Consider the following 72,089-nt stretch of genomic DNA (forward strand, 5'->3'; position numbering starts at 1 on the left):
GCGCGGGTTTTTACCCCTCGCTACTACTATAAGCAGTCTCTACCGTGCCCCCCGGGACATGCCATAGTAGTAGCAATGGGTATGGACCCACCCTACTACTATGTTGATAGTAGTAGCGCGGGTTTATACCCCTCGCCAATACTAAGTAAAAGGTAGGTGAAGTCCCCATATCCTCGGCTGAATCCCTCCTCTCACCCTCCTCTCTCTCCCACATTCTCCCATTCCCCTTCTCCTCCCACCCGTGATTCCCATAACTCACCCACCGCCGTCACCAATCTCACACGTCGGCGCCTTCCCCAAATTCGGTGACCTCCTCTCCCATCGCAGCCCGCTAACCGACCCCTCCTTCCTCCTTCTCCGCTGCTGGAAGGAGAGGGAAACCAGCAGAGCATCGTCCATGGCGGCGGCCAGATCCACCATGGATGCAGCCACTTGCACCTCCTTGCCGAGACAAGGCCTCCTGAGGACATGCGAGCACCATGGTCAAGGGTCCTACGACAAGCAGTAGCAGGTCACCGGACTTCATCTAGGTTTCGAGCGTCGGCTCCAACCTCGGCGTCCACCAGTGAGTTCCTCCTAGTCCTCTCCATATCTCTCTTCCTCATTCAAATAATTTTCTCTTCTTTTGTAGCAGTAGTAGAGATGAGAGGTGCGGGAATGAGTTGGGTGGGGAGCCACCATCACCATGGACAACTCCATCTCCTCCAAGACCAGCAGCAACCATGGTTGGAGAGGACGATCACGCCCAGCAGCAGCAACCATGGATGGAATTTATTTTTTTAATTCCTAATTATTTAGTAGTAGCGCGGGGCCCTGATCCGCGCTACAGCTATGTAGTAGTAGCGCGGGCGTCAACCACGCTACTACTATCAGAAGTAGCAGTAGCGAGGATTATACACGCGCTACTGCTACAAGTTAGCTGTGGCGCCGTATCAGTAGCGCGGGCGCCCGCGCTACTGATATACCCAAAACCCGTGCTACTGCTAGGCTTTTCCGTAGTAGTGTATAAGTATAGTTGAGTCATTATGGTGGCTACCGAAGGTTGTTCGGAGTGCCGGATGAGATCCCGAACCTGACGAGGAACTCCGGAATGGTCCGGAGATGAAGATCGATATATTGGACGAAGGGTATTGGAGTCCGGAATTGTTCCGGGGGTATCGGGTGATGACCACCATGACCGAAAGGGGTTTCGGGGGGTCCCGGCAAGTGTTGGGGGGCCTCATGAGCCAAGGGGAGGGGGCAAACCAGCCCACTAAGGGGCTGAGCGCCCCTCTCACCCCATCTCACGTAACCAGGAGAGGTGGGGCGCTCCATCTAGGGTCCCCTCCACATAGCTTGGGGGGCAAGCCACCCTAGGGTTTCCCTAGGGGGGCGCCCCATCTGCCTTGGCCGCCACTCCTAGATTGGATCTTGGGCGCCCCCTCCTCCTCCCTTCCCCCTATATATAGAGAGGTAGAGAGAGGGCAGCCGCACCTTTTGAGCACATCCCCACGCCATGGTGCTCCCTTTTTCTCCCTCGTAGTCCATCTTCTTCTCCGTAGTGCCTAGCGAAGCTCTGCTGAGATTTCTCCACCACCACCGCCATCACGCCGTCATGCTGCCGGAGGACTCGAGCTACTACTTCACCATCGCTCGCTGGATCAAGGAGGTGAAGGCGTCATCAAGCCGTACGTGTGTTGAACGCGGAGATGCCGTCCGTTCGACACTTGGATCGGGAGTTCACGGGACATATCGTGATTGGATCGCGAAGACGTTCCCAGGACGGGTCATGATTGGATCACGAAGAAGTTCGCGGACGGATCGTGATTGGATCGCGAAGACGTTCGACTACATCAACTGTGTTTCTTAACGCTTCCGCTTAGCGGTCTACAAGAGTATGTAGATCAAATCTCTCCTATCGTAGATGGTCATATCCTAGATTGATCTTGGTCAGCATAGAAAAATTCTTGCTTCCCATGCAACGTTCACAATAATCTTCTGCCAGGCATCCACATATCTCAAGTCCGGACTCTCAAATCCATGCACATCCATCATACATGCCAATGTCGCATGCAAATAACAAATGTTGGTACCGAAAGACATTGCTCTTGCATAAAATTTATTTTAAGTGCACAACTCAGACATTAGGTCTTTGTTTCTATTGTGGGTACACATATGCTCCACAAGATCATTGAGTAACCTGTTCGTGCACCTACTGATCCCGAATATTCTGATGCATCTGTAGAAAGTTCATATGTTGAGCTGCATCTTGATCTTCTGAGATTTGAACATGTTTTCCATGTGCTTCAAAATCATTGGGTTGGACTACGCCATTGTTGGGGAACGTTGCAGAAAACAAAAATTTTCCTACGGTTTCACCAAGATCCATCTAGGAGTTCATCTAGCAATGAGTGATTAGATGCATCTACGTACCTTGTAGATCGCGAGCGGAAGCGTTCAAAGAACGGGGATGAGGGAGTCGTACTCGACGTGATTCGAATCACCGGAGATCCTAGCACCGAACGGACGGCACCTCCGCGTTCAACACACGTACGGAACAGCCACGTCTCCTCCTTCTTGATCCAGCAAGGGGGAAGGAGAGGTTGAGGGAGATGGCTCCAGCAGCAGCACGACGGCGTGGTGGTGATGGAGCTGCAGTACTCCGGCAGGGCTTCGCCAAGCGCTATGGAGGAGGAGGAGGTGTTGGAGAGGGAGAGGGAGGCACCAAAGATCAAGGTAAGAAGTCCTCCATCTTCCCACTATATATAGGAGGGCCAAGGGGGGGGGGCGCCGGCCCTAGGAGATCTAATCTCCTAGGGGGGTGCGGCCAAGGGGAGGAATCCCTCCTCCCCAAGGCACCTAGGAGGTGCCTTCCCCTCCTAGGACTCTTCCTCCCTTGAAACCCTAGGCGCATGGGCCTCTTGGGGCTGGTGCCCTTGGCCCATGTAGGCCAAGGCGCACCCCCTACAGCCCATGTGGCCCCCCAGGACAGGTGGCCCCACCTGGTGGACCCCCGGGACCCTTCCGGTGGTCCCGGTACAATACCGGTGACCCCGAAACTTGTCCCGATGCCCGAAATAGTACTTCCTATATATAATTCTTTACCTCCGGACCATTCCGGAACTCCTCGTGACGTCCGGGATCTCATCCGGGACTCCGAACAACATTCGGGTTACTGCATATACATATCCCTACAACCCTAGCGTCACCGAACCTTAAGTGTGTAGACCCTACGGGTTCGGGAGATATGTAGACATGAACGAGATCGCTCTCTGGCCAATAACCAACAGCGGGATCTGGATACCCATGTTGGCTCCCACATGCTCCTCGATGAACTCATCGGATGAACCACGATGTCGAGGATTCAAGCAACCTCGTATACAATTCCCTTTGTCAATTGGTATGTTACTTGCCCGAGATTCGATCGTCGGTATCCCAATACCTCGTTCAATCTCGTTACCGGCAAGTCACTTTACTCGTACCGTAATGCATGATCCCGTGACCAGACACTTGGTCACTTTGAGCTCATTATGATGATGCATTACCGAGTGGGCCCAGTGATACCTCTCCGTCATACGGAGTGACAAATCCCAGTATTGATCCGTGTCAACCCAACAGACACTTTCGGAGATACCCGTAGTATACCTTTATAGTCACCCAGTTACGTTGTGACGTTTGGTATACCCAAAGCACTCCTACGGTATCCGGGAGTTACACGATCTCATGGTCTAAGGAAAGGATACTTGACATTGGAAAAACTCTAGCAAACGAACTAAACGATCTTATGCTATGTTTTAGGATTGGGTCTTGTCCATCACATCATTCTCCTAATGATGTGATCTCGTTATCAATGACATCCAATGTCCATAGTCAGGAAACCATGACTATCTGTTGATCAACGAGCTAGTCAACTAGAGGCTTACTAGGGACATGTTGGTGTCTAGTATTCACACATGTATTACGATTTCCGGATAATACAATTATAGCATGAATAAAGACAATTATCATGAACAAGGAAATATAATAATAAAGCTTTTATTATTGCCTCTAGGGCATATTTCCAACAGCCATCACCCTCATCCTCGACAATCATATTGTGCAAATAATACAACATGTCATGAGCCACCACAAAGTTCATGATTCCCAAATAATTGCAGCTCCACGAACAATTCCCCAACGAGCTTGAAGCACTCTGAATGCCCTCTCCACATCCTTCCTAGCTGCTTCCTGCATTGTTGCAAGTGGCTTTGTTTGTTGCCCTGTGGTTCGGATACGGTCTTTACAAACGCCGCCCACTGAGGAAAGATGTCGCCGGCAAGATAGTATGCCACGTTGTAGTCACAGTCGTTGACGGTGTAGTTGCACAGTGGTGATTCCCCATTAGAAAAACCCTGAACACCAGAGATCGTTGAAGCACATTGATGTCGTTATGAGATCCCGATATTTCAAAGAAAGCTTGCCAAATCCATAAGTCATGTGATGCCACCGCTTCTAGTATGATGGTGGTCTCTTTGGTGTGACCATACAATCCCCACAAACCTTTGTGGGAGTTTTTTCATTGCCAATGCATGCAATGAATTGATTCAAGCATTCCTTAGAACCCTTTGGCATCTCCAATAGCCAACAACTTGTCTGCATCCTCCGCATTTTGTTCTCTCAGATACTCTGCTCCAAAAAACTGCACCACGGCGTGGGCAAACTTCACAGTAGTCTTTAGGCATGTGCTCTCCCCCATCCTGACCATCTCACCAACGGCTTCGGCAGCAGTACCAAGTGCAAGCATCCTCAGAGCAGTCATGCACTTCACCTTAGCAGAGAAAGAATGTTGGCTGCAACAATACCTTTTGAGCTTGAAGTAGTCCTCGTGTGCCTCCACTCCCTCCATAATGCGCAAAAACAATGGTTTCTGCATGCGAAAACGGCGACGAAACCATGGATCATCCAACAAAGTTGGATTCGGAGCAAAGTAGTCCTTTTGCAGTAGTCGTGCTCCGGACACCCTATCCCGATTGAGCACTTGAAGGTGAGAATATGCTCCACATGCCGGTCCATTGCATCTTGCAAGCTCATGAACATGATCATGTCTACTTCTTCGTCGGAATCGGAGGAATCAAAGAACTCATCTTAAAATCATTTGATCAAAGCTCCGACGGTCCATACTCCTCCTTCGACGAATCATCGGAATTCATCGCTTTCTCTAAAAACATCACAAAAAACCAGGTCGAACAATGTGTCGAACACATAGGGCGCAAGCCGGAGTCCGAGAGGCTAATAAAATCCACACTTTATCGAAAAAAGAGAACTAGATTTGTTGTTTTTGGTTGTGTGTGGTCAACTATTCGTAGTTCAATTTCTGATGATAATTAGTTTGACAGCCACATATTGACAACAAACTGCAAAGAATAACAAATTAGAAGAATTCATGTGCCTTTTGAAATAGTAACAGAACATAGAGAAAAAAAAGCAGCCATTGAAAATTCAAAATTTGCTGCTTTTTGGTGGGGAAAAATTTCCCAATTGAAAATTAAAAAAAGGTAAAGACAGAAAACAAGATTTGTGGCTTATTGCTTGTGTGTGGTTAATTATTCATAGTTCATTACTTTTTTTTACGGGACTGATGGTAATTGTGCAAGGATGAAATTACTGAAATGATGATAGTGCAGAAAAAGGAAGATAACACAGACAACAAAAATAGTACACAGACGTACTGCGGTGGCGTCCGGGCCGGCGAGGACATCCCCGACCGCGTGGACGGGAGAGAGGACTGTTGTGCCGGTGCTGGCGGCGCAGAGGCTCGGAACGGCTACGGAGCACGCGCGGAGGCGGAGCTATGAGACGAATGTCACGGAGGAGGAAGATGAAAGGAGAGAGCAAATGGGTCCGGTAGGTCATGGGGATGGATTTGATGTATTTTGATGTGGGGTAAAGTTGCCGGGTCCGACGTGGCAGACCCGCCCGAACGCTCCATATACGTCTCATATTCTGCCTCGATATGGGTGACGGTCAACCTTGACATTTCAGGTCTGTTCAATGCATCCGTATGTATCGCATTTTTTGTGACCAGTCCGTGACCGGACCATCCGTCCGATATTTGAGGCAGCTTTAGGGCGCCGGGCTGTAGATGGTCCAACCTGCACATTTGTAAAACCGTATACAGAAGTACGATCACGTGACTCCTCAGATAAGCACGTACCGTATTCCTTTTTTTTACACTCTCCGCTGAAATGAGGCTGCCTGTCTTTTGATCTTTTCCATGTGACGCGGTGAATTTTACAACTGTCAATCTTAAGCGAAGTTTCCCACAAAAAAGAAAAGTCTCAACCAAAGTTTGGTGGAGGTTTTGCGTTTATGGAAAAAGGACGGAAATTTGTGCAATGGATTCAAACATGAATCTTCCTTGAGTACTCCCTCAGTTTGAAAATACATATTGAAGAAATAGATAAAAATAAATGTATCTAGAATTAAAATACATTTAGATCCATCCATTTCTTTGATAAGTATTTCTGGATGAAGTACTATACTACCAAGTACCAACAAACAGGCTAACCACTATGCATTTCTATACTAAAAGTAAAAATATTTTGAATTTTTTTGTATGGTTTTCATTATTTTTTCTGAGTTTTGTTTATTAGGTGGTTGCTCACTTTTAAATAGTCATCGGATGGAGGGGGCGCGCGTGCCTCTGGCCACCCCCTCCTGCCCTATTTATATGGCGGCAACGGAGGAGCCAAGGCGACGCCTAGTGGGGGGCGTGGGGATTAACTACGCCCACGCCCCGCAAGACCCCGCAAGTCCCGTGCGCCATTACTTTGCCCAGGAAGGGCAACCGCCCACCTCGACCACAGCGGATTCACGCGCGCGCCGAGGCTCTGTAGTGGTGGCCCCAGGCCTATAGCGACGTCATGTCGCATGCGTGGGCTGGCAGGCCGGCCTGGCCTGCTGGCGACGTGTGGCAAGCGTGCAACCGGTGGCAAGCGCGTCACCTGACGGCGTTAGCCCAGCGCCCTCCACAGCGATTCAAATCCACCAGGCGGCCGGCTCTGCCTCGGCCGGCTCCTGGCAGGCGGCTTCTTCAAGCCAGACAAAGCAAAGGCACTAGATCTCTTAGAGGGGAAAACTGTTGAGGCACTCCAGCTTTGAGCCGTGGCGCCTCACCAACTTCGGGGACTACTGTCGGGGGCATAGACCCCGGGTAGCCTGATCCGAACCTAACGACATTTCATGACACTGGGGCTAGCAAAGCCCCTAACACCTTCCGGACAAGCGGCCAACGGCTTGGACCGGCTAGGACCAAGCGGCCGGCTCCCAAAAGACGGAGCATTCTTAGAAGGCGGCCTTGGGGGAGGTCAGCTCCTAGCAGACGACCCCTCCTCCTCTCAGAGTCCGCACTCAACCACTACAACAAGACGGGGTGAGGCTACAGGGCCACCTGCTCCCCTGAATCCCGGAGGAGTGTGGATACAGTATGAGTTGACCAAGCGGCCACCTACCTACCAGACGGTGGACTGTAGCCCTGCGACTCATGACATGGCCCTCGTCAGCAAGGGCCATGCTACTGCAAAGGATAACCAGTATGGCCCACAGGCGGCGGGGCCGACCTGTCTGCGGGGTCCCAGAAGACGGCGCATTCCTGGAAGGCGGCTTCGGGGCCGGGCCGGCCTCCAGCAGCCGGCCCTCCCCTCCCCTCGGAGTCCGCACTCACCTACTACGACGAGACAGAGTGTGGCTACAGAGTGCGCTGACCAAGCGGCCACCAACCCGCCTGACGCGGGACTGTAGCCATCACTAGTAGAAAAAGGGTCATCTGTCCCGGTTGGTAAGGGCCTTTTGTCCCGGTTTTTGAACCGAGACTACAGGGTCGTTACGAATGCCCTAGCCCTTTAGTGCCGGTTCTTACACGAACCGGGACAGATGGGCCTCCACGTGGCCGGTGCGCCGAGCCCAGGCAGGAGGGCCTTTGGTCCCGGTTGGTAGCAGCAACCGGGACCAATAGGCATCCACGCGTCAGTATTTCAGGGGCTGGGGTTTTTGTTTTTTTTGAAAGGGGGGGGGTGGGGGTTTTGGGGGTTTAATTTAGGTGTTTCATATATTGTGTTAGCTAGCTAATTAATAGAGGGAAGTGTCCTCTCTTATGTCCGTGCTTGGTCGACGCTATATATACGTATAGAGAGGACTAGACACGCTAGCTAGTAAGAAAATGAAGGAAACAGAAGATCGTCATGAACATATGCATACAGAGAGAAGTGATATCGACCACCTCTCCATCTCCGAGAGATTGGTCGAACAACAAGTTCTCGTATATCTATCCGACACTACCGGCTACATATATACAATAATTATCTCTTACAATATAATCTCCTAATTATATATGAACACAGGGTCCACATAGTATTCTCCGTCTTCAGCAATCACATGGTCAAGGAAGAATGCCGCAAATTCCACTTGAATTGCTCGCATACGATCTGGTGGTAGGAGTTCATTCCGCATCCGAAAGATCTAATTTGAACAAGGGGGTCAATTATATATATATATATATATGAATAAATGAAACTCAACACAAATGATGGTAATAAAATAAAATTGTGAATATTATTGCTTACGCACTTCATATTGTTCATCAGAGCACCCCCGTTCACAGGTCGTGTGGCGGATGGACTCGCAAACGTAGTATCCACAGAAATCATTCCCTTGTTCCTGCCACAACCACTTTACAAGAAATAGAGGTCAATCAAACTGATAAGCAAGCATGCGAAATGGTATTGATGAAACTAGCGCTTGAATCACTAGGAGATGCGCGGAACATGCTACTATGGTGCTTACTTTCGGGTGTCTAAATTGCAGCTTCTTCGGCAGTCCCGGAGCTTTTTTGGTGAATTTTCTCCAAACCCTGCCAGACAAAGAAAACAATTACTTGATATCAGAAAATGAACAAAGTTGCTGATATGGTGGATAATGATCGATTTAACTTACTTCTCGAACATTTGAGTCATGTCTGCATACTCCTGGGGATCTTTTCGTCTCGAGTCTAAGACGGTTACTAGTCCCTAGTCAAGTTTAATCTCTAGGAGAATATAGTGGAACCTACGCACGCATGCATAACTCATCAATTACATTACTATAACCTGGACTAATATATAAGGGAAACCGAATATGCACAAGACAGTAACACTCACTTGAAGTTGTAAGGAAAGAGTATTATATCTTTGTTTTCATTTATTACCAATGATTGTAGCAAGTTGGCCTCGGTATCTTTGGCATGATATTTAACCTCAGTTGCATCTATGAGATTTGTGTTCATGAACCCAATATCACCGACTTGTCTTTTCTTCAATTCGGCAATCTTCAATCTGCATAATATAGTGAGGATAATTATAAATACATGCAATGAAAGAGCTGACCTATATAGAGAGACTTAATGACAGAAGTAGTACTACTTACATATAGTAGCAAGTGACCGTTGCTTTATCGGGGGCCTTTTGATTGAAAAACTAGAAGAACTCCTCAAATGGAACATTCAACAGTTCAATTCCGACGAGGTCATGCTCCTCTCTAACTCTCAGCGTCAAAGTATTCCTCCCCCAGACTCTCTGCAGGTTTTCATGTACTAATCATGGAATGTTCGCATCATCGTTGTTAGAGATCTTTCATCTTTGACGAGAGGCTTCCCGTACTTGTATCTGTGTACCTCCACCTCCAAGAAATCATAATGTACATCGTCGGGCAGGTAATCTCCAAGATTGCTATAACCGGGCACCATCCTCGGATCATTAGCGACGATGTCGCTAGACACCTTGAGCGGGGGGCATGATTGGTTCGCTTGTTCGCCGAGCTGGGCAATTTTTTTCCCAGCTCGTCGTTCTTTTATCCTTTGATCAATGACAGTACTTCCCGACCGCTCCGCTTCGACAAATGTCTTTGCAATAATGCGCTCATAGTTGCCTTTCGGCGGAGACTTTGGTGATTTTGTCAGGGCAGCCAGAGTGCGCTTCGCTTTCACTGGATCTACCTTCTCCTCCGGAGGTGGATGTTTCTTTGCTTTTCACCCCTTGAAAGAAGTTCGTCACTTCGGCTCGCGCGATCTTCGCGTTCTCCTCCGGGGTCCTCTTGTATGGTAACTTCTCTGGAGTCTTCAGAGAAGGACCGAATCTGTATTGCCTCCTGCCTCTGGCTGTGCTGCTAGACGCCGGTAGAGCAGAAGGAGCAGCTGCGGCTATCTTCTTTCCTTGCTTACGAGAAGGAGGAGAAGGACTACGATGCGCCGGAGCAGCCGGAGCGGCGGCGGGTCTCTTGCGCCCTTACCGACGAGGCGGAGAAGGACGAGGCTGGCTGCTCGGGCGCGCCGGCGCAGGCGGAGAAGGAGGCGGAGTGCCGCCACGAGCCGGAGAAGGAGGCTGAGTGCCCTGATCACTCGTCGGAGGAGGAGGCGGAGTGCCCTTAATCGCCGGAGGAGGGGGAGGAGGAGGCGGAGGCGTCCAGTTCGGAAGGTTGATGAGCTCCTTCCGCCATAGGCATGGAGTCTTCAGAGCAGAACCCAGCCGAGTCTCCCCTTCACCGGTAGGTTGGTCAAGCTGGAGGTCCTCAAATCCCTCCGTTATTTCGTCCACCGTCACCCTAGCATATCCTTCTGGAATCGGACGATAGTGAAAAGTTGTGCCGGGTTCAGGAGGTCGAACAGAGCCGACAGCTGCCTTGACTTTGAAGTTCTGGCATTGCGTCATAAGGTGGAAATGTTGAGACTCTGTGAAAGCATCCACAGGGTAGCTTGCAGGGGCCGTCAAGACATGCTCCGGCTGAAGCAGCTCAGTGGAAGCCACACTGCTTCTCCGCTGAGATGGCGGGGTAGCTTTGGGGGTAGTTTTGGCAGGTCGCTTGCTGCGAGCTACTTCTCGTTCCTCTAGCTCTTGAACCCTTTCGTGCAGCGTCTAAATTTGGGTCTGGTCCACTTTTTTCCTCCTCTCCTGGCATTTGTAACCGCCTGCGTCTGGAAAACCAGCCATCCACGGAACAGAGCCTGGCGTGCCTCGTGTCCGTCCAGGGTGCTCAGGATTCCCGAGGGCCATTGTGAGCTCGTCGTTCTCTCTGTCTAGAACGAACGTCCCTTGCTATGCTGCATCGATATAGTGCTGAAGCCTCTTGACTGGTATTTTCATTTGCTCGTCCGTCCAAACGCACCTCCCTGATACAGGGTCCAAGGTTCCGCCAGCCACGAAGAACCAAGTCCGGCAACGGTCTGGCCAGTTCATTGTATGTGGTTCGATCCCTTTATCAAGCAGATCATTCTCAGCCTTGGCCCACTTAGGCCGGGCTTTGAAGTAGCCACCTGACCCCGTGCGATGGTGAAGCTTCTTCTTCGCAGCATTTTGCTTGTTTGTCGCCGACATCTTCTTACTCTTTTCCGATGTCTTGTGGGCCACAAATGCGGGCCAGTGATCTCTGATCTTCTCATATTTGCCGATGAATTCTGGTGTCTCTTCTTTGTCAACAAACCTTTTCAGCCCATTCTTCCACCTCCTGAATAGGTCTTCCATCTTCTTAAGAGCATGAGACTTGATTAATTGCTCTTTAACTGGCTTCTCTAGATCCTCCTCTGGCGGTAGGGTGAAATTTGCCTTCAGCTCAGTCCAAAGATCATCTTTCTGCATATCATTAACATAAGACACCTCAGGGTCTTCATTCTTAGGCTTATACCATTGGTGGATGCTGATCGGGATTTTGTCCCTAACAAGTACCCCGCACTGAGCAGCAAATGCTTCCTTTGTCTGGATGGGTTCAATCGGTTGGCCGTCGCGTGCAATTGCTGTGATCTCAAACCTTTCATCCAAGCGCAACTTTTTCTTCGGGCCTCGTCTCTTTACCGAAGTTGTGCTCGATCCGGAGGGCTAGAAAAAAGAAGAAAAGACGAGAGTTAATTAATATGTGTACATACCAAAACAATGAATGCATCAATTAGCTAGTCAGCACAGGCTTAACTAATATATTTACCTGGCCGGACTCTGTTCGGTCACCGGAGCCGTCACCACGGGCTCCTTCTTGCACCAGCATTGGGTCACCGGAGTCATCATAATCATGTCTTTCCTCCTCCATTATTCGATCATCGTAGCCTGCTTCTTCACCCTGTTCTTCCAGACCATCATTATCGTTAAGATACGACAAGACATCACCTCCGGCTAAGATTATGTCCCCGAACACCTCTTCTGCTTCCTTGTCTCGTCCGTGCTCCATTGTTTCTGCAAATATTACAACATGGCAATTATTACACAAACATGACAGCATGTGGATATATTAGTGGCAAACGTAGACCTAGCTTATTCCGGGTTTGGGGTGGCCTCGGCAACGCTTCAAGGGTAGGGGCGCGGCGGGAGGGGGTAGGAGACCGACATCGTTTTTGTCTAGTGTTTGGGTGTCCTCGAGAGTTTTGGTCGAGCGAGTGGGCCGGGGGCTGCTCCCGTGGTCTAAGTTATCACCGTCGAAGTTATCCGGGAGGTTGTTATATCGACAACGACGACATACATACATGGGAAAATAATGTTATCGGTGAGGGGGTAGGTCGAACCCCCCCCCTCGTGTTGAAGTTATCGGGACACAGGGTATATCGACAATGACATACCCGATAAAAAATAAGAAGAAAAAAATAAGAAAAAAAGAGGAGAAGAAGAAAGGAATAGAGGAGAAGAAGAAAAAATAGAATTCTATTTTTTCTTCTTCTCCTCTATTCCTTTCTTCTTCTCCTCTTCGTTTTCTTCTTTTTTCCTCTTCTTATTTATTTCTCCCCTTCTTCCTCTCCTCTTCTTCTTTCTTCCTCCTCTTATTTTCTTCTTTCCTATCCTTCTTTTTCTTCTTCTTCCCTTCCTAGCTAGATATATAAAACTTTTCTACAAATGTAACTTTTGCAAATATAAAACTTTTCCATGGATCATCGTTTCTCATATATATCGAATATATATACATAGGCATATATAAAAACTTTCTATATATGAACAAAAAACTTTCTATGAACAAAAAAACATTTTGACATATATATTTAACATATTCTAAATTTTCCTAACTCTTTTACAACCAGAAAAATTACATATATGGAAAAAACATTAATACACATATGAACAAAAAAATACATATATGAACAAAAACATGCTCTGAACAAATTTTTTATACATTTTGAACATCTACACACATATAGCCACATACATACACATATACATTATATATATATATGTGAACAAAAAAATTAAACTAATAAAAATAAAAAATAGAGCCGGGGCGGCAAGGCGGCTCACAGCGGGGGCGGCTAGCGATGACGATGGCGACAGCGGGGGCGGTGAGGGCGCCGGCGCGGGGGCGGGACGGGGCTGGGGCTCGGGGCGGCGCGCGTTAGAGCAGGGGAGCTCGAGGCGGGGCGGCGCGTGGAGGCAGGGCGACGACGACAAGGACCGGGCGGCGACCCATCGGGGCAAGGGTGCGGGGCGACGGCGACGAGGACCGGGCGGCAACGGCGAGCACGGGGCAGGGGCTCGGGGCGCTGGGGCGGGGCGCGCCTCAGAGCAGGGGAGCTCGAGGCGGGGCGGCGCGTGGGGGCAGGGCGACGGCGACGAGGACCAGCCGGCGACCCGTCGGGGCAAGGGTGCGGGGCGACGGCGACGAGGAGCGGGCGGCGACGGCGAGCACGGGCAGCCTGGCGGCGTCGATGAGCTCGGCGTCGTCGGGGGAAAATGGTCGATGAAACTGAAAAATTCCTAAGTCCTGCTTATATACACAGAGTATTGGTTCCGTTTCGTGGCACCAACCGGGACCAATGCCCCCCTTTAGTCCCGGTTGGTGCAACCAACCGGGACCAAAGGTCAGTTTTCGGCAGCCCATAGGGCGGGAAACAGAGACCTTTGGTCACCTTTGGTCCCGGTTGGTGGCACCAACCGGGACTAAAGGTGGGCATTGGTACCGGTTGGTGCCACGAACCGGTACCAATGCCCACCTTTAGTCCCGGTTGGTGCCACCAACCGGGACCAAAGGCCTTTCGCTACCCGCGGTCAAAAGTTTAGTACCACCTCGCTAGTTGAGAGGGGCTTGGAGTGGTTTATAAGCCCCACTGCGGCTGCCCTCTCGAGCTCCTCTCAAATGCAGGCTTACGGGCCTAATCTCACACTATGCTATCTGTGGGCCTAATGGGCCTTCTGCGGGACTGAATCCTGGCTCAGGTTGGATTGCTAGTCGTATTCAGGCCATGGTGGCCCAATAGGTGGCAGTTTTTTTTACTTTTTCTAGTTTTTTTGTTTTGTTTTTTGCATTATTTATTTTCTTTTGTTTTTTGCTTTATTTTTTAATTCATTTTGCTTTTAGGTCAGAAAAATTATAAACTTTATGTTAGTGCCATTAGTTTTCAAAATTGAATAGTTAAAATTTGAATTCTTTGAAATTTGTGTGAATCGCAAGTTTGTGATTAACTTTACTATAAAAATAGTTTTTTCCATTTTGTTTTGTTTTGTTTTTTGCATTATTTATTTTGTTTTGTTTTTTGCTTTATTTTTGAATTCCTTTTGCTTTTAGGTCGGAAAAATTATAAACTTTATGTTAGTGCCATTAGTTTTCAAAATTGAATAGTTAAAATTTGAATTCTTTGAAATTTGTGTGAATCGCAAGTTTGTGATTAACTTTACTATAAAAATAGTTTTTTCCATTTTGTTTTGTTTTGTTTTTTGCATTATTTATTTTGTTTTGTTTTTTGCTTTATTTTTGAATTCCTTTTGCTTTTAGGTCGGAAAAATTATAAACTTTCTGTTAGTGCCATTAGTTTTAGAAAAATTATAAACTTTCTGTTAGTGCCATTACTTTTCAAATTTAAATAGTTAAAATTTGAATTCTTTGAAATTTGTGTGAATCACAACTTTGTGATTAACTTTACTATAAAAATAGTTTTTTCTAGTTTTTTTGTTTTGTTTTTTGCATTATTTATTTTCTTTTGTTTTTTGCTTTATTTTTTAATTCTTTTTGCTTTTAGGTCAGCAAAATTATAAACTTTCTGTTAGTGCCATTAGTTTTAGAAAAATTATAAACTTTCTGTTAGTGCCATTAGTTTTCAAATTTGAATAGTTAAAATTGGAATTCTTTGAAATTTGTGTGAATCACAAGTTTGTGATTAACTTTACTAAAAAAATGAGCATACATGCGCCTATAGAGAGAATTCAACCTAAATTCATAATAAATTTCTATGAATTTCACAGAAATTCACTCCGAATTTAGGTCAAATTCCCTGTATAAGGGCATCTATTTTCACTTTGAGAGGAGCTCAACAAGGCAGAGAGGGACGGGCTTATAAACCGGTGTGAGCGCCCTTCGGTTGGCGCGGTGGGACTAAACTCTGACCGCAAAGGATCAACCCTTTAGTCCCGGTTTGTGGCACAAACCGGGACTAATGGTCATGGGCCAGTGGAGAGGCGCATTGGTCCCGGTTCGTGCGTGGAACCAGGAACAAAAGGTCCAGACGAACCGGGACCAATGGCCCACGTGGCTGCCCTCTTGAGTGTTCTTGGTGAGAACATAGTTGACAAGGAGCGAACCAGGATTAATGGTATTACGAGGGCCGAACCATAAGACATTAAAGCATTTCAAATGAACTCTGAAAACGTTGAAAATTGGCATGGTATCATAATTTCACCCACATAGCATGTACAAAACGGACAATGGTATCATACTCGTCTGTTACGAAGTTGGCATGGTATCATCATAATAGTTGCAGGAGAAAGTCTTTACTTTTTCTTCGCTTGCGTCATTTGCTTATTGCGCCATAACCATGGATAATCTTCATCGTTTATCAGGATGCTTGGGTCAGCCTTGACTTTGAAGGGAGGAATTTCATGAAACTTTTCATAATCTTCAGACATGTCTGTCTTGCCCTCCACTCCCACGATGTCCCTTTTTCTTGAAAGAACTATGTGGCGCTTTGGCTCATTGTATGATGTATTCGCTTCCTTATCTTTTCTTTTTCTCGGTTTGGTAGACATGTCCTTCACATAGATAACCTGTGCCACATCATTGGCTAGGACGAACGGTTCGTCAGTGTACCCAAGATTTTTTAGATCCACTATTGTCATTCCGTACTGTGGGTCTACATGTACCCCGCCTCTTGACAGATTGACCCATTTGCACTTAAACAAAGGGACCTTAAAATCATATCCGTAGTCAAGTTCCCATATGTCCACTATGTAACCATAATATGTGTCCTTTCCCCTCTCGGTTGCTGCATCAAAGCGGACACCGCTGTTTTGGTTGGCGCTCTTTTGATCTTGGGCGATCGTGTAAAATGTATTCTCATTTATCTCGTATCCTTTGTAAGTCAATACAGTCAAAGATGATCCCCTGGACAACAAGTACAGCTCATCACAAACAGTGTTGTCACCTCTGAGACGTGTTTCCAACCAACTGCTGAAAGTCCTGATGTGTTCACATGTAATCCAGTCGTCACACTGCTCCGGGTGTTTGGAGCGCAGACTGTTCTTGTGTTCATCGACATACGGGGTCACCAAGGTAGAGTTCTGTAGAACTGTGTATTGTGCTTGATACCAAGAATATCCGTCCCTGCATATTATTGAGTCCCCTCCAAGCGTGCCTTTTCCAGTCAGTCTCCCCTCATACCGCGATTTAGGGAGTCCGATCTTCTTAAGGCCAGGAGTGAAGTCAACACAAAACCCAATGACATCCTCTATTTGATGGCCCATAGAGATGCTTCCTTCTGGCCTAGCGCGGTTATGAACATATTTCTTTAGGACTCCCATGAACCTCTCAAAGGGGAACATATTGTGTAGAAATACGGGCCCCAGAATGACAATCTCGTCAACTATATGAACTAGGACGTGCGTCATGATATTGAAGAAGGATGGTGGGAACACCAGCTCGAAACTGACAAGACATTACGCCACATCACTCCTTAGCCTTGATACGATTTCTGGATCGATCACCTTCTGAGAGATTGCATTGAGGAATGCACATAGCTTCACAATGGCTTATCGGACATTTTTCGGTAGAAGCTGTTGGGGAACGTAGTAATTTCAAAAAAATTCCTACGCACATGCAAGATCATGTGATGCATAGCAACGAGGGGAGAGTGTAATCTACGTACCTTGTAGATCGACAACGGAAGCGTTTGGTTGATGTAGTTGTACATCTCCACGGCCCGACCGATCAAGCACCGAAACTACGACACCTCCGAGTTCTAGCACATGTTCAGCTCGATGACGATCCCCGGACTCCGATCCAGCAAACTGTCGGGGAAGAGTTCCGTCAGCACGACGGTGTGGTGACGATCTTGATGTACTACCATCGCAGGGCTTCACCTAAGCACCGCTACAATATTATCGAGGACTATGGTGGAAGGAGGCACCGCACACGGCTAAGAATATGATCACGTGGATCAACTTGTGTGTCTCTGGGGTGCCCCTGCCTCCGTATATAAAGGACTAAAGGGGGGGTGCGGCTGGCCAAGGAGGGTGCGCCAGGAGAGTCCTACTCCCTCTGGGAGTAGGATTCCCCCCCCCCCCCCAATCCTAGTTGGAATAGGATTCGCGGAGGGGGGAAAAGAGAGAGAGGGGCCGGCCCCCTCTCCTTGTCCTATTCGGACCAAGGGAGGGGAGGGGCGCGCGACCCATGTAGGGCTGCCTCTTCTCTTTTCCACTAAGGCCCATCATGGCCCATATAGCTCCCGGGGGGTTCCGGTAACCTCCCGGTACTCCGGTAAAATCCCGATTTCACCCGAAACACTTCCGATATCCAAACATAGGCTTCCAATATATCAATCTTTATGTCTCGACCATTTCGAGACTCCTCGTCATGTCCGGGATCACATCCGGGACTCCGAACAAGCTTCGGTACATCAAAATACATAAACTCATAATATAACTGTCATCGTAACCTTAAGCGTGCGGAACCTACGGGTTCGAGAACAATGTAGACATGACCGAGACATGTCTCCGGTCAATAACCAACAGCGGGACCTGGATGTCCATATTGGCTCCTACATATTCTACGAAGATCTTTATCGGTCAGACCGCATAACAACATACGTTGTTCCCTTTGTCATCGGTATGTTACTTGCCCGAGATTCAATCGTCGGTATTCCAAATACCTAGTTCAATCTCGTTACCAACAAGTCTCTTTACTCGTTCTGTAATACATCATCCCGCAACTAACTCATTAGTTGCAATGCTTGCAAGGCTTAAGTGATGTGCATTACCGAGAGGGCCCAGAGATACCTCTCCGACAATAGGAGTGACAAATCCTAATCTCGAAATACGCCAACCCAACATGTACCTTTGGAGACACCTGTAGAGCTCCTTTATAATCACCCAGTTACGTTGTGACGTTTGGTAGCACACAAAGTGTTCCTCCGGCAAACAGGAGTTGCATAATCTCATAGTCATAGGAACATGTATAAGTCATGAAGAAAGCAGTAGCAACATACTAAACGATCGGGTGCTAAGCTAATGGAATGGGTCATGTCAATCAGATCATTCACTTAATGATGTGATCCCGTTAATCAAATAACAACTCATTGTTCATGGTTAGGAAACATAACCATCTTTGATTAACGAGCTAGTCAAGTAGAGGCATACTAGTGACACTTTGTTTGTCTATGTATTCACACAAGTATTATGTTTCCGGTTAATACAATTCTAGCATGAATAATAAACATTTATCATGATATAAGGAAATAAATAATAACTTTATTATTGCCTCTAGGGCATATTTCCTTCAGTCTCCCACTTGCACTAGAGTCAATAATCTAGTTCACATCGCCATGTGATTTAACAGCAATACTTCACATCACCATGTGATTAACACCCATAGTTCACATCGATATGTGATCAACACCCAAAGGGTTTACTAGAGTCAGTAGTCGAGTTCACATCGCTATGTGATTAACACCCAAAGAGTACTAAGGTGTGATCATGTTTTGCTTGTGAGATAATTTTAGTCAACGGGTCTGTCACATTCAGATCCGTAAGTATTTTGCGAATTTCTATGACAACAATGCTCTGCATGGAGCCACTCTAGCTTATTGCTCCCACTTTCAATATGTATCTAGATCGAGACTTAGAGTCATCCAGATCTGTGTCAAAACTTGCATCGACGCAACTTTTTATGACGAACCTTTTTGTCACCTCCATAATTGAGAAATATTTCCTTATTCCACTAAGGATAATTTTGACCGCTGTCCAGTGATCTACTCTTAGATCACTATTGTACTCCCTTGCTTAACACAGTGTAGGGTATACAATAGATCTGGTACACATCATGGCATACTTTATAGAACCTATGGCTGAGGCATAGGGAATGACTTTCATTCTATTTCTATCTTCTGCCGTGGTCGGGCTTTGAGTCTTACTCAATTTCACACCTTGCAACACAGGCAAGAACTCCTTTTTTTTTACTGTTCCATTTTGAACTACTTCAAAATCTTTTCAAGGTATGTACTCATTGAAAACCTTATCAAGCATCTTGATCTATCTCTATAGATCTTGATGCTCAATATGTAAGCAGCTTTACCGAGGTCTTTCTTTGAAAAACTCCTTTCAAATATTCCTTTATGCTTTCCAGAAAATTATACATTATTTCCGATCAACAATATGTTGTTCACATATACTTATCAGAAATGTTGTAGTGCTCCCACTCACTTTCTTGTAAATACAGACTTCACCGCAAGTCTGTATAAAACTATATGCTTTGATGAACTTATCAAAGCGTATATTCCAACTCCGAGATTCTTGCACCAGTCCATAGATGGATCGCTGGAGCTTGCATATTTAGTTAACACCTTTAGGATCGACAAAACCTTCTAGTTGCATCGTATACAACTCTTCTTTAGTAAATCCATTAAGGAATGCAGTTTTGTTTATCCATTTTCCAGATTTCATAAAATGCGGCAATTGCTAACATGATTCGGACAGACTTAAGCATAGATACGAATGAGAAAATCTCATCGTAGTCAACACCTTGAACTTGTCGAAAACCTTTTGCGACAATTCTAGCTTTGTAGATAGTAACACTACTATCAGCGTCCATCTTCCTCTTGAAGATCCATTTATTTTCTATGGCTTGCCGATCATCGGGCAAATCCATCAAAGTCCATACTTTGTTCTCATACATGGATCATTTCTCAGATTTCATGGCCTCAAACCATTTCGCGGAATCTGGGCTCATCATCGCTTCCTCATAGTTCGCAAGTTCGTCATGGTCTAGTAACATGACTTACAGAACAGGATTACCGTACCACTCTGGTGCGGATCTCACTCTGGTTTACCTACGAGATTTGGTAGTAACTTGATCTGAAGTTACATGATCATCATCATTAGCTTCCTCACTAATTGGTGTAGTAGTCACAGGAACAGATTTCTGTGATGAACTACTTTCCAATAAGGGAGCAGGTACAGTTACCTCATCAAGTTCTACTTTCCTCCCACTCACTTCTTTCGAGAGAAACTCCTTCTCTAGAAAAACTCCGAATTTAGCAACAAAAGTCTTGCCTTCGGATTTGTGATAGAAGGTGTACCCAACAGTCTCCTTTGGGTATCCTATGAAGACATATTTCTCCGATTTGGGTTTGAGCTTATTAGGATGAAACTTTTTCATATAAGCATCACAACCCCAAACTTTAAGAAATGACAACTTTGGTTTCTTGCCAAACCACAGTTCAGATTGTGTCGTCTCAACGGACTTAGATGGTGCCCTATTCAACGTGAATGCAGCTGTCTCTAATGCATAACCCCAAAACGATAGTGGTAGATCGGTAAGAGACATCATAGATCGCACCATATCTAATAAAGTACGGTTATGACATTCGGACACACCATTATGCTGTGGTGTTCCAGGTGGCATGAGTTTGTGAAACTATTCCACATTGTTTTAATTGAAGACCAAACTCGTAACTCAAATATTTTACTTCTGCGATCATATCGTAGAAACTTTCATTTTTGTTATGATGATTCTCCACTTCACTCTGAAATTCTTTGAACTTTTCAAATGTTTCAGACCTGTGTTTCATCAAGTAGATATACTCATATCTGCTCAAATCATCTGTGAAGATCAGAAAATAATGATACCTATTGCGAGCCTCGATATTCATCGGACCACATACATCAGTATGTATGATTTCCAACAAATCTATTGCTCGCTCCATTGTTCCGAAGAACAGAGTCTTAGTCATCTTGCCCATGAGGCATGGTTCGCAAGCATCAACTGATTCATAATCAAGTGATTCCAAAAACCCATCAGCATGGAGTTTCTTCATGCGCTTTACACCAATATGACCTAAACGGCAGTGCTACAAATAAGTTGACTATCATTATTAACTTTGCATCTTTTGGTTTCAATATTATGATTATGTGTATCACTACGATCGAGATCCAACGAACTATTTTCATTGGGTGTGTAACCATATAAGGTTTTATTCATGTAAACAGAACAACAATTTATTCTCTTACTTAAATGAATAACTGTATTACAATAAACATGATCAAATCATATTCATGCTCAATGTAAACACCAAATAACACTTATTTAGGTTCAACACTAATCCCGAATTTATAGGGAGTGATGTGATGATGATCATATCAATCTTGGAACCACTTCCAACACACATCGTCACTTCACCCTTAACTAGTCTCTGTTTATTCTGCAACTCCCGTTTCGAGTTACTAATCTTAGCAACTGAACTAGTATCAAATACTGAGGGGTTGCTATAAACACTAGTAAAGTACACATCAATAACATGTATATCAAATATACTTATGTTCACTTTGCCATCCTTCTTATCTGCCAATCACTTGGGGTAGTTCCGCTTCCAGTGACCAGTCCCTTTGCAGTAGAAGCACTTAGTCTCAGGCTTAGGATCAGACTTGGGCTTCTTCACTTGAGCAGCAACTTGCTTGCTGTTCTTTTTGAAGTTCCCCTTCTTCCCTCTGCCCTTTTCTTGAAACTAGTGGTCTTGTCTACCATCAACACTTGATGTTTTTCTCGATTTCTACCTTCATCAATTTCCGCATTACGAAGAGCTTGGGAATCGTTTCTGTTATCCCTTGCATATCACAGTTCATCACAAAGTTCTACTAACTTGGTGATGGTGACTAGAGAATTCTGTCAATCACTATCTTATCTGGAAGATTAACTCCCACTTGATTCAAGCGATTGTAGTACTCAGACAATCTGGGCACATGCTCACTAGTTGAGCGATTCTCCTCCATCTTTTAGCTATAGAACTTGTTGGAGACTTCATATTTCTCAACTCGGGTATTTTCTTGAAATATTAACTTCAACTCCTGGAACATCTCATATGGTCCATGACGTTCAAAACGTCTTCGAAGTCCCGATTCTAAGCCATTAAGCATGGTGCACTAAACTATCAAGTAGTCATCATATTGAGCTAGCCAAACGTTCATAATGTCTGCATCTGCTCCTGCAATAGGTCTATCACCTAGCGGTGCATCAAGGACATAATTCTTCTGTGCAGCAACGAGGATAAACCTCAGATCACGGATCCAATCCGCATCTTTGCTACTAACATCTTTCAACACAATTTTCTCTAGGAACATATCAAAATAAACACAGGGAAGCAACAACGCGAGCTATTGATCTAAAACATGATTTGCAAAATACTACCAGGACTAAGTTCATGATAAATTTAAGTTCAATTTAATCATATTACTTAAGAACTCCCACTTAGATAGACATCCCTCTAATCCTCCAAGTGATCACGTGATCCAAATCAACTAAACCATGTCCGATCATCACGTGAGATGGAGTAGTTTCATTGGTGAACATCACTATGTTGATCATATCTACTATATGATTCACGCTCGACCTTTCGGTCTCCGTGTTCCGAGGCCATATCTGTATATGCTTGGCTCGTCAAGTATAACCTGACTATTCCGCGTGTGCAACTGTTTTGCACCCGTTGTATTTGAACGTAGAGCCTATCACACCCGATCATCACGTGGTGTCTCAGCACGAAGAACTGTCGCAACGGTGCATACTCAGGGAGAACACTTCTTGATAATTAGTGAGAGATCATCTTAAAATGCTACCGTCAAACTAAGCAAACTAAGATGTATAAAAGATAAACCTCACATGCAATCAAAAGATGTGACATGATATGGCCATCATCATCTTGCGCCTTTGATCTCCATCTCCAAAGTACTGTCATGATCTCTATCGTCACCGGCATGACACCATGATCTCCATCATCTTGATCTATATCAATGTGTCGTCACACGGTCGTCTCGCCAACTATTGCTCTTGCAACTATTGCTATCGCATAGCGATAAAGTAAAGCAATTATTTGGCGCTTGCATCTTATGCAATAAAGAGACAACCATAAGGCTTTTGCCAGTTGCCGATAACTTTAACAAAACACGATCATCTCATACAACAACTTATATCTCATCACGTTTTGACCATATCACATCACAACATGCCCTGCAAAAACAAGTTAGACGTCCTCTACTTTGTTGTTGCAAGTTTTACGTGGCTGCTACGGACTTAAGAAAGAACCAACCTTACCTACGCATCAAAACCACAATGATAGTTTGTCAAGTTGGTGATGTTTTAACCTTCGCAAGGACCGGGCGTAGCCACACTCGGTTCAACTAAAGTTGGAGAAACTGTCACCCGCAAGCCACCTATGTGCAAAGCACGTCGGGAGAACCGGTCTCGCGTAAGCGTACGCGTAATGTCGGTCCGGGCCGCTTCGTCCAACAATACCGCCGAACCAAAGTATGACATGCTGGTAAGCAGTATGACTTATATTGCCCACAACTCACTTGTGTTCTACTCGTGCATATAACATCAACATATAAAATCTAGGCTCGGATGCCACTGTTGGGGAACGTAGTAATTTCAAAAAATTTCCTACGCACACGCAAGATCATGTGATGCATAGCAACGAGGGGAGAGTGTAATCTACGTACCTTGTAGATCGACAACGGAAGCGTTTGGTTGATGTAGTCCTACGTCTCCATGGCCCGACCGATCAAGCACCGAAACTACGGCACCTCCGAGTTCTAGCACACGTTCAGCTCGATGACGATCCCCGGACTCCGATCCAGCAAAGTGTCGGGGAAGAGTTCCGTCAGCACGACGGCGTGGTGACGATCTTGATGTACTACCGTCGCAGGGCTTCGCCTAAGCACCGCTACTATATTATCGAGGACTGTGGTGGAAGGGGGCACCGCACACGGCTAAGAATATGATCACGTGGATCAACTTGTGTGTCTCTGGGGTGCCCCTGCCTCCGTATATAAAGGACTAAAGGGGCGGGTGCGGCCGGCCAAGCAGGGCGCGCCAGGAGAGTCCTACTCCCTCTGGGAGTAGGATTCCCCCCCCCCCCCAATCCTAGTTGGAATAGGATTCGCGGAGGGGGGAAAAGAGAGAGAGGGGCCGACCCCCTCTCCTTGTCCTATTCGGACCAAGGGAGGGGAGGGGCGCGCGACCCATGTAGGGCTGCCTCTTCTCTTTTCCAGTAAGGCCCATCATGGCCCATATAGCTCCCGGGGGGTTCCGGTAACCTCCCGGTACTCCGGTAAAATCCCGATTTCACCCGGAACACTTCCGATATCCAAACATAGGCTTCCAATATATCAATCTTTATGTCTCGGCCATTTCGAGACTCCTCGTCATGTCCGGGATCACATCCGGGACTCCGAACAAGCTTCGGTACATCAAAATACATAAACTCATAATATAACTGTCATCGTAACCTTAAGCGTGCGGACCCTACGGGTTCGAGAAAAAATATAGACATGACCGAGACATGTCTCCGGTCAATAACCAACAGCGGGACCTGGATGTCCATATTGGCTCCTACATATTCTACGAAGATCTTTATCGGTCAGACCGCATAACAACATACGTTGTTCCCTTTGTCATCGGTATGTTACTTGCCCGAGATTCGATCGTCGGTATTCCAAATACCTAGTTCAATCTCGTTACCGACAAGTCTCTTTACTCGTTCTGTAATACATCATCCCGCAACTAACTCATTAGTTGCAATGCTTGCAAGGCTTAAGTGATGTGCATTACCGAGAGGGCCCAGAGATACCTCTCCGACAATCGGAGTGACAAATCCTAATCTCGAAATACGCCAACCCAACATGTACCTTTGGAGACACCTGTAGAGCTCCTTTATAATCACCCAGTTACGTTGTGACGTTTGGTAGCACATAAAGTGTTCCTCCGGCAAACGGGAGTTGCATAATCTCATAGTCATAGGAACATGTATAAGTCATGAAGAAAGCAATAGCAACATACTAAATGATCGGGTGCTAAGCTAATGGAATGGGTCATGTTAATCAGATCATTCACTTAATGATGTGATCCCGTTAATCAAATAACAACTCATTTTTCATGGTTAGGAAACATAACCATCTTTGATTAATGAGCTAGTCAAGTAGAGGCATACTAGTGACACTTTGTTTGTCTATGTATTCACACAAGTATTATGTTTCCGGTTAATACAATTCTAGCATGAATAATAAATATTTATCATGATATAAGGAAATAAATAATAACTTTATTATTGCCTCTAGGGCATATTTCCTTCAGAGGCCCCCTCAATGCAACCGGAAGCAGTTGCGTCATAATCACGTGGCAGTCATGAGACTTTAGGTTCTGGAACTTTTTCTCTCGCATATTGATTATTCCCTTTATATTCGACGAGAAGTCAGTCGTGACCTTCATACTAAGCAGGCATTCAAAGAAGATTTCTTTCTCTTCTTTCGTAAGAGCGTAGCTGGTAGGACCTTCATACTGCTTCGGAGGCATGCCGTCTTTTTCGTGCAAACGTTGCAGGTCCTCCCGTGCCTCAGGTGTATCTTTTGTCTTCCCATACACGTCCAAGAAGCCTAGCAGGTTCACGCAAAGGTTCTTCGTCACGTGCATCACGTCGATTGAAGAGCGGACCTCTAGGTCTTTCTAGTAGGGTAGGTCCCAAAATATAGATTTCTTCTTCCACATGGGTGCGTGTCCCTCAGTGTCATTCGGAATAGCTAGTCCGCCGGGACCCTTTCCAAAGATTATGTGTAAATCATTGATCATAGCAAGTACGCGATCACCGGTACGCATGGCGGGCTTCTTCCGGTGATCTGCCTCTCCTTTGAAATGCTTGCCTTTCTTTCAACATTGATGGTTGGTCGGAACAAATCGACGATGGCCCAGGTACACATTCTTCTTGCATTTGTCCAGGTATATACTTTCAATTTCATCTAAACAGTGCGTGCATGCGTGGTATCCCTTGTTTGTCTTTCCTGAAAGGTTATTGAGAGCGGGCCAATCGTTGATGGTTACAAACAGCAACGCGTGCAGGTTAAATTCCTCTTGTTTGTGCTCATCCCACGTACGTACACTGTTTCCATTCCACAGCTGTAAAAGTTCTTCGACTAATGGCCTTAGGTACACATCAATGTCATTGCCGGGTTGCTTAGGGCCTTGGATGAGAACTGGCATCATAATGAACTTCCGCTTCATGCACATCCAAGGAGGAAGGTTATACATACATAGAGTCACGGGCCAGGTGCTGTGATTGCTCCTCTGCTCCTCGAAAGGATTAGTGCCATCCACGCTTAAACCAAACCATACGTTCCTTGGGTCACTTGCAAACTCAGCCCAGTACTTTCTCTCGATTTTTCTCCACTTCGACCCGTGAGCGGGTGCTCTCAACTTCCCGTCTTTCTTACGGTCCTCACTGTGCCATCGCATCAACTTGGCATGCTCTTCGTTTCTGAACAGACGTTTCAACCGTGGTATTATAGGAGCATACCACATCACCTTCACAGGAACCCTCTTCCTGGGGGGCTCGTCGTCAACATCACCAGGGTCATCTCGTCTGATCTTATACCGCAATGCACCTCATACCGGGCATGCGTTCAGATCCTTGTACGCACCACGGTAGAGGATGCAGTCATTAGAGCATGCATGTATCTTCAGCACCTCCAATCCTAGAGGGCATACGACCTTCTTTGCTGCGTATGTACTGTCAGGCAATTCGTTATCCTTTGGAAGCTTCTTCTTCAATATTTTCAGTAGCTTCTCAAATCCTTTGTCAGGCATAGCATTCTCTGTCTTCCATTGCAGCAATTCCAGTACGGTACCGAGCTTTGTGTTGCCATCTTCGCAATTGGGGTACAACCCTTTTTTGTGATCCTTTAACATGCGATCGAACTTCAACTTCTCCTTTTGACTTTCGCATTGTGTCCTTGCATCGACAATGACCCGGTGGAGATCATCATCATCGGGCACATTTTTTGGTTCCTCTTGATCTTAGCAGCTTCCCCCGTTGCAGCATCATTGGGCACATCGTCTGGTTCCTCTTGATGTGCAGCAGCTTCCCCCGTTGCAGCATCACTGTATTCAGGGGGCACATAGTTGTCATCGTCCTTTTCTTCTTCGCCGTCTTCCATCATAACCCCTATTTCTTCGTGCCTCGTCCAAAGATTATAGTGTGGCATGAAGCCCTTGTAAAGCAGGTGGGTGTGAAGGATTTTCCGGTAAGAGTAAGACTTCGTATTCCCACATTTAGGGCATGGACAACACATAAAACCATTCTGCTTGTTTGCCTCAGCCACTTCGAGAAAATCATGCACGCCCTTAATGTACTCGGAGGTGTGTCTGTCATCGTACATCCATTGCCGGTTCATCTGCGTGCATTATATATAATTAAGTGTGTCAAAAACCATTACAGAAGATCATGAATAGATAATTAAGTGACCAAATTAATAGAAGTTCATCATCACATTAAAACCAAAGTACATACATAGTTCTCATCTAACAACATATAGCTCTCCAGAGCATCTAATTAATTAAACCATACATTGAAACTATGTAAAACATTTCAATGCGAAAACAAATGCGATCATAATCGCAACCAAGGTAACAATTGATCCAACGGCATAATGATACCAAGCCTCGGTATGAATGGCATATTTTCTAATCTTTCTAATCTTCAAGCACATTGCAAACATCTTGATCTTGTGATTATCGACGACATCCGCAACATGCAACTCCAATATCATCTTCTCCTCCTCAATTTTTTTTCCTTCAAGAAATTGTTTTCTTCTTCACCTAAATTTAACCTCTTGACAATAGGGTCGGTTGGAATTTCCGGTTCACATACCTCCTAGATAAATAAAATCTATGTCACGTTGGTCGGCATAATTTTCATAAACAATAAATGAACTAATAGTTATAAAGATAATATATACCACATCTGAATCATAGACAGGACGAGGGCCATTGGGGGCGGATACCAAAACCATCGCACTATATAATAATAAGCAATAAAATAGTAAGAAAATTAGACAAGTATCTATCTAAAGTAAGAATTTTTTTTCTTTCAGAAAGAAGATAAGAACAAGAGGCTCGCCACGGTGGTGCCGGCGATGAGATCGGCGCGGGCGATCGACGGCGGTGAAGACGGGAATGGGACGTGACGGGATACTAAACCTAGACAAATCTCGAGGAAAATGGAGCTTTGAGGTCGAGCTTCGAGAGGAGAAAGCTTAACTAGTGTGGCTCGGGCATTTCATCGAACACCTCATGTGCATAGGAGGTGAGCTAGAGCACCACAAAACCCTCCCCTCCCCGGCCAGAGAAAAACAGAGCACTGGAGTGCTCTGCTCGCGGGTGAGGGGTATATATAGGCACCTCATTGGTTCCGGTTCGTGGCATGAACCGGGACTAAAGGGCAGCCTGTGGTCCCGGTTCAAGCCACCAACCGGGACTAATGGTGGTGGGCCAGGAGCGAGGCCCATTGGTCCCGGTTCGTCCCACCAATCGGGACCAAAGGAGCCAGTTGAACCGGGAACAATGCCCCCACGAGGCCGGGCAGGCCCCTGGCCTCACGAACTGTGACCAATGCCCCCATGGGTCCCGGTTCTGAACTGAACCGGGACTAATGGGCTGACCCGGCCTAAACCAAAGCCCTCTTTTCTACTAGTGCATATGACTCCTGACGTAGCCTCCGTCATCAAATACGAAGCTACAACAAAAGGCAATAAGCGTGGCCCGCAGGCGACGGGTCCTACCTGTCGGCCGAGTTCTCGGCCGCCGGCGGGGCCCTCTAGAGGTGGGCCCCAGCAGCCTGCGGAGAACCCGACGACCTTAGACACTGACATTCGGGTCCTACATCCGGCCGTATTACCATTGTACCCCTAGGGGTTGGCCTATAAAACTCCTGAGGGCTCACCCATGCAAAGGGTTCAACCTTCGTTCCCATACACCACCATAGCTAGGAGAAGAGAGCTAGCCCTGCCATTCTTCCTCCTCTAGCAAAACAGCTCAAGGAGCAACCTTGTACGCCTTTTATCATAGTCATCCTAGCAGAAGTAGGGGTGTTATCTCTCCGGAGAACCCCGAACCTGAATTCGTCTTGTAAGCCTTCGAGCTCGTGCTCACTCTCGCTTCCGGAATCCGATGACGTCCTCATGGCTCCACCCACGATAAGCCACCCACTCGCATCTGACGTCAGATTACCATGACAGTCGAGGGGCTGGATTTGATGTATTTTGATGTGGGGTAGATTTGTCGCGTCCGACGTGGCAGACACGCCTGGACACCCCATATCCATTTCATATTTGGGATGGATATGGATGACGGTCAGTCGGAGTGTTTGAGGCATGTTTAATGCGTCCGTATGTATCGCATTTTTGTGACCAGTCCGTGACCGGACCATGCGTCCGATATTTGAGGCAGCTTTAGGGCGCCAGGCTGTAGATGGTCCAACCTGCACATTTGTAAAACCGTATACAGAAGTACGATCACGTGACTCCTCAGATAAGCACGTACCGTATTCCTTTTTTTTACACTCTCAGCTGAAATGAGGCTGTCTTTTGATCTTTTCCATGTGACACGGTGAATTTTACAACTGTGAAGTCTTAAGCGAAGTTTCCTGCAAAAAAGAAAAGTCTTAAGCGAAGTTTGGTGGAGGTTTTGCGTCTATGGAAAAAGGACGGAAATTTGTGCATGGGATTCAAACATGAATCTTCCTTGCGTACTTCCTCCGTTCGAAAATACATATTGAAGAAATAGATAAAAATGAATGTATCTAGAACTAAACTATATTTAGATGCATCCATTTCTTTGATAAGTATTTCTGGATGAAGTACTATACTACCAACAGACAGGCTAACCACTATGCATTTCTGTACTAAAAGTAAAAATATTTTGAATTTTTTTGTATGGTTTTCATTATTTTTTCTGAGTTTTGATTATTAGGTGGTTGCTCACTTTTAAGTTGTCATCGGATGGAGGGGGCGCGCGTGCCTCTGGCCACCCCCTCCTCCCCTATTTATATGGCGGCAACGGCGGAGCCGAGACGACGCCTAGTGGGGGCGTGGGGATTAACTGCGCCCACGCCCCGCAGGACCCTGCAAGTCCCGCGCGCCATTACTTTGCCCCGGAAGGTCAACTGCCCACCTCGACCACAGCGAATTCACACGCGCGCCGAGGCTCTGTAGTGGTGGGCCCGGGCTTGTAGCAACGTCCTGTCGCGTGCGTGGGCTGGCAGGTCAGCCTGACCTGCTGGCAACGCGTGGCAAGTGTGCAACGGGCGGCAAGCGCGTCACCTGACGGCGTCAACCCGGCGCCCTCCACAGCGATTCAAATCCATCAGGCGGCCGGCTCTGCCTCGGCCGGCTCCTGGCAGGCGGCTTCTTCAAGCCAGACAAAGCAAAGGCACTAGATCTCTCGAAGGAGAAAACTGCTGAGGCACTCCAGCTTTGAGCCGTGGCGCCTCACCAGCTTCGGCGACTACTGTCGGGGGCATAGACCCCGGGTAGCGTGATCCGAACCTAATGACATTTCAAGACACTGATGCTAGCAAAGCCCCTCACACGTTCCAGACAAGCGGCCGGCGGCTTGGACCGGCTAGGACCAAGCGGCCGGCTCCCAAAAGACGGAGCATTCTCAGAAGGCGGCCTTGGGGGAGGTCGGCTCCTAGCAGACGGCCCCTCCTTCCCTCGGAGTCCGCGCTCAACCACTACGACAAGACGGGGTGAGGCTATAGGGCCACCTGCTCCCCTGAATCCCGGAGGAGTGTGGCTACAGTATGAGTTGACCAAGCGGCCACCTACCTACCAGACGCTGGACTATAGCCATGCGACTCATGACATGGCCCTCGTCAGCAAGGGTCATGCTACCGCAAAGGACAACCAGGATGGCCCGCAGGCGGCGGGGCCTACCTGTCTGCGGGTTCCCAGAAGACGGCGCATTACTAGAAGGCGGCTTCGGGGGCGGGCCGGCCTCCAGCAGCCGGCCCTCCCCTCCCCTCGGAGTCCGCACTCACCTACTCCGATGAGACAGAGCGTGGCTGTGCGCTGACCAAGCGGCCACCAACCCGCCTGACGCGGGACTGTAGCCATACGACTCCTGACGTAGCCTCCGTCATCAAACACAAAGCTACAACAAAAGGCAATAAGCGTGGCCGGCAGGCGACGGGCCCTACCTGTCGGCCGGATTCTCAGCCGCCGGGGGGCCCTCTAGAGGTGGGCCCTAACAGCCGGCGGAGAACCCGACGATCTTAGACACTGACATTCGGGTCCTACACCCGGCCGTATTACCATTGTACCCCTGGGGGTTGGCCTATAAAACTCCTGAGGGCTCACCCATGCAAAGGGTTCAACCTTCATTCCCATACACCACCATAGCTAGGAGAAGAGAGCTAGCCCTACCATTCTTCCTCCTCTAGCAAAACAGCTCAAGGAGCAACCTTGTACACCTTTGATCATAGTCATCCTAGCAGAAGTAGGGGTGCTATCTCTCCGGAGAACCCCGAACCTGGATTCGTCTCGTATGCCTTCGAGCCCGTGCTCACTCTCGCTTCCGGAATCCGATGACGTCCTCATGGCTCCACCCACGATAAGCCACCCACTCGCATCTGACGTGAGATTACCACGACAGTCGAGGGGCTGGATTTGATGTATTTTGATGTGGGGTAGAGTTGTCGCGTCCGACGTGGCAGACACGCCTGGATACCCCATATCCATTTCATATTTGGGCTGGATATGGATGACGGTCAGTCCGAGTGTTTGAGGCATGTTTAATGCGTCCGTATGTATCGCATTTTTGTGACCGGTCCGTGGCCGGAGCATCCATCCGGACATTTGAGGTAGCTTTTGGGCACCTGGCTGTGGCAGAGCCAGGCCGGCAACGCGCCCAGGGCCGCCATCAAGCAATACCCCTGGATTTGGGCCTCACGTCTCGGGTACACTATAGCCACCAAAGGAGTTGGGCCTCACGCCCCGGGCCCAGACCCTGGGGGCCTGGGGCCTGTCTCCGCCCCTGCTGTAGATGGTCCAACACGCACATTTTTAAAACCGTATACAAAAGTAGGATCACGTGACTCCTCAGATAAGCACGTACCCTAGTCCTTTTTTTCTACGCTCTCTGCTGAAATGAGGCTCTACGCTCTCTGCTGAAATGAGGCTGCCTGTCTTTTTGGTCTTTTCCATGTGACGCGGTGAATTTTACAACTGTCAGGTCTTAAGCGAAGTTTGGTGGAAGTCTTGCGTTTATTGAAGAAGGATGGAAATTTATGCATGAGATTCAAACATGAATCTTCCTTGATTAGTACTCCCTCCGTTCGGAAACACATGTTGAAAAAATAGACAAAAAAATGTATCTAGAATTAAAATACATCTAAATACATTTATTTCTCTGATAAGTATTTTGAATGGAATACTACACTACCAACAGGCTGGCCACTATGCATATCTGTACTAGAAGTAAAAATGTTTTGAATTTTTTTCTGTATGGTTTTCATCAAAAAAATTCTGAGTTTTGTTTATTAGGTGGTTGCTCACTTTTAAGTTGTCAACGGATGACATTTTTTTTTTACAATACATGATTCACATATTATTGGTACAGTTAATGGTCATAGTTAACCCACAAAGTATGAAGATGCCAGGACTTTGCCGAAAACGAGGTTGGATCTTCACCTAATAATTATAACAAGCTTGGACGACCGGCCGTTGCTAGTTACTTTCAACTGCCAGCTTTGTTCAGTCCCTTACCAAACAATGAAAGAAAAGAAAGCTCCTAGGTTTGCTTTTCTTTTTGTCAACGTATACTAGTATAATACATGTGTGTCCCAACTGCTTGTGTGCGCCTTTTTAGGCATCAAATGTGTCAGATACCCTAAAAATAAGATTCCTCGGAGAAATCATTGTTTTAGAGGAAACCATGAAGCATGAATTCTCTGAACTCCGGCTCAGAAATAATTCTGGCCCTAGAAATGGTATCTTGCGGCACTTGCTCTTGATGGTAGTTTGGAGGTTTATTTCTACGAGTTAGTGCATGTACATTTGATGTTCTTCAGACCGAATGTGGTGTTCATTAGCATATGCCTATCTTGCTATTAAATGTAAGTTATAAAATATATTTTTTGGACAATGGGCGCTTTATAATTACTTAAAAGATTTAATTATTACATCCGGCCTCCGTATAACTAAGATGCACATAGCCAAACCAAATTCGGTCTCAAAAAGTAAGAAAAAAAAGACAAAATACAAGTATTCTAAGATGTCCTAGGTCGTGCTGAAGTCGGAGGATTTCCCCTAAGATAAATAGTTTTTTTTTATAAAGGATGGATTTTATTAACTAAAAATGAAGCATCAAGAAGATACATAACACATGAGCACACACCCGGCCTCTGCATAACTAGGATGCATACAGCCAACACCAACTCACACACACACACACGTAAAAAACACGCCGACAAATAGCAAAGTCATATAAGACCAAAGCTATGTGTAGATGCTTAAAAAAACAAGAAAAGAGCCCTAAGCGATAAGATCTGTGATAGGTAAACTACGGCAGAAAGAATTTCCCTCGGTTAAGAACCAAGGCGAAAGAATTTCCCCAAAGAGGAAGTGCAACATCAACTAAGATCTGATAGTCTAATGCAAATTTGGAATGCATTCCACTGGTGCAGAAACACAAAAGCCTTTATACAACATGCACGAAAACCATATGCATGAGAATGATAATGGCGATCTAAAATCTTAGAATCAGAGCACATGAGGCATATTTTTCTATAACGTTATTAAAACTGGTCCAGCCTTTGATACTAATCATTGAATTAGGTAGCCGATTGGCTGAAAAAAAAACCAAGCTAGTAACTGAAGGGCAGAAGATAAACATGGACAGACAGAGACTTCACTTTGGAAAAAAAATATTAAAATGAAAGCATAACACACAAAGTACATGAGAAATCTATACACGGAAAGAAAAATAAATATTATGTATAGAGAAATTAAACCCACTAATAACTATGTTGGAGATTGTTTACCTATATGAGCTATTTGCAAATTCACTCCTAGTCACCTAGATGATGCTTAACTATACTACTTAGTTAATCATAAAAGCATTCTACGACCATATCGAGTAGTGTAGTGAGGTTACCTGATCAATGTGCTGCCCATCAGAGAACACTAATGAAGCCATCCATCCATCCATACCGAGAAGCGTTGTGAATCTACACATTTACACAGGCAGAATATATCAAGAAAAGAATATGGCAAAAGAGCTTGGGATGTAGTCCCGAAGAATTCTTCAGGTTCCGTTGGCAATATACTAAGCCGCTCTTCTTAAATAAGTAACTGAATAATATGCACAACTTAGGAGCCTGAATGAAGGAGAAACAAAGGAAGTCTCGTTTTTGCGGGATCCTGCAGAATGTAAATAATAATAATCCCGAGGATAATGTTATGTTCAGATACTACTTGTTCAAGTCCTCAGAACTAGCAGCAAGAAGAGTTTGCACAAAGAGAAGGAGACTAAGCAGCGGAATTTTGCATAGGTGAACTGAACACAATAGGGCAATAGAATGTTATGAGAAAAGGGTAGAACAGTCCACGTTATTCAAATTAGTTCAAACGAGTCATCATATGGTCCATACATGCATGCGTGAATGTTCTTTCAAAAAAAAAAAACAACGAGCATTACATCAGAAAGCCGGTGAGGAGGCCACGGAATGGGGCACGCCAACGGCAGCGGCGGAGTCATTTGAGAGCCATCCGCATGGATGGCCTTTCCTTCGGATCCACGGTAGTGCAATCCACGCCCAGCATGAACACAGTTGCCATCTCCTCCCTGTACCGTGCTTGATCTGGTATGCTCCTGTCCACAACATTCTGGAATGCTTCCTGTTGGTTCGCCATCAGTATACGGAAGTTGTTCTGTGCCCAATTCGCCAAATGACCATCTGTTGTAGCTTCATTGGTCATCCGCCCCGTGACAAGCTCCAGCATCAGCACTCCAAAGCTGTAAATGTCTACCTTCTCCGTCAGCTGGTTTTTCCCCAACCCATATTCTGCAGTTAATCATTTGTAGTATTAGTTAAAAGACCAAGCTAGTTAAGACATAATAATTCACTGTAACTAACAAAAGTTAAGACAGAATTCCATTACCTGGAGCTGCGTACCCAAAGTTACCAGGACGCAGGTCCGTGATTGGCAAGGGTTGGCCGAGCCCCGCCATGTTAACCTGTGCAGCGCCAAAGCTGGCTATCACGGCCTTGAAATTCTGATCAAGCAAGATGTTTTCAGAGTTGATGTTGTGGTGGACAAACAGTTTGTTGCATCTGTGGTGTAACTGGCGGAGCCCTCTGGCCACACCAATGGCGATGCCCCTCCTGTCCGGCCAGCTGAGGTGCCGACCGGCATCCATGGGTTGGTGCAGCCAGGATCGAAGGCTTCCATGAACCGGATACTCATAAATGAGCATGATTGCGTCTTCCCTCTGGATATGGTCTACAACTTTGATGATGTTTTTGTGAGAAATGTTGGCTAACAGGAACATCTCCGAGTTGCAGCGGTACATGACATTGCCGTCTACTTGTAGCGCTGGGTTCGCATTGTGGAACTTCTTGACGAGCAGCTTATTTGGGGGACTAGTCCCAGCACTACCCTGATCATAGACTAAGTACAACTGTTCGCCCTCTGCTGTCCTTCTGCTAGCCAACACCCTTGTCGCGTTATCTTCAGTAAGGTTGTCGACTATGGCTTGTTCATTGCGCACAATATGCTGCACCGCCGCAGGATGGTTCCAGGACTGAAAACTCATTCTCTTAGCGGCCGGGTAGGGCGTGGAGAGGTTTGTGTGAAGGGTGCGTCAACCTGCAGACACATTACCTGTTATATTCCGTAGTATTCCCTCAGTTACATGCACATATACAACTACTGAGAGATAAAGAGAGATGCATGTTCATAGCTAGTTTGAGTTGAGCCAATAAAAAGTAATCCGTTTGACAGCCACATGTTTTCTTTTCATACGATCCTGGAAAAGGATCGGGTTCCACTACTATCAATGATAACGGAACAGACAGAAAAAAAAAACATCAAAGAAAAAGTAATTAGTTTGACGGCCACATATTGACAACAAACGGCAAAGAATGACAAATTAGAAGAATTTTTGTGCCTTTTGAAATAGTAACAGAACATACAGGAAAAAAGAAAGCATCCAAGAAATAGTACAGGATGTTCCTTCAGTTAAGACAGACAAAGAATACAAAACAAGGCAGGATGCCCCCATTGCTGCCTCAGCTGCTGAAGCTCTACATGGAGGACGCCGTGCTATGGAGGGTGCGGCTTCCGAAAGCTCTGAATGCTGCGGCGGATGCCCGTTCGATTCGAAACACCCCCCTCTCTCCCCCTGTACCTCTCTGCTGTCATGCATGTTGTACATGCAACACATCTGGGCGTTTTGGCCCCTGTTAATGGCAAAGATTCAGGTGGGAAAAACTCCCCCGTTGAAAATTCAAAAACGAAAAAGTTAAGACAGACAACTAGATTTGCTGTTTTCTCTTGATGCTTCATTTTGAGCCAATAAAATCCACACTCTATCGAAAAAAGACAACTAGATTTGCTGTTTTTGGTTGTGTGTGGTCAACTATTCGTAGTTCTATTTCTGATGATAATTAGTTTGACAGCCACATATTGACAACAAACTGCAAAGAATGGCAAATTAGAAGAATTCATGTGCCTACTGAAATAGTAATGGAACAAAGAGAAAAGAAAGCAGCCCTTGAAAATTCAAAATTTGCTGCTTTTTGATGGGGGGAAATTTCCCAATTGAAAATTCAAAAAAAAAGTTAAGACAGACAACAAGATTTGCTGCCTTTTGGTTGTGTGTTGTTAATTATTCATGGTTCATTACTGATGGTAATTGTGCAAGGATGAGATTACTGAAATGATGATAGTGCAGAAAAAGGAAGATAACACAGATACCAAAGATAGTACAAGGATGAAATTACTGAAATGGAAAGTAGTGGCTGCACCCATAAAATGAACGGTAAAATCAAACCAACTATGCAAAAATATCAAAAAAGTATGGAACTTTGTGGCATTGATTATGCGCAAATGTTTTATATGCTTGCAAAATGTGGTGGCCAAATGACATCCGAGGAGCTCGGTACAAAATGAAATACAAACTCTGCTCTACACCCAAGTTTACTGTTCATATGTTTGAGCACAATTTTTTTTTGCGAGGCTTCTCGGATGTCATTTGACCACCAAATTTTGCAAGAACCTAAAACACTTGGTCATAATCCAAGCTACAAAGTTTTTGATTTTTTTGGATATATGTTGCTATGTTTTCGAGCAGGGGTGCAAGGTGCTTTGGTGTACAAAAAACAAAAATTAATGATGATAAAATGGCCATGCCTCTGCCTAGTATAACTCTTTTGGATATACTGAACCGAGTTTGCAATTTATTTATGCGATAGAAGCAAATCATGCTCTACTCTAGCTACGGGGATTCAGTTACTACTCAGATTTTTCAGAACAATAAGAAAAGATAGCACGATAGCATTCGGAGCCCAGCTGGAACCATACTGGAAAGCACTCATAGCATTCAGTTACTACTCAGATTGCTCCAAAATCTCACTTGCTCTCATGCTCCAACAATGAAAAACTAAAATTTGAATCGTTTTGGAAAAAATCTAAAAAGATTTGTGGACATTCACAGGACATATGTCTACATCCCCTAAAAGGTTGAAATCCAAGTTTCGAAATGCACGTAGAAAAAGAAAATGTCAAATCCAGTATGAATAATGTCTCAAAAAGACAAAAGCATGCTCTACTCGCATTCAATTACTACTCAGATTCAGAGGAAAGCATGTGGGAACCATATACCTGCTGCTGTTGGACTCATGTAGTGTTGCTACTTGCTTAGCTAGAGAGAGAGAGAGAGAGAGAGAGAGAGAGAGAGAGAGAGAGAGAGAGAGATGTGTGCACAAGAAGGATTCACTGGCGAGTGGAGATCTAGGCGGTCGGAGTTGGAGACGATCGAAGGCTGCAATACGGGCAGCAGCGGAGGTCCAAACGGTGACGAATTGGGCTTCCTCGGAATTGCCGCCGAACGACCAGTCGACCTTACCGGCCGGCGTACGCTGGTGGTATACCGCACGCTCCCCACGATGGCACGCCCAGGTGCCCGCGCTCCCCGCACAACGACAATCCCATCGCCGGCGAGATCTACATCTTCCTGCCGTGGCCTCCTCCGAATCTAAACCAGTGTATGGGTGTGGAGAGTGCAGCGGCGGCGTGGGAATAAACCATGCATGTGGGCGCGCGTAATGCAGTGGGGAGTGGGCGCCTCCACCCTGAAAAATGGAGTGGAGCCGTGCGTGCTGTTGCTCCCCTCGATCGGACCAATCAAATGTTGCGTGCGCGCGCGCATATTCAAGTTTCTTTTTAGGGAATCGATGCATCTGCTTTTCTTTTCTTTTGCGGCGTGTACGCACCTCGATCGGGTCCGGATGAGCTTCTTGCTTCTGCTGCTGCGCCGCTGCCCTTTGCCGTCACCGTCGCCGGCCGGAATGCTGATCGCGGGGATGGAATGGGAGTAGATCACGAGGTGGTACTGTAGCACCCTTGGCGTCCTGCGCGCGTCTATATACGAGGATGTACGTAGCAGGAGCAGCAACCCAAAAGGCTGCTTCTACCTTAGCCAGAAAAGTGCCCGCCGAGTAGCCTAGGTGATCTGTCCTCGACTTCTCGCGACGTGTGCATCATCGTGTCATGCAGCAGGTCGGCACAATACAATGGTGATGTACGAACACGTATGTACGTGCACAGAGGAGAGGAGGTCGCCGACAGGGAAAATCCTTTTGGCAAACGCCCTAGTGAATCTAAGAAAACGCGCCTGCACATGGGCCGGCTCACGCTTTCTTATGCCTTTGTCATCTGCCTTTTTCGATCCAAATGTTTTTCTTTGTTTTCTTTTCGGCCGGCTGATAATGCCCATCAGCCCCTTCCACTGCCAACCACGTGTCCAGACGGCCCACTGCTATGTCTACACGTGCCCCCTTAACCCACACGGCCGCTCGTTCCATGACATGGTCCCCCACGCGTCTTTTCCCTAAGATATGCTGCATGTAGTGGCGGAGCCAGGAATTTGCTCCTCGGTATTCATTGTAAATAAAACTTATGCAATTCAATAGCAATTTATACTATATAGGACAACAAATGTGTAGGAAACAACCCCCAGCATGAGCCAATGACCATATATCCATAACAGTAACCAAATGACATTGTGGCAATATCTCTGACAATTAAAGAACATTACAAAATAGAAAAGGAATTACAATATAACTGTGCGATCCACTTTCTGGAAGAGATTGATGATATCCTCGTCTTTCACTTTGTTGAAGAATTCTCTCTCAACAAATGTAACCATGCAAATGTTCAAATATTCATCACCCATTTTTTGTTCCTTAATTGATTCTTCACATAGTTCATTGAGGAGAATAACCTTTCAACACTAGCAGTGGCTACTGGAAGAATTAGAACCAACTTCAGAAGCTTGTACACCTACAAAAAAAATAACTTAAGAAGCTTGTAAACAATATCATATTGTTCATGCTTTTTTGCCTCAACCATCACAACTGAAAGCTCACATAGATTCTTCAATTTTCTGAACCTTACATCTTTACGCACATGAGAAACATACACGCTTAATTGCCAAGAAACATACATGCTTAATTGCCATTGGCTTGTTCTTTTTTTTTCTCGGTGGAGATGCACTCGTTATTCATTACTTTCTCCGTTCTAAAAAACAAGATGTATAACTTCTTCTATTTCTTCTCTAAAAGAAGGTTCTAGCCATTGATGGCCTTCAAGTGCAAAAGCTTATTACAATTCATGATAAGTAGAGTTTGTCACCCACAGGGAGCAACGTGCAAGCAACTTCTAACCCTACAACTGTGTGCTCACGGACGCAGCTACGTTCGCACCTACACCGTAGTCTAGAAATACTTTTTTTCTACCAATTGCTATGGAAACAATAAAACAGGGTATTTAATTAACTAAGAACAATAAGGGGAGATGGTAAAAGAAAAGAGAGTAGAATACACGGGTGGTGCTTGGGTAATTGAGGTGTTCTCAGGGGATTTGAAGTCCTCACTACTAGCACGATCTATCTAACATATGCATATGCCCAATTCTAAGCTGCGGATAATTGAAACACTTTGCATTGTTTCCATGGGCGGGCGTGGAGCCTGGTACAACATAGGTGCTCCATATGATGGTGACCGTGGTATGAGTTTCTTTAATCTAAAACCTTGTCGCAGAACTAAAAAGAATAAAAGTGTGTACTTGGAGGTGGGGCATCCACGAATATGTTGGATGGGCTACATGATTATTTTACTTCGTTGTATGCTAACGATGCTAATGCGTACCGATCCTTTATTTTACAGCCTAGGGTGTCTTTGGAGATAAATGAAGAACTTTGTCAACCTTTCACTGATGATGAGGTTAGTAACACCCTATTGCCCCATCAGCCTCTGCAATGTTATCTACAGAAGTATATCCAACTGCATGGTTAACCGTTTGCCGCTTATTCTTGATGGTATGACTTCTCCTTCACAGAGTGTTGTATGATCACGGATACTGCCCTAATCGCCTTTTAACGTATGCTTTCCATGAGTACTTTAAAGTATGGTCGTGCTCATTTTTGTGACTACAAATTTGACTTCACAAAAGCATATGTTAGAGTGGATTGGAATTTTTATGGGAGGCATGCTTCGGGAGCTTCTTTTTTCTTCATGTTGGGCTAGATAGATCATGACTTGTGTTACCTCGATAAAATACACTATTCTCTTCAATCGTCATCTACTGGATTATTTCACTCCAACTCGAGGGATTAGCCAAGGTGACCATCACTCACCCTACCTATCTTTGTTGGTTGTTCATGCCCTGTCGATTCTCTTGGATGATGCTACAACCAGGGGCTGCTTCAAGACTTCAAAATTTGTAGCCGAGCGCCTAGGTTTCTCATTTACTTCTTTGCAAATGACCTTCTATTATTTTTCAAAGACCCTCTTGATCAAGAGTTGGTTATTAAGATTTTTTTGGCATGGTATGAGTTGGGAACATGCCAATAATTGAGACCTCTCAAGTGTTAAATCTTGTTTGGTAAAAGATGCAGCATTTAAGACCAAGTAGCGGTTATAGTTATTCCTGAGGTGGTCGCAAATTGCTTTGATGATAACTATTCGGGGCTTCCCATTACTGAGGGGCGCATGAAAGCTGGTACATTGAAGGGCTGATTTGGTTAGGAAATATTTTTCTAGGGCGGCCAAGAAAACTTTGGTTAAATTGGTGCTTTGGGCGTACCAACTTAAGCTATAAGGGTTTTTGAATTCCCAATGAGTCCCAATGAGTTTGTTGGCCCGGACCCAACGACAAGTACTTTCCGGCGACAGCGACGACCGACGACAAACGAAACAACGCTGACGAGTCTCAATCAATCGGCTGTTGGCCGATGCACTTGGCCGAAGCGAAATATGGCGAGACGAACCACGCACGTAGTAGCTAGCTAGTCGATCGAAGGATCAATCTAGTACTCACGCATGCACACGAAGCAAAGGTATTGCCACAGGAACGTGTGGTTCCTGTTTTACTTTATTGCTTTGCGATCTCACGGTACAAAGAGTACAGGGGTACATAAGTATATATATTAGCTAGCTAACTTGCCAACGAATCTAATCCTACTCGGTGAAGGATAGGAAAACTAACAGACACGTACATGCACATAGTGCTGGACACGGATACGTCTTGTCGTGTTTTTTCCAACAATCACCCCCTCCCCCTCTAAACATGATGTCGTTACGTTACAGCTCCGACGCCGATCTTTCTCGCATCTCTAAGAACTTCTTTTGATTCAAAGCCTTGCTTAGGATGTGTGCTAGATGATCATCGGTGCGATTGTAGTTGACCTACGTCTTCCCTTCTTTCACGCAGTCCTTTATATAGTGATACATCGTATCAATGTGCTTGCTCCTTTCACGCTGCACTGGATCCTCGCGTAGAAAAGTCGTAGACTAACTGTCAACGTTGAGCACCACTTGTTTCGGATCTCGATCACCGTGTAGCCTCCCTAGCCACACACCTTGACACTCTGTTTCACTTGAAGTCGATGTCACCACTTTTGCTTTCATGATAACCAGCTTACTATGCTTCCACTAAGAAAATATGCCATGTCCGAGATACTCTTACGGTCATCAACAATTCCTTCCTTGTCACTACCATTGTAGCTGAGTAGTTTCACCATCTCCTTCTTGATCATCTCAACATGAGGTTTCATTGGAGCATCAACTGGATTGCAATATTTCATGCCACAACTTTCAAGTGCCTTTCATGCGTATGCCTTCTGGCATAGTGTGATTCCCTCTGGCTTTTGATATTCCTCCATCCCGAGGTAGTAACTCAATAGGTCGAGATCATCTATTTTGAAAAGCTCCTTCATTTGTAGCTTGAACTTTGCAATCACCTCTTCATTTGCTTCAGCTATCAATAGGTCGTCGTCGTAGATGCCAACTAGTAGACGATCCTTTCCTTCACCTTGCTTGTACATTGCATACTCTAGTGGGGCTTTCTCAAATCCAAGAGAAACCATCGTCTGATCAAGTTTGATGTTCCGTGCCCGAGAGCCTTGCCGTAGCTCATACAAGACTTTGTGAAGGTTCAGTACCTTGTACTCTTCTCCCTCTTTGATGAATCCGGGTGGTCGGTTCACATAAACATCTCATTGTAACTCTTTGTTCACACTGGTAGAAAAAGGGCCTATAGTCCCGGTTCATAAGGGCCTTTAGTCCCGGTTCCTGAACCGGGACTAAAGTGTCGGTACTAATACCTCCCCCCTTTAGTCCCGGTTCAATCCAGAACCGGGACTAAAGGCCCTCCACGTGGGCAGTGCGCAGAGCCCAGTCAGGAGACCCTTTGGTCCCGGTTGGTGCCACCAACCGGGACCAAAGGGTCTCCTGACTGGGCTCTGCGCACTGCCCACGTGGAGACCCTTTGGTCCCGGTTGGTGGCACCAACCGGGACCAATAGGCATCCACGCGTCAGCACTTCTGTGGCTGGGGTTTTTGTTTTTTTTGAAAGGGGGGGTGGGGTTGGGGGTTTTGGGGGGTTAATTTAGGTGTTTCATATATTGTGTTAGCTAGTTATAATTAATAGAGAGAAGTGTCCTCTGTTATGTCTGTGCTTGGTCGACGCTACGTACTATACATACGTATATAGAGAGGACTAGACACGCTGGCTAGCTAGTAAGCAAACGAAGGAAACAGAAGATCGTCATGAACATATATGCATATATACAGAGAGAAGTGATATCGACCACCTCTCCTTCTCCGAGAGATTGGTCGAACAACAAGTTGTCGTATATCTATCCGACACTACCGGCTACATATATACAGTAATTATCTCTTACAAATATAATCATACGGACTCAGGGTTAACATAGAATTCTCCGTCTTCAGGGATCACGTGGTCAAGAAAGAATGCCGCCAATTCCTCTTGAATTCCTCGCATGCGAGCTGGTGCTAGGAGTTCATCCCGCTTCCGAAACATCTAATTTAAAGAAGGGGGTCAATACATATATATATGAATGAATGAAACTCAACACAAATGATGGTAATAAAATAAAATTGTGAATGTTGTTATTTACGTACTGCATATTGTTCGTCAGTGTAGCACCGCTCACAGGTCGTGTGGCGGATGGACTCGCAAACATAGTATCCACAGAAATCATTCCCTTGTTCCTGCCACAACCACTTTACAAGAAATAGAGGTTAATCAAACTGATAAGCAAGAATGCCAAATGGTATTGATGAAACTAGCGCTTGAATGACTAGTAGATGCGCTTAAAATGCTACTGTAGCTAGTACTTACTTTCGGGTGTCTAAATTGCAGCTCCTTCGGCAGTCCCGGAGCTTTTCTGTTGAATTTTGTCCAAACCCTGCCGGACAAAGAAAACAATTACTTGATATATCAGGAAATGAACAAAGTTGCTGATATGGTGGATAATGATCGATTTAATTTACTTCTCGAGTATTTGAGTCATGTCTGCATAGTCCTTGGGATCTTTTCGTCTTGAGTCTAAGACGGTTACTAGTCCCTGCTCAAGCTTAATATGTAGGAGAATATAGTGGAAACTGCACACGCATGCATAATTCATCAATTACATTACTATAACCTTGACTAATATATAAGGGAAACCGAATACGCACAAGACAGTAACACTCACTTGAAGTTGTAAGGAAAGAGTATTATATCTTTGTTTTGATTTATTATCAACGATTCTAGCATGCTGGCCTCGGTTTCTGCGGCATGAAATTTAACCTGAGTTGCATCTATGAGATATGTGTTAATGAACCCAATATCACCGACTTGTATTTTCTTCAATTCGATGATCTTCAATCTGCATAATATAGTGAGGATGATTATAAATACATGCAATGAAAGAGCTAAGCTATATAGAGAAACTTAATGACAGAAGTAGTACTACTTACAGACAGTAGCAGGTGACAGTTGCTTTATCGAGGGCCAATTGATTGAAGAACTGATAGAACTCCTCAAATGGAACAGGCAACAGATCAATTCCAACGAGGTCATGCTCCGGTTTAACTCTCGCATACAAAGTACTCCTCCCCCCAGAGTCTCTGCAGATTTTCAAGTACCAATCATGCAATCTTCGCATCATCGTTGATAGAGATCTTTCATCTTTGACGAGAGGCTTCCCGTACTCGTATCTTTGTATCTGCACGTCCATGGGTTCATAATGTACTTCGTCGGGCAGGTAATCTGCAAGATTGCTATAACCGGGCACCATCCTCGGATCATTATCGACGTTGTGGCTAGGAACCTTGAGCGGGGGGCACGATTGCTTCGCTTGTTCGCCGAGCTGGGCAATTTGTTTCCCAGCTCGTCGTTGTTTCAGCCTTTGATCACTGACAGTACTTCCCGACCGCTCCGCTTCGGCAAATTCCTTTCCAATAATGCGGTCATAGTTTCCTTTCGGCGAATCAGACTTCAGTGGTTTTGTCAGGGCAGCCAGAGTGCGCTTCACTTTCACCCGATCTACCTTCTCCTCCGGAGGTGGATGTTTCTTTGCTTTCACCCCTTCAAAGAATTTCTTCACTTCTTCTCGCGCGATCTCGGCGTTCTCCTCCTGGGTCCTCTCGTATGGTAACTTCTCTGGAGTCTTCAGAGAAGGACCGAATCTGTATGTCCTCCCGCCTCTGGTTGTACTGCTAGACGCCGACCGAGCAAACGTAGCGGTTGTCTTCTTTACTTGCTTAAGCGGCGGAGGAGAAGGACTACGATGCGCTGGAGCAGCTGGAGCGGCGGCAGGTCTCTTCCGCCCTTGCTGACGAGGCGGAGAAGGAGGAGGCTGGCTGCTCGGGCGCGTCGGCGCAGGCGGAGAAGGAGGCGGAGTGCCGCCACGCGCCGGAGAAGGAGCCGGCCGAGGGCCCTGATCGTCACTCGCCGGAGGAGGAGGAGGCGGTGGAGGCGGAGTGCCCTGACTCGCCGGAGGAGGAGGAGGAGGCGGAGGAGTCCAGTTCGGAAGGTTGATGAGCTCCTTCCGCCATAGGCATGGAGTCTTCAAAGCAGACCCCAACCGAGTCTCCCCTTCACCGGTAGGGTGGTCAAGCTGGAGGTCCTCAAATCCCTCCATTATCTCATCCACCATCACCCTAGCATATCCTTCTGGAATCGGCCGGCAGTGAAAAGTTGCGTCGGGTTCAGTAGGACAAACAGAGCCAACAGCCGCCTTGACCTTCAAATTCATCCATTGCGTCATAAGGTGGCAATTTTGAGACTCCGTGATAGCATCCACGGGATAGCTGGCAGGAGCCGTCAAGGCATGCTCTAGCTGAAGCAGCTCGGTGGAAGCCACGCTGCTTCTGCGCTGAGATGGCGGGGTAGCTTCGGGGGAGGCTTCGGCAGTACGTTTGCTGCGATTTGCTTCTCGTTCCTCTATCGCGTCCACCCTTGCTTGCAGCGCCTGCATTTGGGTCTGCTGCACTTTTTTCCTCCTCTCATGGGATTTGTAACCGCCTGCGTCCGGAAACCCAACCTTCCACGGAACGGAGCCTGGCGTGCCTCGTGTCCGTCCAGGGTGCTCAGGATTCCCGAGGGCCATTATGAGCTCGTCGTTCTCTCTGTCTGGAAAGAACGTCCCTTCCTGCGCTGCTTCGATATACTGCTTAAGCTTACTGACTGGTATGTCCATTTGATCGTTCGTCCAAATGCACTTCCCTGTTTCAGGGTCCAGGGTTCCGCCAGTCCCGAAGAACCAAGTCCGGCAACGGTCTGGCCAGTTATTTGTCTCTGGTTCGATCCCTTTATGAACCAGATCATTCTCACTCTTGGACCACTTAGGCCGGGCTACGAGGTAGCCACCTGACCCCGTGCGATGGTGAAGCTTCTTCTTCGCAGCATTTTGCTTGTTTGTCGCCGACATCTTCTTACTCTTTTCTGATGTCTTGTGGGCCACAAATGCGGGCCAGTGATCTCTGATCTTCTCATATCTGCCCTTGAATTCTGGTGTCTCATTTTTTTCGACAAACTTATTCAGCTCTTTCTTCCACCTCCTGAATAGTTCTGCCATCCTCTTCAGAGCAAAAGACTTGATTAATTTCTCTTTAACTGGGTTCTCTGGATTATCCTCAGGCGGTAGGGTGAAATTTGACTTCAGCTCAGTCCAAAGATCATTTTTCTGCATATCATTGACATAAGACACCTCAGGGTCTTCTGTAGCTGGCTTAAACCATTGCTGGATGCTTATCGGGATCTTGTCCCTAACCAGAACCCCGCACTGAGCAACAAATGCGCTCTTTGTCCGGAGGGGTTCAATAGGTTGGCCGTCGGGCGCGATTGCTATGATCTCAAACTTTTCATCCGAGCTCAACTTTTTCTTCGGGCCTCGTCTCTTTACCGAAGTTGTGCTCGATTCGGAGGGCTAGAAAAAAGAGCAAAGACTTAATTAATATGTGTACATACGAAAACAATGAATGCATCAATCAGCTAGTCAGCATAGGCTTAACTAATATATATACCTGGCCGGACTCGGTTCGGTCACCGGAGCCGTCATCACGGTCTCCTTCTTGCACCGGCATTGGGTCACCGGAGCCGTCCTCATGTTCTTCTTCTTGCACCGGCATTAGGTCACCGTAGCCATCTTGTTCACCCTCTCCTTCAAGACCATCGGTTCCATTGAGAAACAACGAGATGGCATCACTTCCTTCTGCGATTATGTCCCTCAACAACGCTTCTTTTGTTGCTTTGTCTAGGGCGGTGTCCATAGTTTCTACAAATATTTACAACATGGCAATTATTATTCAAACATGACAGATGGATATATTAGTGCCAAACGTAGAACTAGCTACCTAATCATAGTAAGCTATCGGGAGGGGGTATATATCGACAACGACGACACTACATCATGTTCGAGAGGATCGCCGAGGGGTCGGGAGGTTGCCTAGTGTCAAAGGATTCAACAAAACCATGTCTTCATCATTAGGCGAAAGTAACATGTGCATGATGGTACGAAGCTCTTCAAAGTTGTTCTGGAACGAAGCTCTTCATTAGTCTCTCTACTTCCGGCTAATAAGAAGAAGAAGAAGAAGAAGAAGAAGAAGAAGAAGAAGAAGAAGAAGAAGAAGAAGAAAAGAAGAAAAAAAAGAGGAGAAGAAGAAAGGAATAGAGGAGAACACTATTCCTTTCTTCTTCTCCTCTTCTTTTTCTTCTTTTTTCTTCTTCTTATTTATTTCTCCTCTTCTTTTCGGTAGAGGAAACCCTAAATAGCTAGCAAGTATCATGGGTGTGAGATACATGTGGCCTTCGGTGTCGGACACTACATCCACGTCCCACAAGTGACGTGGGCGTCGAAGCCCGCGCCACTTGTGGGATGTGGGTGTAGTGTCCGACACCGACGGTACATGTATCTCACACCGACGATACTTTCTATTTAGGGTTTCTCCTCTACCGCTCCTCGACCTCTCGACGACCCTCGTTCCCGATAAAATAAAGAGGAAGAAGAAGAAGAAAAAAGAAGAGAAGAAAGAATAGAGGAGAAGACTTCCTCTTCTTCCTCTCCTCTTCTTCTCCCTCTTCTTCCCCTTCTTCCTCGCCTCTCTCATGAATGTCCGGCGTTCTCGACCCCCCCCCCCACGTGTCGAAGAAAAAAAAGAAGAAAAAAAAGAGGAGAAGAAGAAAGGAATAGAGGAGAAAAGAGAAAATAGAATATATATTCTATTTTCTCTTTTCTCCTCTATTCCTTTCTTCTTCTCCTCTTCTTTTTCTTCTTTTTTCTTCTTCTTATTTATTTCTCCTCTTCTTCCTCTCCTCTTCTTCTCCTTTCTTCCTCTTCTTATTTTCCTTTTTATATGAACATATCATCATATATATGAACATACATTTTCTTTGCATATGCATATGAACATACATACATACATTTTCTTTGCATATGAACATACATACATACATTTTCTTTGCATATGACCATACATACATTTTTCTTTGCATATGACCATTCATACATTTTCTTTGCATATGCTTTGCATATAAACATACATACATATGAACATACATACATACATATAAACATAACATACATACAAAAAAAATTCTAAAAATCTGCCTAAAAAATCTAAAAATCTGCCTAAAAAAATTATATGAAAAAAAGCATACATCATCCATCCATCCATATAATGAACATATACATCATCCATCCATCCATATAATCAACATATGCATATGAAAAAAAATTATATGAAGAGGATCGAGGGGACAGGGAGGAAAGGGGGTCGCCGGAGCCGGACCGAACGGGGAGGAGGGGCGGCGTCGAGGCAGGGGCGGCAGTGGGGGCGGGCGCCGGCGACGACGACAATGGTGGGGGCGGGCCGGGGCGCAGGGGCGCGGCCGTGCGTGCTCGGGGACGGGGCAGGGGCACGGGGCGGCGGCCGGCGTGGGCTCGGGCGCAGGGCAGGGGCACGGGGAGACGGGGATGGCGGCCGGCGGCGGCGACGGCGACGAGGAGCGCGCGAGCGATTTGGGCAGCCTGGCGGCGGGGGCAACTGGCTAGGGAGGCGAGGGAGATGTGAAATTTTCACAAGTCCTGGTTATATAGCAAGGGCATTGGTCCCGGTTCGTGGCACCAACCGGGACCAATGCCACCCTTTAGTCCCGGTTGGTGCCACGAACCGGGACCAAAGGCCAATTTTCAGCAGCCCAAAGGGCGGGAAGCGAAGCCCATTGGTCCCGGTTGGTGGCACCAACCGGGACTAAAGGGGGGCAATGGTCACGGCTGGTGCCACCAACCGGGACCAATGCCACCTTTAGTCCCGGTTGGTGCCACCAACCGGGACCAATACCCTTGTGCTGCCCCGCGCCCATAAGTTTAGTCCCACATCGGTAGTTGACAGCGCCCAACACCAGTTTATAAGCTCTGCTGCCTCCTCCCTCTCGAACTCCTCTGAACAGCAGGCCTATGGGCCTAATTTGACACTGCTTTGCCTGTGGGCCTATTGGGCCTTCTGCGGGCCTGAATCCTGGTCCATGTAGGGTTTCTAGTCGTATTCAGGCCGTGGAGGCCCAGTAGGTGGCATTTTTTTTGGTTTTTTCTTTTTTATTTCTATATTTTTTTGGTTTTTTATTTTTTTTATTTCTACTTAAAACTAAATACTTACGGTTTTTTAGTGATTTTTTTTGCTTTTAGGTCACAAAAATTATAAACTTTATGTTAGTGCCATTAGTTTTAAATTTTAAATAGTTTAAATTTGAATTTTCAAAAATTTGTGTGAATCACTAGTTTATGAATAACTTTACTATAAAATTAGAATTTTTTTCTATTTATTTTTTATTTCTACTTAAAACTAAATACTTACAGTTTTTTAGTGATTTCTTTTTGCCTTTAGGTCACAAAAATTATAAACTTTCTGTTAGTGCCATTAGTTTTAAATTTTAAATAGTTTAAATTTGAATTTTTAAAAATTTGTGTGAATCACTAGTTTATGAATAACTTTACTATAAAATTAGAATTTTTTTCTATTTATTTTTTATTTCTACTTAAAACTAAATACTTACAGTTTTTTAGTGATTTCTTTTTGCTTTTAGGTCACAAAAATTATAAACTTTTTGTTAGTGCCATTAGTTTTAAATTTTAAATAGTTATATTTGAATTTTTAAAAAATTTTGTGAATCACTAGTTTATGAATAACTTTACTATAAAATTAGAATTTTTTTCTATTTATTTTTTATTTCTACTTAAAACTAAATACTTACAGTTTTTTAGTGATTTCTTTTTGCCTTTAGGTCACAAAAATTATAAACTTTCTGTTAGTGCCATTAGTTTTAAATTTTAAATAGTTTAAATTTGAATTTTTAAAAATTGTGTGAATCACTAGTTTATGAATAACTTTACTATAAAATTAGAATTTTTTTTCTATTTATTTTTTATTTCTAATTAAAACTAAATACTTACAGTTTTTTAGTGATTTCTTTTTGCTTTTAGGTCACAAAAATTATAAACTTTCTGTTAGTGCCATTAGTTTTAAATTTTAAATAGTTTAAATTTGAATTTTTAAAAATTTGTGTGAATCACTAGTTTATGAATAACTTTACTATAAAATTAGAATTTTTTTCTTCGCTTGTGTCATTTGCTTATTGCGCCGTAACCATGGATAATCTTCATTGTTTATCAGGATGCTTGGGTCAGCCTTGACATTGAAGGGTGGAATTTCATGAAACTTTTCATAATCTTCAGACATGTATGTCTTGCCGTCCATTCCCAGGATGTCCCTTTTTCCTGAAAGAACTATGTGGCGCTTTGGCTCATCGTATGATGTATTCGCTTCCTTATCTTTTCTTTTTCTCGGTTTGGTAGACATGTCCTTCACATAGATAACCTGTGCCACATCATTGGCTAGGACGAACGGTTCGTCAGTGTACCCAAGATTTTTCAGATCCACTGTTGTCATTCTGTACTGTGGGTCTACCCGTACCCCGCCGCCTAACAGATTGACCCATTTGCACTTAAACAAAGGGACCTTAAAATCAGGTCCGTAGTCAAGTTCCCATATGTCCACTATGTAACCATAATATGTGTCCTTTCCGCTCTCGGTTGCTGCATCAAAGCGGACACCGCTGTTTTGGTTGGTGCTCTTTTGATCTTGGGCGATCGTGTAAAATGTATTCCCATTTATCTCGTATCCTTTGTAAGTCAATACAGTCAAAGATGGTCCCCTGGACAATAAGTACAACTCATCACAAACAGTGTTGTCACCTCTGAGACGTGTTTCCAACCAACTGCTGAAAGTCCTGATGTGTTCACATGTAATCCAGTCGTCGCACTGCTCCGGGTGTTTGGAGCGCAGACTGTTTTTGTATTCATCGACATACGGGGTCACCAAGGTAGAGTTCTGTAGAACTGTGTAGTGTGCTTGAGACCAAGAATATCCGTCCCTGCATATTATTGAGTCTCTTCCCAGAGTGCCTTTTCCAGTCAATCTCCCCTCATACCGCGATTTAGGGAGACCTATCTTGTTAAGGCCAGGAATGAAGTCAACACAAAACCCGATAACATCCTCTGTTTGATGGCCCATGGAGATGCTTCCTTCTGGCCTAGTGTGGTTACGGACATATTTCTTTAGGACTCCCATGAACCTCTCAAAAGGGAACATATTGTGTAGAAATACGGGCCCCAGGATGACAATCTCGTCGACTAGATGAACTAGGACGTGCGTCATGATATTGAAGAAGGATGGTGGGAACACCAGCTCGAAACTGACAAGACATTGCGCCACATCACTCCTTAGCCTTGGTACGATTTCTGGATCGATCACCTTCTGAGAGATTCCATTGAGGAATGCACATAGCTTCACAATGGCTAATCGAACGTTTTCCGGTAGAAGCCCCCTCAATGCAACCGGAAGCAGTTGTGTCATAATCACGTGGCAGTCATGAGACTTTAGGTTCTGAAACTTTTTCTCTGGCATATTTATTATTCCCTTTATATTCGACGAGAAGCCAGTCGTGACCTTCATACTGAGCAGGCATTCAAAGAAGATTTCTTTCTCTTCTTTCGTAAGAGCGTAGCTGGCAGGACCTTTATACTGCTTCGGAGGCATGCCGTCTTTTTCGTGCAAACGTTGCAGGTCCTCTCGTGCCTCGGGTGTATCTTTTGTCTTCCCATACACGCCCAAGAAGCCTAGCAGGTTCACGCAAAGGTTCTTCGTCACGTGCATCACGTCGATTGAGGAGCGGACCTCTAGGTCTTTCCAGTAGGGTAGGTCCCAAAATATAGATTTCTTCTTCCACATGGGTGCGTGTCCCTCAGCGTCATTCGAAACAGCTAGTCCACCCGGACCCTTTCCAAAGATTACGTAGTGTAAATCATTGACCATAGCAAGCACGTGAACACCGGTGCGCATGGCGGGCTTCTTCCGGTGATCTGCCTCGCCTTTGAAATGCTTGCCTTTCTTTCAACATTGATGGTTGGTCGGAAGAAATCGACGATGGCCCAGGTACACATTCTTCCTGCATTTGTCCAGGTATATACTTTCAGTGTCATCTAAACAGTGCGTGCATGCGTGGTATCCTTTGTTTGTCTGTCCTGAAAGGTTACTGAGAGCGGGCCAATCGTTGATGGTCACGAACAGCAACGCCTTAAGGTTAAATTCCTCCTGTCTGTGCTCATCCCACGTACGTACACCGTTTCCATTCCACAGCTGTAAAAGTTCTTCAACTAATGGCCTTAGGTACACATCAATTTCGTTGCCGGGTTGCTTAGGGCCTTGGATGAGAACTGGCATCATAATGAACTTCCGCTTCATGCACATCCAAGGAGGAAGGTTATACATACATAGAGTCACGGGCCAGGTGCTGTGATTACTGCTCTGCTCCCTGAAAGGATTAATGCCATCCGCGCTTAAAGCAAACCATACATTCCTTGGGTCCTTTGCAAACTCATCCCAGTACTTTCTCTCGATTTTTCTCCACTGCGACCCATCAGCGGGTGCTCTCAACTTTCCATCTTTCTTTCGGTTCTCACTGTGCCATCACATCAACTTGGCATGCTCTTCGTTTCTGAACAGACGTTTCAACCGTGGTATTATAGGAGCATACCACATCACCTTCGCAGGAACCCTCTTCCTGAGGGGCTCGCCGTCAACATCACCAGGGTCATCTCGTCTGATCTTATACCGCAACGCACCGCATACCGGGCATGCGTTCAGATCCTTGTATGCACCGCGGTAGAGGATGCAGTCATTAGGGCATGCATGTATCTTCTCCACCTCCAATCCTAGAGGGCATACGACCTTCTTTGCTGCGTATGTACTGTCGGGCAATTCGTTATCGTTTGGAAGCTTCTTCTTCAATATTTTCAGTAGCTTCTCAAATCCTTTGTCAGCCACAGCATTCTCTGCCTTCCACTGCAGCAATTCCAGTACGGTACGAGCTTTGTGTTGCCATCTTCGCAATTGGGGTATAACCCTTTTTTGTGATCCTCTAACATGCGATCGAACTTCAGCTTCTCCTTTTGACTAATGCATTGCGTCCTTGCATCGACAATGACCCGACGGAGATCATCATCATCGGGCACATCGTCTGGTTCCTCTCGATCTTCAGCAGCTTCACCCGTGGCAGCATCATTGTGCACATCGTCTGGTTCCTCTTGATCTTCACCAGCTCCCCCCGTTGCAGCATCACCGTATTCAGGGGCACATAGTTGTCATCGTACTCTTCTTCTTCGCCGTCTTCCATCATAACCCCTATTTCTCCGTGCCTCGTCCAAACATTATAGTGTGGCATGAAACCCTTGTAAAGCAGGTGGGAGTGAAGGACTTTCCGGTTAGAGTAAGACCTCGTATTCCCACATTCAGTGCATGGACAACACATAAAACCATTCTGCTTGTTTGCCTCAGCCGCATCGAGAAACTCATGCACGCCCTTAATGTACTCGCGGGTGTGTCCGTCACCGTACATCCATTGCCGGTTCATCTGCGTGCATTATATATAATTAAGTGTCCAAATTAATAGAAGTTCATCATCACATTAAAACGAAAGTGCATACATAGTTCTCATCTAACAACATATAGCTCTCCAGAGCATCTAATTAATTAAACCATACATTGAAACTATGTAAAACATTTCAATGCAAAAACAAATGCGATCATAATCGCAACCAAGGTAACAATTGATCCAACGGCATAATGATACCAAGCCTCGGTATGAATGGCATATTTTCTAATCTTTCTAATCTTCAAGCGCATTGCATCCATCTTGATCTTGTGATCATCGACGACATCCGCAACATGCAACTCCAATATCATCTTCTCCTCCTCAATTTTTTTTTTATTTTTTCCTTCAACAAATTGTTTTCTTCTTCAACTAAATTTAACCTCTCAACAATAGGGTCGGTTGGCATTTCCAATTCACATACATCCTAGATAAATAAAATCTATGTCACGTTGGTCGGCATAATTTTCATAAACAATAAATGAACCAATAGTTATGAAGATAATATACATATCAAATCCGAATCATAGACAGGACGAGGGCCGACGGGGGCGGATACCAAAACCATCGCACTATATAAGATGCAATAATAAATGTAAGAAAATGATACAAGTATCTATCTAAACAGACAAGTAAGAATATTTTTCCTTTCAGAAAGAAGATAAGAACAAGAGGCTCACCACGGTGGTGTCGGTGATGAGATCAGCGCGGGTGATCGACGGCGGTGAAGACGGGGACGGGGCGTGACGGACCGCTAAATCTAGACAAATCTCGAGGAAAATGGAGCTTGGAGGTCGAGCTTCGAGAGGAGAAAGTTTAAGTAGTGTGGCTCGGGCATTCCATCGAACACCTCATGTGCATAGGAGGTGAGCTAGAGCACCACAAACCCCTCCCCTCGCCGGCCAGAGAAAAACAGAGCACTGGAGTGCTCTGCTCACGGGCGAGGGTATATATAGGCACCTCATTGGTCCCGGTTTGTGGCAAGAACCGGGACTAAAGGGGAGCCTTTGGTCCCGGTTCAGGCCACCAACCGGGACCAATGGTGGTGGGCCAGGAGCGAGGCCCATTGGTCCCGGTTCGTCCCACCAACCGGGACCAAAAGGTCCAGACGAACCGGGACCAATGGCCCACGTGGCCCAGCCGGCCCCCTGGGCTCACGAACCGGGACCAATGCCCAGATTAGTCCCGGTTCTACACTGAACCGGGACTAATGGGCTGAGCCGGCCTGGACCATAGCCCTGTTTTCTACTAGTGTCAAAAACACGGATTTTACATCCATGTGATGTATCCTTCATGATTCTTGAGTCGCAAGAGCTATGAGTAATCTCACCGATTCCATCTTTGCAACAGGGATGGACACTTCTTTGAAGTCCACACCTTCCTCTTGCACATACTCTTTGGCTACTAGCTAGCCTCACTAGGTGTTTCACGGACGCTTCGACATCTTTCTTGATCTTAATTCCCAATTGAGATCCATGACTTTTTCATTGTTGGGAAGATCCACAAGCTCCCATGCATTATTGCCGTGGATCGACCTCAACTCCTCTTCCATAGCCTGACACCAATACTCCTTCGTATTTGCGCCCTTGAATTCCACCGATTCCTCGGCATTTGCTAGACACCATCGCCCACTCCATTTCTCCATTACCGGGTCAAGCGTCCGAAGAGTTTTCTCCAGATGTGGGTGCAACACCGGCTGTAAAAATACGGTTGTAGGTGGTGGTCTCCTTTCCTCCATTACTGTCGAAGGCCACGTTGCTTGCACGGCTCCTTGCACCTTCAGGATAGTCTTGCCTTTTGCTTCGCATACTGCTCTTGGCGAAACAAGCAAACACTCTTCCTTTGTATCCTCTGACTTTGAATACGTTAGTGCCATGCACGAAGCTGCTCGCTCAGCTCCACGTGCATCACCAATTTTGCTGCTAGCATGGCCATCACACGTTGCTCCTAATGCTAGCATTCCTTGCTCCCGGCTGTAGGAACTTTGTCCTTTTTCTGGATGGCTACCTATGCACTGTCTCCTTGTGCGGCTTTGTATAACTTTCCTTCTGCAGCCAAAGCTAGGCTAACTAGCGTAGCACATGAGCCATGCTCACTTTCAGTTTCTGAGCAACCAGTGCAGGTGCCCATGGCCTGTACTTTCGGCCTGCTAAGCAAAGCATCAGACCGAGTGTTGGCACTGCTTTCCCCTTCAAGCTCGGTTGTTTCTTCTGCTGTGTTGCCTGCTACTTCTTCCAACGGCGACACGGCTGAATGTCCTCCAAGCACCATGGACGTGACACCTGATTCTAGGATCACTTTTGATGTGCATGCGTCAGTTCTAGCATCGTCTCTGTCAGAAGTAACACTCATGTCAGTAGCGTCGACATAAGTTTTCGGATTACCTACCGTGTCTGTAGCATCGACACGAGTTTCCGAACCATGATCTTGAGAATGAATTTTTTCTTCATGGAGCGCAAAAATTTCTATTGTACGTAAATTTGACTTTTCCTCTGTGGCTGTCAAGGGACGTGAACTTGATTATGGTATTGGCATTTTAGATTTGGTGAGCATTGACTTATCTTTCAACCACTTAACTGGGAGAATACCAGAAGTAATAGTTGTTCTTGATGCCTTGATAAACTTGAATCTATCGTGGAACCAATTGAGTGGGAAAATCCCAAATAAGCTTGGGACCTTGAAGGCTTTGGAATCACTTGACCTCTCGAGGAACATGCTTTCTGGTGGAATCCCTTCGAGCGTATCAGATTTAACCTATTTGAGCTACTTGGCCTTGTCTGATAACAATCTAACAGGATGCGTACCATCAGGGCGTCAGATTGACACCCTCTACACAGAGCAACCTTCCATGTACAATGGCAACAGTGGTCTTTGTGGTCCTCCTCTTCCAAACAGTTGCCCCGGAAAGAATGTAACAATGTAAGATGATCAAAAACGGAATGAACATTCCTTTGAGCCAATGACCTTCTATTTTGGACTCGCTATGGGATTTATTTTGGGTCTCTCCGTGGTGTTTTGTGTCTTGTTGTTTAAGAGAGCATGGAGGACTGCTTATTTCTACATGGTTGACCAGACATATGATCAGATGTATGTGTTTGCCATTCTTACATGGAGCTCCGAAGAAGCATGAAGCAGCATATTAGGCTGGGATTTTTATTTCCTTGAAGTTAATGTGAAGGTTATTGATGATTCCCAATTGTCTATGCGTGCATGATAATACTTTTGAACTCCAGTATTTGCTACTGCTCAGATGTTGTAATGATTGTTTGTTCCGTAGCTTCATTGTTTAGAGTTTCACATAGGTATAGCTTGTATGGGACCCCTGTATTTCCTTGCTTGAAGTTATTGTAATAGATTATGGATATTGATCTTATATTTACTACTACCTCTTTCTCAGTTTACAGGGCATGCGCGTACTCCTAGTTCGTCAATTTGACCAACCTAATACAAGTCATATATTACAAAAAATATACCAACATAAACTTCGGAGTTTCTACTTTCAAAAGGTATAATTTTGGTGTTATATAGTTTATATTAGGGTGATAAAATTGGCAGCCTAGGTATACGTGTAGGACTTGTAAACTGAAACGGAGGTAGTAATTGGAAACACCTTTCAAGATCTCTCATTAATCCACATCATTAAAATTAATTACACCGTTGGATTGTGGAATTTACGTTTTAGATAAAAGGAAAACTTGCATAACACAGATAGTTCCCTACCGTAAAAGAGATGCATCTGACACGTCCAATGTTTGTGGTATATAACTAATAAAGCCTCCATATGTTCATCAAAATAATAAAGATAACCTCACGTGAAAAGAGAAACAAATCCAAACGTCCTTTTTCTCAATTTTTTCGAAAGAAAGGGCAAGACGGGCCGAGCCCAACTAGCTGCGTCGTGCTGGCGCCCGTTTGAGAACGGGCGCATAAGGGCATCTACAATGGGGGGCGCTAGGACTAGGCGCTAGGATTAATATCCTCCCAATCAGCAGTTAAGCTAATAAATCCTGGCGCTTACCACTTCATCGACGCAAAATAAGGAGGCGGGCGCTTAGCTTTTTTTTTCCCGCATGAGTAGGAACGATGAGTCCAGTAATTGATTTCTGGCTGGTTTCACGATTAAGTAGCGCCTACCACTAGCGCCCAGCGTTGGACTAGAAGGCGTGTGGCTTATTTTTTATTTCAGAACATTATTTTTTACCTTCTTAAGCGTCTACGGAAGCGTCTTGCATTGGAGATGTCCTAAGCGCCAAATAGGATTCGCCATTTTTACGTTGCTCCTAAGCTTCCAAATTGTTTTGCGAATGGTATAGTGTTGTCCTTTCTTATCATCTTCAATAACCACGCATGCCATAGATTGCCGCCAGTGCCTTCGTTTACCCAAATACTTTTTACGGAAGGCTCACAGTGTTGCCAAACGATTTTCCTGACCGCCGTGTCACGGGGCGCAAAGACGGTCCATTTCTATTAACAACTAGCTGGGTGGCCTGCTCAGTTACGCGGCTAGATGAAAACTTTCCCCTTGTTATAAATGCAAAACTTGAGTAAATTCATCATTTAGGCTTGAAAGCTCCGTTATGCAAGAGCGTATTCTACCTTCAACTTGTATTTCTTTTTCCCCTCAAGCTCCACCGATAGATTGTGACTCCTCGCTCGTGGAGTGATTTTCCCATCTATAGTAAAGTTAATAAAGATCGGTGATATGTACTGGATACATAGCGACATCCACTATTTATTATGCTCCTTGATCATGTACTAGATATCTCTTGTATAATCATCTACTTTATAATGTTACTGCGATAATGTGGACACGAACCAAGATATATGAGATTTTTTTTTTTGAGAATCAAGATACATGAGATTGACTTTCATGCATAGGGTAAATAGACGAATCTAATTTTTAAGTGTACAGAAACATGCTAGGGGCCTGGCCCAATTCCGCCTCCGCCTCTGTTAATTATGTTGTATCTACTGCTTTGAGCAAAAGAGAAAAAAGCAAGGAACAAAAGCTACCTGGCATCCAGCCAAATAACCAAAATTCTAGTGTCGTGTATACAACCATTATCGTAAAGGGTACGACAGCTGCAAAACTGAATAAACAAAGAAATAACTCTAATGTTTTACATGACCTGAGGAACTAAGCTTTAGTAGTTGTTCCAAACATAGATAGCAAGCAAAAATCGCAGCAATTTTATGTTCTCTTGCCAAAAACATTGGTATTAGTTGCCATTTAGCAATCTCCATGTAAGAGGTTTTTCCGAGAAGCATATCAAGCAAATTATGATTCTATCAAAGTTATTGAGGCTATCAAAGTTATTGCCACTGAAAGTCTCGGAGCCACGTACGGCAAGGAAATACTACTGCCTCCTAGCACGCGCTGCGCCGCTGCGGAGACGACCAAAATGATTCTGCTTCGCTTGCCGCTACTTCTCGCGATGCGTTAATGGCCGGGGAAGATCGAGATGCAAATTATCTGCCGTGAAGGAGGGTTTGCTTCGACTACGTTTTCTCTTTCTCTTTTCTTTGACAACATGTTTTCTCTTTCCTTTTACAACATACAGTGAGGGGGGTGGATCCTATGTTCTCTTCGCGTCCAGAATCAAATCTTCAGATCTGAGCCCTTCAGTTTCCATCCCTTGCAGAATTAAATATGGGTTGTATGCAAAATAACTTGTAGTAAAACTGAATGAAAAGCAAATTGGTAGTAGTGTAAACAATAGATAAAACTGTTGAACGATTGATTTAGTATAAACTGAAGTCACACGTTGTATGTCCGTCGTGGTGTACAAAGTGGAGAGTACCAAGTCCTGTACTAACTGAAACATGACAACCTCAACTCTACCCTTAACAAAAGGACCCTGATAAGTGCCTCACGTGTGGCACAAACACATGGGAACTCCGAACGTCTTTGTTGGCAACTTTAATAACACGAGGATGGCAACTTCTTTTCGGATGACAAGTTTTAGTTTGTTTTTAACTGTTTTTTTTCGGATGGCAACTTTAGTTGTAAAAAAGTCAGGGCCGGAGTGCTTCATGCCATATCTATGACACTTATCATTTGGGTGACAAAAACTGGTGTCAGATACTTAAAAAAATACCTAAAGGTTTGAACAATATATTCTTCTCATTACTTTCACTTTAATGGTGGACAATACATTATTGTTGCCTTCAAAAGATTTCAACAAATAGTTCTTCATTGAAGATTGTTACTAAGAAATAAGAAAGCTGTATCTACATCTAAAACACACACTGAGCGGGTGATCGACGATATTACCAATAATTGAAGGTGTTGCTGTTATCCTTCTTTCGATCCGTATTGACTGTGTTGTTGTCGAGCTATTTGTCGGTCGGGGTACATTTTTCGACAAGGGGTGCTTTATTACTTAAAAGGTTTAAGCATTACACCCCGCCTCTGCATAACTAAGATGTACACGGGCAAACCAAGTCCTCTCACAAAACCAAAATAAAAAGAGGCAAAATACAAAGAAACATATTGTCACGAACCTTCCCTGCCTGTATGCTTACATGGGCTGGCCTTTGGATTACCACATAGGCCAGGCCCAGGATCCAACACCAAGTGAAGCTAACACCAAGTGAAGCCCCTAAAAAAAGCTACCACTACAAATACACATGAACCCCTAAAAAAACTACAAGTACACAGGAGGCAGCAACAAGTTCCCCATCTTGGAGGGATCAGCTTAAATGGCGGTGGCTTGGTTGGATCACGATCGAATCATACCGTTGCCCACTACCTGTTCGACAAAATGGCCGAGAGTGATCCCATGAAGACGATTTGGTGAACAGAATGCAAATTTGGCATTGTCCCATTCTGCAACCAGGATCCAGGAGGATCTGGCCACGAACAACGCCAAATTGGCCGCGCAGATGGAGCGGCATGAGGATCCCTGTCGTGGTTGCCTCCTCCGCTACGACAGTCCCAACGGCTGCTCCGGACATGTCCCTTACCGACCTCGCAGGCCCTCGGTCGCGGTGCAACACTCTCTGATCGCGGCAGCCAAATCGTCGGCACCATCTCCACCTCTGTGACGGCTGCCACCGGTACGTCGTCCCAGCCCTCCCTCGACATCACCATGGGCGTCGAGGCCACCACTCCTGCATCTTCCATCCAAGTGAGGTATGGCACCGACCATGACGCTGGCGTTTCTGAGGCGCCCCTGATTTCACGTCTGGCGGAATCGGTGCCCTTGGTTGTCTACTCGACTCCCTCGCTGCAGCCAGTTTGCTGTCTCTCAGTCTGACGCACGAACACATGGAAGGCATTCGACAGAATGCCGCGGCCATGACGATGACTGGGTGCAGCCTAAGCTCGCTCTGAGCAATTTTTCTCAGACCTGTGCGCCACTCACTGGTGTCTACCTCCACCTGGCGGTTGTGGGATCCTGGAGGCAATATTTCGTCGATTTGGATTTCTCAATCACCGGAAGAAATTGCTAGCTGTCAAGGAATGTTGATTGGTTCCCGCAAAAAAAAAGGAATGTTGATTGGTGACAAGAATTCAGTGAGTGCCATGGAGTTCTCTGTCTGTGAGCAGGCTCTTTTTCAAGGAGGAGGGAGTATTAGCACGCTCGCCTACGTCGACCACCACTATTACTTCGACGCCGGGCTTAACCAGGGCCGCCTCAGCCACCACTATTAGCATGACGACGCTTACTTCTTCAACATCGCTCATGTTCACTTCAGTACCAAGGGACGTCAAGTGCCTTGCGACCCAGCCGGTAAGGGCGCGGATCGGCTTGAGGGCAAGCCGGATTTGAAGGAGGGAGGAATGTCACAAACCTTCCCTTGATGTATGCTTACATGAGCCGGCCTTTGGGTTACCACATGGGCCAGGCCCAGGATCCAACACCAAGTGAAGCTACCACTACAAATACATAGGAGGCAGCAACAAGTTCCCCATCCCGGAGGGATTAAGCTTAAAAGGCGGCTGCGGCGGCTCCTTCTCCCATGGCTCCCCTTCTCCTTCCCACCTAGGCTCTTCGTCCCCCCAATCCCTTCTTGCTGCTATCTGTATTTAGTTACTCCAATCCCTGTAATATGGTACTAGTGAATGATTGGTGAAGGAGGTCCATAACACATGCAGAGTCTGTATAACGACTAAACAGGAAGGGGGGCAATCTTAAGATCATGGTGCCACCCATGTTGGGTAAAAGTACCTCTTGTCGTGGCCTCCAATCGTGTACACACCTTCGTAAAAAGGTCTCGATTCTCCACATGTTGTAGAGACGGCCATAAACGAAGCATCCCGGCACATCTATAGTCTATAGATAACCTGCATATGAAAAATACTTTTACCGTTAAAAACCTTATCATTTCTACATAGCCAAAGTGACCAAATAACGGCAACACTATAAGAGGTACTCCCACCATGAGAAGAGTTCTAAACCTGTGTTCAATCTCATGTAACCAGTTGCCAAAATATATTAGCAACACTATAAGGAGGATATAAGTCAGAAGCTATTTGAATGACTGACCATATAGTATGAGCCAATTTGCATTGGAAGAACAAATGTTTCATTGTCTCATCATGCTGACAGAAAACACATTGCGTACTTCCATGCCAATTCCTTTTAATAAGATTATTTTTAGTAAAAATGACCCCATGACGAACATATCATGCAAAGATTTTATTCTTAAGAGGTATCTTCATCTTTCAAATATTCTTATTATTATCAACTGGCACATCAGACACGAGCAAAACTACTCCACTAAGAATTGTCCATTCCCATATATATGAGTCTCTAGAGCAGGATGTTCCACGATCAGGCAATCGAACCATAGAAATCGATCAGGCAATGCTTTCGTATCTTCATGTATACGTTTCCTTTGGAGATTGCACATGTACGTGGCGTGGATGGCGGTGAATCTAGGCCATTGAGATATCTTAACTTTACAGCGACAAATCTCCACCTTTGATTGTTTGTTGTTTTAATAATATATAATAGATAGATAGATTAAAAAGAAACACCTAATAACCATATAGAGGAAACAAACTGGCACCAAATCATTTGCAATTCCACCGGATCACATTGCACATGGCCACACACCATATATCCGTCGGCGCCCAATAGAATTTCCAGCTCAACAATTTTCATTGCGCACTCACCAAGTCACCATCTACTCTTATCTAGTCAAAATACTCTCCTTCATCCCTTAAGTTATATTTATTAATTTGAAAGAAACATGTAACCATTTGGAGGGAAATTTCCTACGTACGGGTGCACACTCAGCACCAAATCAATTGCAGTTCCATCGGACTACATTGCACGACGGCTACCCCACATCAATCCCTCGGCGTGTAATCACCACTCGAGCTCAGCAATTGCCACGCTCACCATCCACTCTTATCCAATTAAAAGGCTCCCTCCTTCCACGCCTAAACTGTATCATTAATTGGAAAGAAACACGTAACCATATGGCCTACAGCTGATTACTTCCCACCAAATCAACTTCAGTTCCACTGCACCACACTGTGCGACGGCTACCCGCCATCAATTCCCCAGCGCCCAAGGCATGCTGCCTGTGTTAGCAACTGATTATAATGTTTACTTCGGTCAAATAATACTTCCATGTATCTAATATATATCTTCAGTCAGGTAGCTAACCCCCCCCCCCCCCCCCCCACCCCCGTCGCTTCCAGTGGCGACTCGGGCTCGAAACCCTAGCACCGCCCCCTCCTTGCAGCCGTCGGCATACACCGCCGGGCAAAGGATGCTAGTGGTCGGCGGCAGCGGGATCTGTTCCCTCGCGCAGCTGTGGCTCAAGGAGGTGGGCGCCAAGTTGTTGTTCGACGCGGTGAGCATCCCCCCGGCCCTTCCCTGGCGGCGCTCTACGGCGACGACGGTGAGTGTAGCAAACTGCGGCTGGGCGACGGGTGGTGGCGCACGCGCTAGTTCCTGGTCGTCCGGGGGCTCCTGCTTGTGGATGGCTTCGTGCTACATCCTGGCGGCGCGGCCATCATCTGCTACGGCGAGGTAGCCCTCTGCTGTGCGCCATCACTTCAAAATCCTTGTGGTAATGTTGCACCAAGGGGTCCTGCTGGCGTTTATATGTCAGCTGTGCCTTGGCCTGGCGGTGCTCCTTCTCCTCGGCCTTCGTGGCAAATCTCATATCCTTGGGCGCAAAGAGTTCCGCGATGGCTCGATCACCGGGGAAGTTGAGCCGCACCCTCGCCCCGTAGTGCTGGATCGTCATCCAGTCGTTGGCGCGTGCCGCCTTTTCCGGGTCCTTCCATGTGCCAAGATACCGCTTCTCACCACCGACGGTGATAATCGCCCCGCACATGGGCAACTTCTTTGCCTTCTTGTGCACACCACAAAAATGCCTCTCATCTGCCATGTTACGGCACCAAGAGATACCTAATAATGTTAGGATTTGGATTCCCGGTCATAAATTTGTATGTAGGTGGGAGATTTGTGACCACGATCTGATGGGCGAGCATCTCTAGCAGATCCCTTATAGGGCTAGCCCTTATAAGGGATTAACATTTCGCATTTTCCCTCTTATAAGGGGCGAATTTCTCTGCGGCAGAACAGAAACCGCATATGAAACCTTAAAATTTGAAATAAAAAAGGTTTCGCGCGAGAGATGAACAAGAAATAGTAGTAGATAGAAGTTGATCATCGATACATATATGAGCTCATCGATTTACATAGGGTAGATTCTTGCGCGTCGGCCTAACCCTAACCCTAACTGCCCAAAATGGGGCTCATCGAAGCCCTCTCGGTGCAGCGGCAACGCTATGGAGGCAGCGGCGATCACTCGTCGTCGTCGTCAGAGGTGAGGTCGAACATGGAGCCTTGTGCGTCGGCTTCGCGGCGCTAGAAAGAAGGGGATCGGTGGAGATTACCTTCTAGGAGGAATTGGGGAATAAATCCACGGAAGAAATCATCAGATCTGAATATTTTTGGAGAGGAGATTGAGAGGAGGGGAGAAGAGGGCCGCCATCGCGCTCTCTATTTCAGTTCTGAAATGAATGGGGGGTGGGTAGGGGGATGGCCAGCGCGCAACGGTTATTAAGTCAGAGTGCAGCGCTTAGACACTAGGTGCTGCACATTGCTGTGTGGCGCCCTATGGTCAGGCGCTGCACTCAGCAGCTTAACACCTGTCAGCTAGGTGTTGCACATAGGGGGTGGGGCCAGGCCTGGCCCGGCGTGCCAGGTTGGCTGGATGTGTAGCGCATGTGTGTTAGGCGCTGCATAATAATGTGCAGCGCCTATACGTCCGACACTACACAAAAGGGTCAGCTGGGTCAAATACTTTCAAAAATAGTTTAGTTTGTCAAATGCTTTCGTCGCGAGGTCAAATTTGTCCATTCTGCCCCGCGATGTCCCAGATTGCTAGGGATGGGAAGGGATGAGGTCAGCGGGACTCTCATCCATCACGTCACCTACGGCCATCAGATGGCAATGTTGTGCCATCACATCCGCCAACTACGCCCTGACAGCCCATGGCGGGAGTGTGGACTTTGGGCAGCCAGTCGGCCTCGTGGTGGCCGGCTTCCGGGGAGGCCAGCTGAGGCGGTGGTCTCTAGTCTTGGCGGTAGGCCAAGACATCCTTCTCTTGTGGGTACTATCCCAGGAACCCATCAAATAACAAGTAAAAACTAATTATTGGAATTGAAAAAAAAAATGACATGACCTTTAGTAAATCAACTACACTAAATCCATCTAAATGAACTACACTAGGTCCACCTAAATCGTCAACATTACTACACACACTACACATTTACTAACTAAACAAATTCTACACAAATCATCTACCCAAATTTACACAAATCATCTACTAAATTCTACACTAACTATGCAAATTCATCTACAAAATTCTACAGTACACACTACACTACACCATCTAACAAATTCTACACATTCTACACAGATTTTTTCAGATTTTCTAACTAGATCATCTACTACACTGCACACTACACCATCTAACAAAATTCTACAAAAATCATCTACAAATGCTACCCTAATTTAACTAGACAAATCACCTACAAATTCTACCCTAATTAGACTACACACAAAAAAGAAGAAGAGGGGAGGGGCTCACCGAGGACGGCGACGCAGATGTGGTGGTGGCGGTGGTGACTGAGGACGATGGCGGCTTCGACGGGGAGGCACGCGGCAGCTCGAAAGGGGCTGGGCGCCAGTGGCTCTGAGGGGGGGGGGGGGGGGGCGATGGCTTGAGGGCACGAACGGGATGGTGGCAGGGACGTGGAGAGCTAGAGGGAGGGGCGGCGCCACGTGGTGTGTGGGATCGTGAATGCAGAGGGGGAGGGTCGGGTAAGCGGGGTGGTGTGGATAAGGAGAGAAAGAGAGTGGGCCGGTTCCCCTCTCCTCTTTTTTTTATTTTTTTAGATTCGTTTAAATGGTTTTTTTTACAAAGAAAATACTTAATTATTTTATAAAGTAATCTAGTGGCGCGTGGCAACATCAGCCGTGCCACTAGATTTTAGACACTAGTGGCCTGTACCAAACGCACACCACTGTTACGAAAATATTAGTTGTGCTTTTCGAAAATGCCATACCACTAATATATTTGATCCAAGTGGACACCTTTATCCCACATACCAGTGGTGTTTCCACTTTCTGGACACGCCACTGGTATGCTCTTACAAGTGGCATACCTGCAAGTGACGCGCCACTAGTGATACCTATGGCGTGTGGCTAAGTAGAAACGCTACTAATAGAGTGCTGCCTATAAGAAGTTTCCTACTCCGTCTAGGTGTGTAAGTCATCTTACGAAAATCAAATAATCCCAAAACACTTAGACACGGTGCATTAACTTCTACCTCGTTTCTTATTTCTTGACATATCAATCAATAAGAGATGTGGATGTGCATGCTTTTAATGACTTGAGACTACCAAACACGACATGCAGTGGTTAGTTTATTGCATGCAATGCTATTAATTCGCAAATAATCATTAAGTTCTCTCGTTTTCTCCTCCTCCTTGGTCGCGGTGCACAACTTAAAATGACTTATTCACCTAGACAGAGATCAGCTCGTGGCCACACCCTACCTACACACTCATCGTGAATTGAATCCTAACACGTGCTCCCCCACGAGCTGGTTGGGCGGGTGGAGGTTTGGGGTGGATATGGATTAACGGGTCATTAATTCACCGTAACGGTCACAGTAAGGAGAAGTGGATCGGTCAGACTAGCCACAATGGGTAGTAACATAGAGTAGTAACATGTGCATGTTACTATTCTATGTTACTACCTCTATAGTGGGGAGTAACATATTGTGGTAACATGCAACACTTCATTTATTAGGCTATAGACTCATCTTGCCTTGATATGTGTGATGTTACTCATACTAGTAGTAACTAGCTATGTTACCACATGACTCCCTTTCTTCATTTATTGCTTGCCACATCATCTATTTTATCTAGATATGTGTGATGTTACTACCTATGTTACTCCCATTGTGGGTAGTCTCAGAGAAAGAGACGCAGGGCATGGAAGGCTGCAATAACTCGCGTCGGTTTCCATGACTAGAGCCGTACACCCCCATCCGCGAATAATTCTACTTCTAGTTTTTCTATTAAGTCAAATTTTTTAAAATTTGACCAACTTTATAGAAAAAGGTCGCAACATATATGACATCAACTGGGTATATTATGAAACAAAATTTTAAGACGAATCTACTGGCACTAAATTAGTGTCATAAATTATGTTACTTCTCCCCTTAAAGTTTGTCAAAATATAAAAGATTTGACAAATAACAGAAGTTAGAAATACACTGGGAGTACCTTGTTTTAGATGTGGTATCGTTGTCTCTTCGTTAATTTTCCTTCCACGTCAACCTCTTACCTGTGTGGCGAAATTAGATACATTGCACTAAGAGCGTTGTGAGGATTTTTTTTAAATATTTTTTTAACAAATTCTGAAAATGTATCCCTAATTCCATAATTTCAAAAATATGACCCTGTCAGCCTCGCCCAGGCCGAAGAGGAGCTTTTCTGTCTCTCTTAGGCCGAAGAGGGGTCTTCGGTCACGCTTGGGTCGAGGAGTGGCGTTCTGGGCCGAAGAGTGCAGTCGTCGGCCTTGCTTAGGCCGAAAAGGCATTTTCGGTTCTCGTCGGTCCGAAGAGTGATGGGGCCCACCACTTCGCGTAAACGGAAGGCCAAAAATGCATGGACTTCGGCCTAAACCAGGCCAAAGTGTATTTTTGGCTTTCCCCTGGCCGAAGAGTCCTTTTTTTCTTTCCCCATCCACTCGGTTGTCTTCGAATATTATTTTCAAATACTTTTTTTTCACAAATTCCGAAAATATGATCAACAAATCAAAAAATTTACAAATAGAGCACTGTCGTTGCACGGAACGAAACGCAGTTTTCATCCCATGGTTGGACGAAACATCTCCATTTCGTTTTATGGGTCGACGAAACATATGTTCCCACTCTAAATTAATTGAGTGTTTCTGGGTTTTTTTTCCCGCCAACCCTTTCCCGCCCATAACTGATTGAGTGTTCCCGCCAACCCCTTCCGTGAAAAAAATATGAGATCACGGAGAACTCATGTCCGACGGTTTTATTTTCTGCCAACCCCATTTCCCGCCTTTTTTCTCCTGCCGGTTTGTTCCCGACAACCCCTTTCCTGCCATTTTTCTTCCCGCCATTTTCTTTCTCGCCCTTTTTCTCCCGCCAATTTTCTTCCTGCCAACCCCTTTCCCGCCATTGTCCTTCCCGTCAACCATGTCCTGCCATTTTCTTTCCCGCCCTTTTTCTCTCGCCTTGCCAACTCTATAAAACCACTCCCCCTCACATGTTGTCTTCTGCATCTTTCCTAAGCATTTTTTCCCGTCATGTCAGGTGACAATTTCCGCGGGTTTACTCCACTGATGTCTCATTTGTTTTTGTGTAATGTCGTCAGAAACTGGATGCCTATTAGGAGAGGTGTGCATTTTGAAGAATTAGTTATTAGTGATAGGCACCTGATGGAGTTGGGTAAGTGTTTTTCCTGGCCCGGGCTCCCAGAGAAGTGCCTGTAAAGGAACCTAGAGGAAATTCGACAAGAACTTTTCCGGTTACGTGGAAGGTGCCATAGGATTGTTGAACTCAAACATATGAGTGTCCGCATTACTTGTTGGACTTTACTTGCTGACAATCCAAGAATAATTTTTTCATAGAAGCAATATGAGGACCACGTGAGGGTAGTTGATATTTCATTTCAGTTTGCACCCGGTTAGAGCATATGCTCGTTGTCGTCGATGTAATTATGTTTTCTTATTGTTTGTAATATTCAGAGGTATCCTGAGGATGCGGAATCATTGAACAAGGATATCTTCCACTTTGGGTGGATGAAGTGTATCTCGGGCCCTATACCAGAGTTTAAAATGCCGGTGTTGCATCGGCAAGGGGTGGCGCAAGCTCAAATAAAGTGAGTGAAGACGATGATGACTTTATGTCAAGCAAACGAGATCAGAATGGAGGCAAGGCTCCTGTTGCATCTGAGAAGGGTGGCGTTAGCTCTAAGAAAGTGAAGAGAAATGATGATGACTTTATGCCAAGAAAGAAAGCTCAGAACAGATCGAAAGGTTGTGCGAGCTCGAAGAGTGTTAGACCAAGTAAGATTGTAGCATCATCGAAGGGTGCTGATGCTGATTACGATTCCACTGATGACTTTATTCCAGGGAAACTAGTTCAGGTAACATTTGGACGCAATGGTGAAGATCTTTGGAAGAACCATGTCAGCAAGAATAATGATTATGACTTCATGTAGTGTTTGTAGGTCATTGTAGAAGCAGTGTGTTGTGACTTAATTTGGGAGCATTATATTGTATCTTAATTTTTTGTTGTAGTATGTCGCAATTTCAATTGTTTTGCAATATCTTCATGAGATTCATCACATCAATTAGCAAACTAGAAAGTAACGTGGAAAGAAATATGTCTCATCCATAGATAATGGCTCACACATGTAAGCAAGTGCAAAAGTAACATAGATAGAAGCATGTCTCATCTATACCACTATATAGTGTGAGAATAACTAGAAATGTAGGCCATCCAATCTCCATATCCAATGGCCAGGATGTGGCAAATCCCTACAACGTGAGCCGTCGATTTCGTGATCCAATGGTTGAAAGATGCACCTGTACCTGCTCTCCTTCTCAACGGCTTTGCTGGTCGCCTCCCTACCGACTGTCCCACCTTGTTAAAGCGTCTAACCCAATGTTGACGTAATTTCTTTGCAGAAGAACTCGCAGGTCCACAACATCAGCCAAAACCATGGTGGCCCAGATGTGGACTGAGAAGTTGTGCACTACAGCAGCAACGGCCGCCTGGGACCTCGGTAATTAAGCCACAGTACATTGAGTGACGGCCAGATACCATGAACGATGGCACTAATAGTAGCAGAGGATGTTGTAGAGAAGATATGAGGAAGTTCTGCAGCGGGTCTGAGAAACATAAAAGGAGGCGGGGGAGGAGCAAGGACTAGGGAGAGATGGAAGAGAAGGGAGAGTTCTAAGGACGAGTAGATCCTTTTTTGATAATTCTAGAGAAGAGTAGATTGTCATGTGCACTGTGCAGCCTGCAGGGCAGTCTCAGAAAGCAGAGTGTGAATTTGCTAATGCGGTGCTCCGACGAGTCAAGTGGGCCATATTGGAATTTTTTCTTCCCAGTCATGATGACGTTGATAGGCCTAATGAAGACTCACGGTTGACTAACGTGACATAGTAAAGCGGGCATCAGCACGCACAATATTGTACTTCTAATTAATTGCTACATCGACTAAAAAAAATTTAGTTGCTACGTTGATCTATAAAAATTGGCTGCTACATATATATCATGCATTTTTTTTAGTTGGAGCATATTTTGTATATACTATATGATAAAATGCCAATATAAATAGTTAATGTGCATGCCATCAACGTGCGAAGCACGTGCCACTTACTAGTACATAGATAATGGCTCACACTTGGAGAAAAGTCCGAAACTAACATGGATAGACGTATGTCTCATACATAGAGAATCATATCACTCCCGGCGATGACATCGAAGCTGTGTCTTCCTCGAACGAGGACCGGAAGGCGAGAGGCGCTCGGGTGGGGGATGATGTCCATGATAACCATGGCCGTAGAAACCCTTGTCATCCCGGTCTGTATTTCTTACGTGGATGGCGATGGTGGAGTCTGAAACATTGTCTGAGAGGAGATATAAGTGTCAAAAGTGTGTGCAACTTGGTCATCGTCATTGTCCAAGCCCTCTAACATTGAACCACGTCACCACTGAGCATCGGTGGCTGCACAGATGGCATGAACTGTGGCGTCGGGTTGCTTACTGCAGTAGAGATGCCAGGACGAGCTTCCTGGTTGTGAAGTAGGTCGCGGGAAATAAGCTGGACGTGGGGCCGAATGATGCACAACATGACGTGGTTCTAAACGATGCACAGAGGGATGTGGCCAATGATGTGCTGGAGGAGGAACTGCAACTTCCGAAAATCGTCTACATGTAACAGCTGCGTAATCCCTCGTAGCATCTCGTCAATACGTCTCAACTATGAGAGGTGCTCTGGCTGTGGGATAGGACCCCCAGTCTCAACCCACTGCATTAAAGCGGAAACCTCCTCTCATGGCAGGTAAGGATGGCAATTTTATCCATGGACATGGATATCCATGGATATCCGACCCGAATGGATAGGGTTTGGATATGCTTTTGTGTCCATGGGCGGCGCCCAAACCCGACTCGATTGTTCATGGGTAGGGCATGGATATAATCTTGTACCCATGGATATACCCAAACCCTACCCGATAGTATGA

General features: G+C 45.6%; 1 protein-coding gene and 1 pseudogene across 1 annotated transcript; one reads left to right on the top strand and one right to left on the bottom strand.

The window, feature by feature from the left end:
• Window positions 1-34,840: 34,840 nt before the first annotated feature.
• Window positions 34,841-38,567, bottom strand: LOC125523772 (receptor-like protein kinase 7). The gene is made up of 2 exons (XM_048688842.2): window positions 35,415-38,567; window positions 34,841-35,317 (listed from the first exon to the last, which is right to left on the bottom strand). Exons 1-2 carry the CDS (start codon window positions 36,067-36,069, stop codon window positions 35,007-35,009), a joined length of 966 nt encoding a protein of 321 aa, XP_048544799.2. The 5' UTR covers window positions 36,070-38,567; the 3' UTR covers window positions 34,841-35,006.
• A 17,872-nt stretch (window positions 38,568-56,439) lies between these two features.
• LOC147956827 (uncharacterized) lies at window positions 56,440-57,441 on the top strand (annotated as a pseudogene).
• The last annotated feature ends 14,648 nt before the right edge of the window (window positions 57,442-72,089 follow it).

Source organism: Triticum urartu, chromosome 7A (genome assembly GCF_056163025.1).
Source record: "Triticum urartu cultivar PI428250 chromosome 7A, HENAU_Tu73, whole genome shotgun sequence".
Classification (NCBI taxonomy): domain Eukaryota; kingdom Viridiplantae; phylum Streptophyta; class Magnoliopsida; order Poales; family Poaceae; genus Triticum; species Triticum urartu.

Coding starts and splice junctions, on each gene's coding strand:
- LOC125523772 (XM_048688842.2), bottom strand. CDS start 36,069: ATGAGTTTTCAGTCCTGGAACCATCCTGCGGCGGTGCAGCATATTGTG. Junction 35,318..35,414: donor CTTTGGGTACGCAGCTCCAG/GTAATGGAATTC, acceptor GATTAACTGCAG/AATATGGGTTGGGGAAAAAC.